The 62,946-nt window shown below is 39.5% G+C and overlaps 1 protein-coding gene across 1 annotated transcript; it reads right to left on the bottom strand.

Moving 5' to 3' along the window:
- Positions 1 to 11,192: 11,192 nt before the first annotated feature.
- On the bottom strand, positions 11,193 to 48,777 carry MAEL (maelstrom spermatogenic transposon silencer). Its single transcript, XM_032862957.1, has 12 exons — positions 48,476 to 48,777; positions 48,125 to 48,217; positions 46,684 to 46,783; positions 45,604 to 45,759; positions 43,650 to 43,691; positions 35,121 to 35,245; positions 34,326 to 34,380; positions 34,065 to 34,206; positions 15,060 to 15,122; positions 14,113 to 14,245; positions 12,384 to 12,459; positions 11,193 to 11,657 (listed from the first exon to the last, which is right to left on the bottom strand). Exons 1-12 carry the CDS (start codon positions 48,605 to 48,607, stop codon positions 11,470 to 11,472), a joined length of 1,305 nt encoding a protein of 434 aa, XP_032718848.1. The 5' UTR covers positions 48,608 to 48,777; the 3' UTR covers positions 11,193 to 11,469.
- Between the last annotated feature and the right edge of the window lie 14,169 nt (positions 48,778 to 62,946).

Here is a 62,946-nt window from a genome sequence, read left to right as displayed (position 1 = left end):
TTCACAAATCTTTTATATTTTATAAAAGACTTTTTTAAACCTCTTTTGTTAGGTTTATTCCTAGGTATCTCATGGCTTTTGGTACAAAGGTAAATGGGATTGATTCCTTGATTTCTATTTTTGCTGCTTCATTGTTAGTGTAAAGAAATGCAACTGACTTCTGTACATTGATTTTATAGCCTGTGACTTTGCTGAATTCCTGTGTCCATTCTAGAAATATTTGGGTGGAATCTTTTGCATTTTCTATACATAGTATCATGTCATCTGTGAAGAGTGAAGTTTGACTACTTCTTTGCCAAATTGGATGCCTTTTCTTTTCATTGTTTGATTACTGAAGCTAGGACTTCAGCACTATACTATATACATAGTACTATGAACAGCAGTGGTGAGAGTGGACATGCCTGTCATGTTTCTGACCCTGGGGGAAGAGCTCTTAGTTTTTCTCCCATTGAGGATAATGTTAACTATGGGTTTTTCACTTATGGCTTTTATGATATTGAGGTATGTTCCCTCTATCCTTACATTGTAGAGGTATTTAACCAAGAAAGGATGTATTTTGTCAAATGCTTTTTCTGCATCTATTGAGAGGATCATATGGTTTTTATCCTGTCTTTATTTATGTGATGTATCACATTGATTGATTTGTGATTGTTGAACCACCCCTCCAGGCCAGGAATACATCCCACTTAGTCATGGTGACTAATCCTTTTAATGTACTATTGGATCCAATTAGCTAGTATCTTGGTGAGAAGTTTTGCATCCAGATTCATCAGGGATCTTGGTCTCTAATTCTCCTTTTTTGGTGGGGTCTTTGTCTGGTTTTGGGATCAAGGTAATGCTGGTCTCATAGAAAGAGTTTGGAAGTTTTCTTTCCCTATTTTTTGGAACAGTTTAAGAATAGCTATCTCTATTCTTTAAATTTTTGATAGAATTCTCCTGGGAGGCCATCTGGTCCTGGGGGCCTTGCTTTTTGGGAGACTTCTGATTACTGATTGAATCTCTTTAATGGTTATGGCTCTGTTAAGTTTTCTATTTCTTCCTGCTTCAGTTTTGGTAGTTTATATGTTTTTAGGAATGTATCCATTTCTTCAAGATTGCCTAATTTGTTGGTCTATAGTTGCTCATAATATCCTTTATAACTGTTTGTGCTTCTTTGGTGTCCTTTGTGATCTCACCTCTTTCATTTATGATTTTATTTATTTGGGTCCCTTCCCTTTTCTTTTTGATAAGTCTGGCTAGGGGTTTATTGATCTCATTCTTTCAAAAACCAGTTCCTAGTTTTGTTGATCTGTGCTACAGTTCTTTTGAATTCTATTTCATTGATTTCTTCTCTAATTTTATTATTTCTCTTCTCCTACTAAATGTGGGCTTTATTTGGTGTTCTTTTTCCAGCTCCTTTAGGTGTAAGGTTAGGTTGTATATTTGAGACTTTTCTAATTTTTTGAGAAAGGCTTGTATTGGTAAGTACTTCCCTCTTAGGACCACCTTTGCTGTATCCCCAAGGTTTTGAACAGTTATGTTTTCATTTTCATTTGTTTCCATGATTTTTAAAAATTCTTAATTTCCTTGTTGACCCATTCATTCTTTAGTAGGATGCTCTTTAATCTCCATGTATTTGTGTTCCTTCCAAATTTTCACCTATGACTGAGTTCAAGTTTTAAAGTATTACGGTCTGAAAATTACAGGGAAGAATCCCAGTCTTCTGGTACTGGTTGAGACCTGAATTGAGACCCAGTATGTGATCTATTCTGGAGAACATTCCATGTGCATTCAAGAATAATGTGTATTCTGTTGCTTTAGGATGGAATGCTCTGTATATATCTGTGAAGTCCCATCTGGTCCAGCACGTCATTCAAAGCCCTTGTTTCCTTGTTGATTTTCTGCTTAGATGATCTGTCCATTGTTGTGAGTGGGGTGTTGGAAGTCCCCTGCTATTATTATATTTTCATCAATGTGTTTCTTTCATTTTGTTATTAATCGGTTTATATAATTGGCTGCTCCCATGTTAACATAAATATTTGTAATTGTAAGATCTTCTTGTTGGATAGACTCTTTATAATATAGTGCCTTTCTTCATGCCTGACAATCTTTGGTCTAAAATCTAATTTGTTTGATATGAGGATTGCTACCCCAGCTGGGTTTGTTTGTTTTTTTTTAATGTCCACTAGCCTGATAAATTGCTCTCCACCCCTTCACTCTCAATCTGGGGTGTCTTTAGGTTCAAAATGAGTCTCTTAGACAACATATGAATGGTCTTGTTTTTTTTTTTTTTTAATCCAATCTGATACACTGTGTCTTTTGATTGGAACATTTAGCCCATTTACATTCAGAGTAACTATTGACAGATATGAATTTAGTGCCATTGTATTCCCTGTAAAGTCCCCATTTCTGTAGATTGACTCTGTTTCTTTCTGGTCAATGTTACTTTGAGACTCTCTCTTCACTTAAAGGGTCCTTTAAATACTCCTTTTGCAGGGCTGGTTTAATGATCACAAATTCTTTTAGTTTCTGTTTGTCCTGGAAGCCCTTTATCTCTCTTTCCATTCTGAATGACAGCCTTGCTGGATTAAGTATTCTTGGTTGCATGTTTTTCTTAGTTAGTATCCTGAATATATTATGCCAGTCCTTTCTGGCCAACCAGGTCTTTGTGGATAGGTATGCTGCCAGTCTAATGTTTCTACCACTGTAGGTTAAGGAGCTCTTGCCTTGAGCTGCTTTCAGGATTTTCTCTTTATAAGGATTCTCTCTTTATCTCTATCTGAAATTTGCAAGCTTCACTATTATATATTGGTGTGTTGATCTATTTTTATTGATTTTGAGGGGTGTTTTCTCTACCCTTTGACTTGAATGCTTGCTTCCTTCCCCAGGTTAGGGAAATTCTTAGTTATGATTTGCTTAAATATATCTTATCTCATCCAAGTACTAACCAGGCCCAACCCTGCTTATTAAATATATCTTCTGTCTCTCTCTTTCTTCTTCCTCTGGGACTTCAATAATTCTAATATTGTTTCACTTTACGGCATCACTGATTTCTTGAAGCTTCCCCTCAAGGTCCATTAGTTGTTTTTCTCTCTTTTCCTTATCTTCTTTCCTTTCCATTATCTTGTCTTCCATGTCACTGACTCGGTCTTCTTCCTCATTTACCCTAGCTGTTAGAGCATCCATTTTTTTTTTTTCTACTATATCTCAGTTAAAGCATTTTTAATTTCAGGCTGATTAGATTTTATTTCTGCACTAAGATATTCTATAGTGTCTTTTATGCCTTTATCAAGCCCAGCTATTAACTTCATAAGCATTACCCGAACTCCAGCTCTGAAATTTTACTTACATCCATATCAATTAGATCAATGGTAGAGAGTATTACCTCTGGTTCTTTCTTTGTTGCGAATTCCTCTTTCTAGTCATTTTGCCCAGAGAAGAATGGATGAATGAGAGAATAAAATAAAAAAAATCTACCACAACCCAAGCAAAATACATACTAGACAAATCCGAAGAGGTCAGAAACAAAAAAAGAAAAAAAGCGGGGAGAGAGAATATAATCTCCCAGGTGGACAAAACAGGGTGATCCACTTTGTCCTGGGTGTATTTTGGTCTGTTAGAAGAGAGTAAAGCTATATACACACACACACACACACACACACACACACACACACACAACAATAGAATTGAATACAGTTAAAGGAAGTCCAAAATGAAGGATGTATCTATAAAATGTAAATGTAAAAATGAAAGTTAAAAATTTAAAAACAAAGAGTTGATAAAATAAGAAGCCAGTTGAAAAGGGAAAAAAAAGGAAAATTTTAAACTGAAAGATAAAAGAATCATGAGAAAAAAACCCTCAAATTCTATATACTGTTTTCCCCTAGCACTGGAGTTTTGCAGTTTTATGAGCTCTGTAAACTTGCTATTCGCCTGATGTTCCAGGTGACCTTCTGGGGGAGGGGCCTGCTATACTGATTCTCAAGTGTATTTGCCTGGGCATAGTTGAACCACACCTTACCAGGGGGCTACACTCAGTGTAAGCTGCTTTGGTTTCCTCTATGTGGTTTTCGTTCATTCCCTAAAGGCTTTCTGCATTGCTTTAGAAGATGGAAATAAAAATGGCCATGATCTGTTCTCCAGCCCTGGAGCTGAAAGATCATGGCCCCCCTCTCTTCAGTAAACATCAGGGAAAAGCAGTCTTCACTTTTGTGTGCACCAAACTCTGCAAACTCCTGTGGTGCACACCCACACCTATCCTCTGAGGAGAGGGATGAGGGTCACTGTGGTCTGCCACTTGCAGGGCCCCTGGACTGAGAGCAGTCACCACCCCTCCTGGATTTAAGATGCAGGGCCCCCTCATGGAGAACAGTTGCCCATTGTGCTGCTGTTTGTGGTTTTGTGGCAAACTGGGCTGACAGCCCATTCCCTGGCTCACTGACCATAGTCAGTTTCCCCACTCTGATGCTTGAGATCTCTGGTGGTTTAGGCACCTCTGTTCTTTCTCTGACTTGGGTAGATCCTGAGATCACACTGTCCCATCTAGGATTCTGTCCTACTTTACCACCTGAGCACTTTCCAAGCAGGGACATCTCTCACTAGAATAGACTTCTAAAAGTACTGATTTTGTGTTCCAGGGCTATATCACTTTCTGGTAGCTGGCTTAAGAAGGCTCCCTCCCCCTACTATTTATCTTCCAATATATCTCCTCTGATTCAATTCTCCACACCTCCTATCTTGCAAAAAGTGGTCGCTTTTCTATTTGTAGAATTCCAGCAATTCTTTTCCTATATCTTAGGTTGAGTTCATAGGTGTTCAGAGTGATTTGATAGTTATCTAGCTAAATTCAAAGTACCCAATGAAACGAGGTTCCCTAATCTTCCACCATCTTGCCTCCTACCCTAGAACTATATTGTTAATCGAATAGTGGAAAAAGAAAAGGACTCGGTTACTTGAAATTTGAAACTTATTTTGCAGTTTTGTCCTTTACCATTTTTTTGAAAAAAAGTCCATATGTTTTTAAAATGAATGCAGTCAACAGACTACTAATTTGAGTTTGTTAATTATATTTCTAAAGACTATATTTACTAATTTCTAGTATGCTTATGAATAAAAGTCTTGTATTTAAGTCTTTCATTGTGATGTCTATTTCTCCTTATGCTCTACTGCTTTCTACTTTGCAGTTGTTAAAACTATTATATTAGTTGCATGTAAGAAAAAAATCATTGAACAAAGAAATACTAAAAAAAAGTCTAATGGAATGATTTTTAACCTAAACATTCTTTTGTTTGATGTTAATAGAAGAGATTTCAAGCAAGTTTTTGTCTGGTACATATATATTTTTTATCCTTTTATTTTTCATTTTTTTCCTGTCAAACTTGCTGCCAGTATATTTATAAACAGTATATAACTGCGTTTTTAAAAATCCAATCTGCAAACTTTTGACTGGCTAGTCCATTTACATTTATTATAGTTATTAACATACGGCACTGAATTGTATTGTTTTACATTGTAATTTCTATTCTTGTTTCTCAACTCTATTCTCTTTCTTTCTTTTAGAGGGAAATTTATAGCATTCAATGCATATATTGGAAAAAGAAAGAAAGAACCAAAGTCAATAATCTAAACTTCCACTTTAGGTAACTAGAAAAAGAAGGGTTAAATCCAAAGTAAACAGAAGAAAACAAAAGTAGAGCAGAAATCAATGAAACTAGGAACAGTAAAGAAAATCAGCAAACCACAAGCTAGTTCTTCGAAAACATCAATAAAATTTATAAGGCTCTAGTCAGATCAAAATAAAAAGAAGACACAATCATTTCTATCAGAAATGAAAGAGGAGACATTGCTGCAGGTCCCACTAAAAGGATAATAAACATTAAAAGAATAATAAATGAATTTATGAACAACCGTACACAAATTTGATAACTTAGATGAAATGGACTAATTCCTTGAAAGACACAATCGCCAAAACTCACACCAGAAGAAACAGACAATCTGAATTAGCCTGTATCTATTAAAAGAAATTGAAACATAATAACCTTCCAAAAGAGAAAGCACCAGGCAGATTTATTTACTAGAGAATGCTAACAAATGCTTAAGAAACTGTACTGATTCTCTACAATTTCCAGAAAACAGAGTCAGAGGGAATGCTTCTTAATTCAGTCTTTGCAGCCAGGATTAGCCTAATACCAAAACCAGCTACAGACGTTACAGGAAAACTACAAAGCAGTATCTCTCACATACATAGATGTAAAAATACTAGCAAATAAAATATTAGCAAATAAAATCTAATATTGTCTAGAAAGAATTATGCATCAGAACCAAGTGGGATTCATCTCAGGTTTGCAAGGCTGGTTCAACATGTGAAAATAAATTAATGTCATCTATCACACAACAGGTTAATGAAGAAAAATCGCTTGATCATATCAAGAGATACAGAAAACCAAGTGAGTAAACTGGGGGTAAAAAGAGAGAGAAATCTAGAACGGACTCTTAATGACAGAGAACAAGCTGATAGTTACCAGAGAGGTGGTTGGTGGAGGGATGGGTAAAATAGGTGAAGAGGATTATAAGTACACTTACCTTGATGGGCACTAACATACAGCAGTGTTGAATCACTACATTGTACACCTGAAACTAAAATAACACTGTTAACTATACTGAATTAAAATTTTAAACAATTTTTAAAAAGAGTATCTACCAAAAACTTTCAGCTAACGTCATACTTACTGGTGAGAAATTCAAACGTTTCTTACAAAGATTAGAAAAAAGCAAGATGTCTCCTCTTACCACTGCTTTTCAAAATTGTACCAGGAGTCCTTGCTGATACAGTAATATATGAAAAGGAAATAAAATGTACACAGACTGGGATGGAAGAAATAAAATGGTCTCTGCTCGCAGATGATATGATCATCTATGTAGAAAAGCCAAAGATTAAAAAGCTCCTGGAACTAATAAGCAATTATAGAATATACATATTAATTTATTAATTAAAGATTAATATTAAAAAGTCAATACTTTCCTCTATACCAGCAACAAACAAGTGAAATTCAAAATAAAAACATTATCAGCAGAGCACAGAGAATTTTTAAGATACTAGATCTTTTATTTTTACATTTCTATATTTTTAAAATACTATATCTTTCTATAATGATGGATATATGTCGTCATGCATTTATCCAAACCTACAGAACACACAACACCAGGAGTGAAATCTCGGATAAATATGGACTTCGGGTGAATACAGTGTCTTAATTGTAACAAGTGTACTGTAGGGGATGTTCATAATGGGGAAAGCTATGCATGTGTGGGGGCGGGGGACATATAGATCTCTGTAGCTTCCTTTAAACTTTGCTGTGAATCTAAAACTCCTCTAACAAAATACATTCTTTAAATACTTTATAAAAATTATTTCCATTAGCAACCCCTAAACATGAAATACTTAGTTATGTCTAACGAAATATGTACTAGATCTATATGAATAAAACTATAATGAAAGACAACAAAGAGGAATTAAATTAATGGAGAGATATCCCATATTCTTAGACAGGAAGACTCAATATTGTGAAGATGTCAGTTCTTCCCAAATTGATCTACAGATTTGATACAATTCCAATCAAAATCCCAGCAAGTTATTTTGTGAATATTAACACGCCAGTTTTAAAGTATACACATGGGAAGCTGAAAGATCCAGATCAACCAACTCAACATTGAAGAACACTGTCAAGGGACTACTTCGAGCTTTCTGCAAAGCAGCAGTAACCCAGCCAGCATACTACTGAAACAGACACAGATCATTGGAACAGGACAGACCCACCTAGATATGGTTAATTGACTTTTGACAAAAAAGCAAAGGTTAACACGGTACATAAAAGATGGTCTTTTCGGGGCACCTGGGTGGCTCAGTGGGTTAAGCCTCTGCCTTCGGCTCAGGTCATGATCTCAGGGTCCTGGGATCGAGCCCCGCATCGGGCTCTCTGCTCAGCGGGGAGCCTGCTTCCCCCCCACCCCATGTGCCTCTCTGCCTACTTGTGATCTCTGTCAAATAAATAAATAAAATCTTTAAAAAAAAAAAAAAGATGGTCTTTTCAAAATGGTGTTGGAACAACTAAACATCCAAATGCAAAAATAATGAATCTGTCACAGAACTTATATTTTTCACATTTAACTCAAGCTGGATTATAAACTCAAATGTATGACACAAAACTATAAAACTCCTAGAAGAAGAAATCTAGATAACCTTGAATATGGAAATAATTTTTATAGAAATCAATAAGCTGGACTTCATTAAAAATTCTGCTCTGGGGCACCCAGGTGGCTCAGAGGGTTAAACCTCTGCCTTCGGCTCAGGTAATGGTCTCAGGGTCCTGGGATTGAGCCCTGCGTCGGGCTCTCTGCTCAATGGGGAGCCTGCCTCACCCCGTCTCTCTGCCTGCCTCTCTGCCTACTTATGATTTCTCTATCAAATAAATAAAGTCTTTAAAAAAAAATTCTGTTCTGCAAAACACAATATAAAGAAAATGAAAAGCTACAGACTGCAAAAAAGTATTTGTGAAAGACACGTGATACATAACTTATCTAAATAGTATAAAGAGCTTCTAAAACCTAAAAAAATGAACCACCCAATTAAAAAATGAGCAAAAGAACTTAAAAGACATCATAGCCATTTTTATTTTTTTTAAGATTCTATTTATTTATTTGAGAGAGAGTGAAAGAGATTACAAACCAGAGGGAGAGGCAGAGGAAGGAGAAGCAGACTCCCTGCCAAGCAAGGAGCCTGATGTAGGGCTCAATCCCAGGACTCTGGGATTATGACCTGAGCCAAAGGCAGGTGCTCAACTGACTGAGCCACCCAACACCATACCAATTTTTAAATTAGGATGTCCATTTACTGTTGCGTAAGAGTTATTTATATATTCTGGATTCCAGACCCTTTTCAGATAAATGATTTCCAAATATTTTCTCCCATTCCTGTGGGCTGTCTTTTGACTTTGATAGTGTCTTTTAATGTACAGAGACACTTCTACTGGGCTTAATTTTGATGATGTCCAATTTACCTATTTTTCTCTTTTGTTGTTTTTACATTTGCTATCTTAAGAAACCAATGCCCCATAAAATGTCATGATTTACTCTTATATTTCCTTTAAAAAGGTGTATAGTTCTAATTCTTAAAGTTTTTCAACCACTTTGAGCTAATTTTTATAAATGGTAGGGTCCAAATTCATTCTTTTGAAGGTGAATATATCCAAATGTCCTAGCACCACTTGCTGAAAGACAATTCTTTTTTCCCCGTTGAATGGTCTTGACACAAATGTCAAATCAATTGTCCATAAATAGGAGATTTGTTTCTGGATTCTCAATTCTAGTCCATTAATCCATGTATTTTAGCACTTTTAGTAATAGGTTAATCATTTATTACATCCATGAAACAAAGTTCCTTGAAGGGAGGGGAAACATCCTTATTCACTGTAGTATTTTTTACTCAGCACTTAGCAGACCCTCAAAACATGCTCATTAAACAAATGAAACAAATCATTTACATAGCAGTCCACAGGAAAGGTGGGCTTCTTTCTTCATACAGTACTTTACCGTTGGATGTAGATTTGGTATTTTGGCATTCCTTCTCCATTATTTGCAATGGAATTTTTTTTAAGTTTCAGGTGTACAATTTACAGATTCAACACTTACAACACTCAGTGCTCCTCACAAGTGCACTCCTTAATCCCCAACACTTATTTTTTAACCCATCCCTCTATCCCCTCCCCTCTGGTAACCATCAGTTCTTTTCTCTATAGAGTTAAGCGTCTGTTTCTTGGTTTGCCTTTTTTCCCCTCTACGATCATTTGTTTCTCAAAATCCACATATGAGTGAAATCATATGGTATTTGTCTTTCTTTGGCTTATTTCACTGGCATAATACTTTCTAGCTCCAACCATGTCATTGTGAATAGTGGTATTTCATTCTTTCTTAGGGCTAATATTCCATTGTGTGTGTGTGTGTGTGTGTGTGTGTGTGTGTGTAAGCAGACATTTACTGACCACCTTGTACAGCAGTATGGGCATCCTAAAGTTGGCAACTGAGGAAAAGATAGGTCCTGAACTCAAACAGCAACAATTAAAAGCTCTAAGTGCTGTAAGAGAACACAAAGAAAATGCCCCTGAAGATGGCGCAGGAACCACTTTCAACCAGGATTGCCAGGAGTATCCCCCGCACGCATAGTCTCCTTGAAGGGTAGTTAATACCTCAGATTTGCTGCCAGAAGAATTTTGGCGGGGGAAAGGAATTTGAATTTTACTAATATGGTTTGGAAGTTGATTAGCTCTCAAGAGAAAGAACAGCTATTCTTTTAAAGTAAATTCCTGGGACCTATTGCTTTGGTTTATCTGACATGTGTACCTCCAAAGTGTAACATTTCCTATAAAATTTTAAAAATAACAAGTTTTAGAACACAGGATTAAATTCAGATGGCACAAGATTTAGGCACCTAAATCTGTGGATCAAATTATAATTTTAGTCCTTTCCTTCACTTCCTCAGCCAACCCTATTATTGTCATGCTAATTTCCCCCCCCAGGGAAGAAAAGAGGCAGGGGGTGGGTGGGAGGGAGGGGCAGAGAGAGAAAGAATCTTAAACAGGCTCCCCACCCAACATGGGAACCTAAGGTAGGACTTGATCTCACAACCCTGAGATCATGACCTAAGCCAAAAATCAAGAGTGGGAACACAACCGACTGTGCCACCCAGGTGCCCTTCTGTCATGCTCATTTTGAAGAAAGATACGTGTTCAAAGTTTGGATGTAAGATTTTTTAAAAAATCTGCCAATAGAAAATGTAATATAAACTTACATTGTGTGAGCTGTTTCTTATTCAAAGATCTGTTACCAAAAATAGATGAAAAGGAAGTATAAGACAGTGCCATATATAAGAAAGTCTTCGGAGTCAGTTAACAGTTTCTCCTGAATATGACCTGAATCTCTGAGCTTGTGTGTGTGTGTGTTTGTGTGTATGTGTGTAAAATGGAGGTAATCTCCTTCCTCAGAGTGGTTGTAAGGACTTCACAAGAGGATATATATGTCCATAAAGTAGGTACTCATTAAGGTTCCAACATTTCATAACGGGAAGAAAGAGATTAACACCTTATTTAAAAACCCTTTCCTTTCAATACCTTTATTGTAGAGGGAAAGATTATCAAAATATTCCTAAAAGCACAACTCTGAAATGCCAGTTTTGTTCTTAAAGGACTCAAAACTTTAATGGTGTTCACATCATACAGTCAGGAAGTAGAACCACCCCTCGGAAAAGAAGGAAAAAAAATAAAGCAAAAATGCCAAGATCTTCTCCAGCCACAATTATTTTTACTATGAAACAGAAATTCCTTACAAATTAGTTTTTACAGTGGTGACACTTATCACTGATGTGATCTGTTTAATATGACTGTAGTCAGAAGGGAAGTTGGGCCTGTTATTTTTCCAGAAATTGAAAAAGTACCATCATTAAGATAAGGAAGAAAAAGATTTGTATCCATCTTTTTGGGACATGTAAGGCGAGAGTGCAGTCTCACAGTTGGTGAATCTGTGGATATTGCTGGAGGAATTGGAGATGCTCTCTAGCAAGCGGGTAATCCCTCTTCCCCGAACACTGCTGTTTTGGCCAGAAATTCTCACCCCAGATGGATAGTCACCTAAGGACATTGGAAATACAAGAAGAGAAATGTGGCAATTTTAAGGTTTTATTATATAGAGATCCCTTGACTGACTCTTATTCCACTGTAGACCTTTCATGAACAGGACAGAGATTCTTAGGAAAAGATGCTCAGAGTAAAGGCAATAGGTTGAACTAAGAATATTTTTGTTTTAGCCGCAAAAACCTTAGTTGAAGTTCTTCAGGCACCACTTGAAAGTTCATGTCCCTAGGTTTTAAATTTTCCTGTTTGCCCAAAGACATCACAAAATTATAAAACTGTAACTGCTACTGGACGCCTGAGTGGCTCAGTTGGTTGAGCGACTGGCTTCAGCTCAGGCCATGATCCTGGAGTCCTGTGATCAAGTCCTGCATCAGGCTCCCTGCTGAGTGGGGAGGCTGCTTCTCCCTCGGACCCTCCCCACTTCTCATCCTCTCTCTCAAATAAATAAAATCTTAAAAAAAAAAACACCAAAATTATAACTGCTACAAGAATAACATGCTTTATTTTAAACGCCTTGAACAAAAGTCTGGAGGCCAAGTTAAATTATGTTAAAGTGATACAAAAATGTACATATCCAAATTGTTTCAGGTGCTAAAAATGCCAAGTTAAGCTCTCAATTCAACAAGATCCTGTATCTTAAAACTAATTTAGAGCATCTGTTTAAGTACCATACTGTACCCTACACTTGCTGAGGCTCATTCTTAGGAAACAGAAGATGCTTACCAGTGGGTGTGTTTGGTCTTTGTTCCTGATTAGAAGGGCTGAAATGAGAAAATCCTGGACTCCCAACCTTTAGCTTCTATGAGTAACAAAGAAAAATATAAGGGGAGAAAGTTTTATTTCTTATCAATCTTATATCTTATATCTTTCTTATCATCTACTTCAATTTCAAAGTATGCTTTATAAAATACCAATTAACACCCATTTTTCCAATGTGTAATCAACTTTTGAAGAGTACTGCTGTACAGAGAAGCAGAAGGCAGTGTTTGGAGGGGAATTACAGGATCAGGAGAGGATTATTTTTAAAGATGAGACTGTAGCATGTTTCCTGATAAGAAGGATTCAGAACGGAGAGAAACCCTGATGATGTAAGAAAGAGAAGTAAATCGTTGGAGCCGTATCTTTGAGCAGGTGAGAGAGTAAGATCTATAACATAAACTGAAGGTCTTAGAAGGAGCACAGACAATTCATGCATTAAAACAGGAGTCAAAGCAGAGTACGTGGTAGATGCAGTGGTTGGCAAACGTAGCATATCTCTTCTGACTGCTTCTGTTTCCTCAGAGAAGAGGAGGCAAGGGCATCAGGTATGTCAAACACAGATTGAAGCAACGCTAGGAGACTGGGAGAAATGGACAATGGACAGTGTTCCACTAACAGCTCACTTGAAGTTGGCAGTAATATTTAACAAGACCAGTCAGTATAGACAGTTTCTTTTCAGCCTCATTTAGCTACAGGAGTATAGGAATAGAGCAAGTGAAGAGTTAGAGTTAATCAGGGTTAGTGTTTGTCAACCAACTATCAATTGTCTCAGTTTTGGGGGTTTCCTTTTCATTGTTTTATGAACCATTTTTAAATAACAAGTTTATTTATTACCTACTATGTTCCAAGGCAGAGTTCTTGGCATTTTCATATACAGTTGCATTTAATCCTACAACTGCTAGCCCTTATTACTGTTCTTGTTTTACAGATAAGGAATCAGCACAGAAAGTTCAAGTAATTTGCATAAAGTCACACAGCCCCTATGGAGCAGGCCTTAAATCCAATTCAGGAATTCTGACTCCAGAGTCTATACTCTCAGCTGCTGTGCTGTTGTAGTGGACAGAAGTCTACCAGTAAACTGCAAGCACGGAAGCTGCTAGGGAAATTAGATAGCTTTTAATCAAACCCTGAATCAGGTCTCATACATTTTAGAGGTAAATATTTTAAATGTTTATATTATCTACATTCAGATTTTAATTTCTGGAATGAATTCTGGATATGATTTGTATAAAGACTAATTGCTAATGTTAACTTTCTTAAAACGTCATTAAATATAGTAGAAAATACACCAGGAAGGAATAAGATTTATGCAACTGGGTCCCACTGGATTAAGAAGCGTGTGACATCCCAGGGGTGCCTGGGCTTCCGTCAGTTGAGCAGCCAAGCAGCTGGCAGACTCTTGATTTCAGCTCAGGTTAAGATTTCAGAATCCTGGGATGGAGGCGGGCCCATCCTGGTCTTACTCTGTGCTCAGCCGGGTAGCTGCTCCCTCTCCCTCTGCCCCCTCCATGTGCTCTTTCTCTCAAATAAAAAAAAAAAATCTTTTTAAAAAAATGTTTGACATTCCATAAAAGATCTTAAAAAATGTTTTAGAAAAAAGAACGGAAGTCCCGATCTTTAGCTGCTGCTGAGCAGGAGCGCACTGAGCAGCGCAGGTAAAGTGATCAGTAGCTCTGAAAAGTCAGTTCTTTACCTGGTAACGCCCTGCATCCAATACAACCATTTTGGGTGTCACACTGTTGCTGGCCTGATAATCCTGAAGCGGTACATGAGTCTCCGTAAGCTGGATTCCAAAGAGAGTGGCTAGAGAATTACTGATGCAGTACCTTCAAAAGGAAATAAAAGCTCATTATCAGAACCTGATCTAATTCATTCTAAAATGATTCCTATTTTAACAATTTCTAATATAAAGAAAAAGCATGTAAGATATACAGTTCTAAATTGGGGAAAAAAGAAATTGAGAGATTTGGAGAAGACCTGGGGCTGGGTAGCATACATACCATAAACCGGCCATTACTGGGAAGCAATACTCTGAGTACCACATAAAATTTCAGATTCATTACAAGGGAATAGGATTAAAAGTAAAGATTACCAGAATTCTCAAATGTTTAAGGCAGGTAAAGGGCATAAACAGAAATTAGGCTACAACTTTAAAGCACTTGTTTATCTCAGAACCGACTGTAACCAGCATGTGAAGGGACCACCAAAGCACCCAAAGATCTGAGGCTCCAGGTACTTTCACTACAAAAAAGAGAAAAGTGTCTACATTTTTTGAGCACTTTAAGAAGGAAATGTTGTTCATGATATTAGGGAATTTCATGTCCTACAAGGAAAATTTTCACTAAGTGCTTCTGAAGGTTCACCCAAATTACTCAGGTGGGAACTATACCAAGCAAGTATGACATGGACAGAATAAAAGTAACATGAAGTTAAAAAACAAACAAACAAAAAACCCCCCTGAAAAAACAAAAAACAAACAAACAAAAAAAACCCACAGGAAACCAACCCTGTCTTAGAAGGGAATTACAGAAATAGAGGTCAACAGTATTTAACCCTGTTTGCAGAGGCAACAGCAAGCAAAATGGCAGAGCACTCAATGCAGAAGAGAGCATTTCCACAAAATGCCTTTCTCCAACTTACGCAATTTTCTTGCAAACAGCTAAAGCACAGAAGAGAATATCATTTTCTTCATGCCACTTGCACCTGTATGGAAAAAGGATTTAATATCCTCAATGGCAGTAGCACTGCTTAAAGATTTTTATATGCCAGATTTCTAACTTCCCTAGTTAAAATCATTTAAGAAAAATTGACACTGTTACTCAAAAATTAAGGTTTTTCATTTAACAAACAAAAAATGGATTTTTAGAAAAGATTTTTTTTAAATGTTATCTCCTCTGATGCAAATTCATGATGCTATGCAAACCATACATAATTGGAACAGATAAATTCTACCTTGAAATAAAATGAGCATCTTAACACAGAGAGACACATTAACAACTACAGTTAATGTCAAGTTGAGGGACAACTGTTTACTGGTGCACACTATTTACCAGGTACTGTTCTTGGCACCAGGGATGCAGTATTGAATGAAACATGGGCTCATGGATGTGGAGCCTAGTTTTAAAAAAGAGGAAGAAGAAGAAGGAGGAAGGAGGAAGGGGAAGGAAAAAGAGTGAAACACAAACTCTTGCCCACACAAAACCTACTTTCTAGTAAGGAAGACAGATCAAAAAAGATGTAGGTATAATACACAGTAAATTAGATAAAGACAAGTCCTGAGGAGGAAAAAAATGTGAAATGTTGGAGAGGTGACATTTTATTTTTATTTTATTTTATTTTTTTAAGATTTTATTTATTTATTTGACAGAGAGAGATCACAAGTAGATGGAGAGGCAGGCAGAGAGAGAGAGAGAGAGGGAAGCAGGCTCCCTGCTGAGCAGAGAACCCGATGCGGGACTCGATCCCAGGACCCTGAGATCATGACCTGAGCCAAAGGCAGTGGCTTAACCCACTGAGCCACCCAGGAGCCCCGAGAGGTGACATTTTAGATAAGGCAGCCAGGAGAGGGACCACTGAGAAGCTGATGTTTGCGGGGGGGGGGGGCGGGCTCTCAGAAGGTTAATAATTGAGAGGAACAAACAAATAGCATATTTTTCAATGAAAATCAGTATAAACCTATATCTTTTCACCGAGTACAGTGTATTGAGACTCAGAGGAATAGTACCCGCATAATTCAAAGCTTGCCAGAACTTAGCAAGAATCATTTAAAATTACATACTTGTTAAAACTAAGTGTAAAAAATCAGTTATCTACACTTAAATTATTTAACCGAATGGAAGACTACCTAAATATAAGATTAAGAATTTCTCTCACTGCTTTTCTAAAAAGTGATGCAGTAAATAGGATTCATAAAACTCTAACTCTACAATGAAGCTCAGGTTGACACGAAGCCTACGTTCTTACATACGCACACAGAATCAGGTAATAGTTAAAATTCCAGTTAATTTGGCTCCTTTTCCAGAACTTAAACCCCAAGTTTAGTACCTCATATACACATTTCCATTGCAGATCATATTTGAAATAAACGCAACTGAAAACCCAACAATGTATTCCAGAATTAAAAACAAACCCAATAACAAAGCTATGGAAATCTGATCCCAGGGAAAAATGCTTCCAAACCTACAGATAAACTGTTAAAAATGACATTGTTGTCATCTGTTTTTACTTAATTTTTAATTTAAATTCCAGTTAGTTAACTTAGAGTGTAACATTAGTTTTGGGTGTACAATTTAGTGATTAAAAAGTTGCATACATCACCCTGCACTCATCACAAGTGCACACCTCAATCCCCATCACCTAGTTCACCCATACCACCATCCCCCTCCCCCTAGTAACCATCAGTTTGTTCTCTATAGTTGAGAGTCTTTTTCTTGGTTTGCCTCTCTCTTTTCCCCCCTACAATCATTTGCTTCTTAAATTCCACATATGATGAAATCATATGATATTGGTCTTTCTCTGACATTTCTTCTTGATTCTCTTCCCGAAAATCATCCCACCAATCCCCCTAAAAATAGGAGTGTATTTTCTAGTAAAGGAAGATTCATTCTAAAAATTTGTCAAAAATCAAAACTGCTTTGTACACTTTGTTAAGCTATTAATATTCACTTTGGAGCTTCAAATCTAGTTCTAGCTTTGACACATCTTAGATGGACTTCTTTTATGAAATTCTACTCTAAAGTCATAAGGTCACAAGTGAGTCAGGTCTTTTGGGTAATTCTGTCTAACACTATATCTCATTCACTCAAATCATGTCTAAAGGCCTCGACACTCCTCTTTGCTTATCTGAAAAGGTCTCAATGATCTCCTTTCCTCCTGTTTCAGGGTTAAGATTCCTCCTCCTCTTCAAGGATAGCCCAGCCTTTACCTTGCTCAGAGCCACTATCACCTGGCAACTACACAGTCTCTATACTCTAGTTAAATGGAGTCTCTAGTTTCTCTTCAAGGTTCTGTTCTTTCAGTCCTTTGAGTCACTGTTCAGGCCATTTCCTTCTCTTAGAAGGTCCTCCTTTCAACCTAAATCTCCATTCATAGAAATTCTATTCATCTTTCCAGGAGAACCATATACCCCATAAAGTATTTCATATATTTCCAGCCCTTACACTGAAGTGATTTCTCCCTGATGTATCAGCATCTTTTGAAATGCTTTTAAGAGTTATCAGAAATTATCATAGACAAACTCCAGCATCTTTATTGCTCTTGCTAGACAGGGGGCACGGAGGGCTAGGACAATCATGCCACTCTTTCCCATATTTCCCACAAAACCTAGTCTCAGGCCTTATGTACAAGAGCTGCCCCAATACTGGTTAAGAATAAACTCAATAAATTGGGCTAAGAAAAAACGATTCTAAAGGGACATCAAAATATGAAGTTGCACCCTTTAAAACTATAATTCTGGTGCTTCTGATTTAAAGATGCATAAATTTATCTCCTCTTGCTCCCAAGACTCCACCAAATGACAGTCAAAGAAAAAAAACAGTAGCAGTCCACAACAAAGGGAAAAGAGAAAGAGGCCTCCATGGAAGAGAGTTTAACAAATGTGTGGGATACAGAAAGTAAGTGAAGGAATGGTAACCAAGGAGGCTAGACAAAGGAAGTCACAGCCTTCAGTCCTCACAGACCCAGCCACACAAGAGATCTGCCTACCGGAAGTCAAAAGAGGCTGTGAACCCACGCGCATGTCCCTGGCCAGAGAGCAGAGGTAAGACAGGAAACTGAACTACTTCTGAACAAAGAATGGTCAATTCCCTGATGCTGTACAAAGAAGTGAACTGTTTGTAGGAGAACCCGGGAGCGAGAATGGGTGCTGGTACCTTAAGGCAAAACCCTCAATATCGTGGCATTCAGGATTCTCACTTACCATCCAGCTCCCTCATCTGCTTTCCCTATAGTAAAGCCCAACTAGTTGATTATCCCCAGAATACAGAGCACTTAAGTCAGCTTTGTAGCCCAACTTCTAAGCATGAACATAACCAAGGACAATCAGACATTTAAAGAAAGCATACAAGACAGAAACACCACAACTCACAAACCAAAAGAATGAGACAATCCAGAGAACAAAAGCAAACAAACATCCCTGCCCTACCATGTACCCCAATGAGATCTGTGAAATTACTGCATCTATGATCCTAGTTTTCTTCCTCATATCTTCAACCCAAACCGCACTGATGGCGGCTCTGACAATATGTAACATGCCGTAACTGCCGGCTGAGGGGCTGAGACCGCCACAAGTCAGTCTCTGCCCAGTTTTAAAATGTCAGAGCTTTGGGCGCCTGGGTGGCTCAGTGGGTTGAGCCGCTGCCTTCAGCTCGGGTCATGATCTCAGGGTCCTGGGATCGAGTCCCACATCGGGCTCTCTGCTCGGCGGGGAGCCTGCTTCCCTCTCTCTCTCTCTGCCTGCCTCTCCATCTACTTGTGATCTCTGTCGGATAAATAAATAAAATCTTTAAAAAAATAAAATAAAATAAAATAAAATGTCAGAGCTTACAGGACTCTGTGCTGGGTCTCTTTTCGCCCTCTGCCAAGTGACCTCGTCGATATGATGTAAGATCCATTAAAGGAGAAGCCTGGTCTCTCTTCATTGTATTTTCAGTGCTGAGAACAGTGCCTGGCACCTTGTGAAATGAATGCTGGCATTATCCAAACCTCTCCACTGAGCTCTAGGCCAGGACCACCAGCTGCCTGCTTGTTATTTCTAGATCTTACCTCACAAGGGCCTCAAAAAACATTCTAAACTTGCTCCTCTCTTTCCTCCCTGTCTACTAACCTAAGCATGGTCTTTATTTCTTTTCAATCTCCCCTCCTATATGCAGTCCACCAGCAAGGTCCACTGGTTTTTACCCAGATGAAATCTACTTACTTCTCTCCATTTCTACTGTCACTCCCCTGCAAGCCATTTCTTGCCTAGACTAGAGAGAGAGTCTAATAGTTATAGACTGTACTTCCTTTTTTGCCCTTTCTCAATATAGCCATTAAAAACTCAGGAGATCTTTTAGAAACTTAATCAAATTCTGTTAATTGCCTGCTTGATAAAATTCCTTCCTGTACCCCCTAAATACAGAGAACTGATAGTTGCCAAAGGGGAAGAGGGGGTGGGATGGGGAAAATAATTCCTTCCTGCAACTAAGAAGGCTCATGGTATTTATGGTCCTTGCTTATTTCTCCAACCTCACCTTGTGTTGTCTCCCCTCTGCTCACTCCCTTCCAGTCACAATGACTTAATTTCCAGTGAACACCAAGCTTTCACCTCCAGGCTTTTACACCTCTCTACCCAGGATGCTATTCCATTTTCCCATGGCCGCATCACGCTCTTGCTTCAGATCTCAGTTTTAATTTTACATTCTCAAAAAAAAAGGTTTTCTTGACTACTCTAGAAAGTAGTCTTTCCACACACTCTTCTCTGCTAAAGGAGGAGCAATATCCTGTTGATTTCCTTCTTAGCACTAATCACAAGCTAAAATCACCATTTTGTCATTTACTCCAAGTTTTCTTTACCATTAAAATGTAATTAGCTTCAGGGCACCTGGGTGGCTCACCTGGTTAAAGGACTTTCTTCAACTCAGGTCATGACCCAGGAGTCATGGAGTCCCAGGATCTAGTCCCGCATCAGGCTCCCTGCTCCGTGGGGAGTCTACTTTTCCCTCTGATCTTACCCCCTCTTGGTGCACTCTCTCTCTCTCAAATAAATAAAATCTTAAAAAAAAAAATTTAGCTTCATGAAGGCACTGTGCCTGGGACAGAGGAGATGCTCAATAAATACTGGCAGATTAAAAGCTGCCTTGGGACACCTGGGTGGCTCAGTGGGTTAAAGCCTCTGCCTTCGGCTCAGGTCATGATCCCAGGGTACTGGGATAGAGCCCCGCATCGGGCTCTCTGCTCAGCAGGGAGCCTGCTTCCCTCTCTCTCTGCCTGCCTCTCTGCCTACTTGTGATCTCTATCTGTCAAATAAAAAAAAAATAAAAATCTTAAAAAAAAAAGCTGCCTTATTTCATCCATAGGTCATACACAATTATGACAAGAAGCAACAAGGAGATGGCAAATCTATAAAATCTGTAAATATTCTAGCTTTCAAAATACCAGGATAGTCATCAATAGCCTGTTTAAGATTCTGATTCTCACTTTGTCTAACTATTCTCAATTTCACCAATACCTATCCTTTTCACCTATTTCTCCTAAAGCTACAGACAAAAAATTATTACAAACTTTAATGTAAAAGCAGAAGTTTAAGACAAGTGTTTGAAATGAGACCCGTTTGCTTATATTAACCGATTCCAACAGTTCCTGTTGGCTACTAAACCAATCTCTCTTCTGAAACGCTATATATTGGAATCTTACACTAGGAAGCTCAGAAAAAGGCAAATCTATCCTATTCGAAACAATTTACTACCAAGGTGCTTTACAGTGCTATGTAATTGTTTCATCATGAACAAAACCCAAGACACAGCCCTTAATGGCTTACACCAAAGCTACTCTTGTCACAGCCTGTACTTACTCAACTGAGCTCAACAATATTTCTTCAATTTTAAAACTTTTTTTCGCATCTTAACTTAAATTGGAATGCATCTTACAATTGAAGGTATTTTACAATTGCTATTGGTTAGTCTAGAATTAGTTGCATTACCTGAACATGTACAAATTTGGTTGTTCTTGATAAAAAACTATAACTCAGTTTAGTCAATAAACCATTTGAAGATTATTTGAGAAAGTATTGATTTGTCTCTGAACACTTTCTGCTGACATTATCTGATAAGATCAAGAAAGAATCAAAACCCACAGAAAAGGTGTTTGTCAGTGGCAGAAGAAGTATTTTAATAGACCGGCATATAAATACATACAACATTATGTAGGTTTCATTTTAATTCATACAATTCACTTTCGTTGTAGAATACTGACTCAGTCTCTTTTTTCTCCTAATAATCATACATTTTATCCATCCCCTAAAATTGTTTTTCATTTTTTTAATTGAAGCATAGTTGACACACAATGTTGTTAGTTTCCGGTGTACAACATAGTGATTCCACAAATCTATACATTACACTATGTTGACAAGAGCAACTACCATCTGTCATCAGACAACACTATTAACATACTATTGACTATATTCCCTAGGCTATATAATTTTTTTCTTTTTCAGGATTTTATTTATTTATTTGACACCCAGGGAGGTGAGGGAAACACATGCATACACAAGCTGGGAGAAAAGCAGCAGCAGATTCCCCACTGAGCAGGGAGCCCGACATGGGGCTCGATCCCAGGACCCTGAGGTCACGACCTGAGCCAAAGGCAGACGCTTAATCAACTTAGTCGTCCAGGCTCCCTTATACTTACCATCCCCAAAACTTAGTCATCCCCTAACCAGAAACCTGCACCTCCTGCTCCTCTTCACCCATTTTGCCCACTTCCCCGCCCTCCTCTCCGGCAACCATCACTTTGTTCTCTGTATTTATGAGCCTGTTTCCGCTTCTGTTCTGTTTTTTAGATTTCCCGTGTTGAGTGGAATGCTATCGGGTTTGTCTTTCTCTGACCTCGTTCACTGAGCATAACACCCTGTAGATCCATCCATGTTTTGCAATCGGCAATATCTCAATCTTTTTTATGGTCAAGCAATGTTCTAGTGTGTGTCTGTGTGTGTGTTCACAACACACACATACGACATCTTTTTTATCCATTCATCTATGTATGGACGTTTGGGTTATTTCCGTATCTTGACTATTGTAAATAATGCAATAAACACAGGGGTGTATATATATATCTCTTTTCCAATTAGGTGTTTTCATTTTCCTTGGCTAAATACCCAGTAATGGAATTACTGGATCATACGGTATTTCTATTTTTAATTTTTTGAGGAACTTCAAACTGTTCTCCACAGAGGCTGCACCAATTTACATTCCCACCAAAGATAAACAAGGGGAAAAAACCTCCTGATTTCTGAAGGAGTAACTTCTTAACTTCACACCTGAGACTTTATATGGCTTTTAGGGGGAGTGGAGTCCACAAAATACTGTGGGGGAGGGGAGATGGAAGGGAAATGCAGAGTCTAAGATTAAATTATAATCATTCCAAAATGAGAAGATCTATTCAAAATCTTGATAGTTCAGAGCAAAGAGACTTAAAATTGCCTGTAAATCTCTAGGAGGCCATGTGGAAGGGAGGGAGGGAGAAGAGTCATTTAGAAACTCTTTGGAGGGGTAAAAAGGAAAAGGAAAGGGGAAAAATTCAGGATTTTTCAGGGCAAAAGAAAACAAAGAAAAATGGGAAGCCCCACAGTCACACCCCTGCCACCCTGAAGTATTCAAAGAAACCAGTTTGCTACACTGACAGAAGAGGGAGCACTTAAACTATGAATCTCACCCCTCCCCAGATCACCAGCCCTGTCCAAGACATACAAAGGAACAACATACCTTCATCTACAGGAAGCTACCACAGGAAGAAAACTGAAAATAAGCCTCAAAACACTCTAACTGGTAACTCCTCCCCTTACCTTCTTCCCTTCACCTGCCAAAAAACCATAAAGGGAAAACTGTGTGTTGAATTAAATATCCTCAAACAAGAATTTTAAGAAATGAAAACATGCCTTGAATGAGAAATTCCAAAACTAAAATCAGCAATAAAAAGAAATAAGAGTTGATAAAACTCTGGAAATAAAAATTATATCAGAAAAGAACTAAATTAACATACACATGCTGGACTCCCTTCAGAAGAGAAATTAAATAAAACAGAACTAATATTAAACTACCATCAAAGACAAATTTCCAGAAATAAGACCTGATTCTGCATACTGAAAGGGCTCACCAAACAGTTGAGAAAACAGCCTGCAATAATATACTCAGAAAAATACCCTAATAAAACCATTAGACTTTAAAGATGAAAAAACATTCTTAAGGTCTCCAGGCAAAAAGATCAAATAACTTAAAAGGCCAAAAGAATTAAATGAGCAAACTTATTAAAAGCAGCACACAAAGACATACAACAATACAGCTGTATTTTCCAGAAACTCAAGGAAATAAAGGTCAAATAAAAAGTTTTCAATAGACAAGAACACAGGGACTGCTGGTTCCCAAGAGCCCTAATCAATCTACCAGATCAAGATTCAGCAAATTTTTTTTCTGTAAAGGCACCAAATACCACAGTAAACAGCTTAAAACTACAGAGATGTAATGAAACATAAAAACACAATAGTGGGGCTCCTGGGTGGCTCAGTGGGTTAAAGCCTCTGCCTTCAGCTAAGGTCATAATCCCAGAGTCCTGGGATCGAGCCCCACATCAAGCTCTCTGCTCGGCGGGGAGCCTGCTTCCTCCTCTCTCTCTGCCGGCCTCTCTGCCTACGTGTGATCTCTGTCTGTCAAATAAAATCTTAAAAACACACACACAAGATAGTTACAACAAACTTTTAATGCACCATTCTCATCACATGACAGATCAAGTAGACCTAAATCAAGCAACTAAGACAATTTTTTAAAGTAACTGCAGAGTCTGTGTCTCTTTCTCTCCTTCACCTGTTTAGCCCATCTCCTCCCCCACCTCCCCTTTGGCAACTAACAGTTTGTCCTTTGTCGTTGAGAGTCTGCTTGGTTTTTTGTTTGTCTGTTTTGGTTTTCAGTGTCCATATTTCTGTGACATCATGGTCTCGGCCTCTCTGACCTATTTCACTGAGCATAATACTCTCTAGGTCTACCCATGTTGCCTTAAACGGCAACATTTCCTTTCGGTGGCTCGGCAGTGTTCTCCATGCTCGCGCACGGGCATCAATATGCTTGATCCAGTCATTCGTTAAGGACCATGTGGATTGCTTCCATACCCTTGCTATTATTCTAAACGTGTATTTAGGGGCGCGTCTATCTTTCGAATGAGCGTTTTCATTTTCTTTGGATAGATATCAAGTAATGGAATTAAGTGGATCTTGTAGTATTTCTATTTTTTAATGTTTTGAGGAGCCGCCATACCATTTTCCACAGCAGTTGCACCAATTTACATTCCCACAAGTGGTGCACAAGGGTTCCCTTTTCTCCACATCCTCACCAACTCCGGTCTTTCTTAAGAGATAAAACAACTTAAACCACACAATCAAAGTAGACTTCATGGATAATAAAAATACCCTTACAATATTCTTCTCACACACCCACAGATCATTCACAAAAATTGATTATTAAGTTAGCAAAAAACTGCAAAACTTTCATAAAGTAGAACAAAACTGATCACAATGCAAAGACACTAGAATTTACTAACAAAAAACAGAAAGTCCTTTACCTCTGGATATTTAAAAGCCTCATATTAACTTATGAGTTAAAACTACAGAATTTTTTTTAAATGACAAAATACTGTATATATCAATCTAGGAGATGCACTGAAAGCAGTGATTAGAAGAAAACTGACTCAACTAAACACAAGATAATACAAGCAGAAATTAATGAGAGAATTTTTAAAAATCTACATCTAATGAAATCCTGTTGTTTAAAAAAAAAAAAAAAGGAAGAGAGAGACAGAGAGAGACCATAAACTAGCTTTATTTAAGGGGAAAAAAAGGCACAAGTATACAAGAATAACCACTGAAACAGAAGGAATTTTAACAATTATAAGAGACTAACTTTGCAGACTTTTAAGCAAATTTAGAAGCATATATAAAATGTACACTCTCCTTGAGAAATACAGATTACCAATATCGATCCCATTAAAGTTAGAAAGCCTAATCAAACAGACTTTCATAGATGAAACAGAGAAAGTTGTCAAAGAACTGCCCCCCCAACAATTTCTCCAGTCCCAGATATGCACAACTTGTGTGAGAAAATTTTGAAAGTCCTGAAAGACTCAAAAGTAGATTTGAGAAATGGAAACACATCTCTTATCTTTGGATAGAATTCAACATTATAAACATTTCAATTCTCCCCAATTTATAAATTTAATGCAATCTAAGGAGTTTTAATGGAGTTGGATTGAAGTGAAATGATACTGCTGACTATACTTTTTTGTTTAAACACATTAAAAAGGTAAGAGAATCAACAAGGATCGGGGAAAAACAGAAATGGAATGAAACAAGAAAATGGACTGAACCATGTTTCAAAGGAATAATTCAACCACACTGAAGAGGGAAGAACCAACCCAAATAACTTTTGAACAAAGTGTTTTGACTATCTGCCTTCAGACTAAGAAACAACTGAAAGCAAATTCTGAACTATTATTTTTTCTTTACAGGGTATCACTTAACAATTCTCTGATTTTTAATTAACATATTCTAGGATTGAACAAACAAGAAAGAATATTGAGTGCCAGGTTTTTCTCTCAGAGAAGGGAAATACAAAAATAGAAAAATGGAAAACTAGAAAACAGTATGTGTTGAACTGGAATTATAGGTACTTAGTATGAACTCATGGTGAGACAGACTTAAAAGTGTGTGTGGAGGCTGTGTATATACGTAGCTCTCTCCACTAAGGGGAACTAGAATGAGTACACCTAACACCCACGTCCTATCTTCTAAATACTGTCCTCCGTTTAAAGGAACCAGGGCTCCATGCAGAAATGGGTAATCCAAAACTGAAGCATGGAAAGCAAGGATGAACCTGGAACATATTAAGCCAGAAAGCAAAGAAGCATTCAGAGAACAATGAAGAAATGTCAAAAGGACACAGAAACCACTGCTCTGAAGGGATATCCACTGGGCATAAAATCAAACTGAGCATAAAAAATAAGTTGATAATAACAGATAACAGATTATAAATTGATAATAACAGATTACAGCCCATTTATAGGATTCCAAATAGGAATCCATGAGTCCATACTCATAAATTATTTTTTAAAAATAAAAGCTCTCTTGGGGTGTCTGGGTGGCTCTGTCGGTTGAGCAGCCGACTCTTGGTTCCGGCTCAGATCATGATCTCCGTCCTAGGATCAAGCCTTGTGTTGGGTTTCCTGCTCAGAGGAGAGTGTGACTGAGGATTCCCTCTCCACCCCTCTCTCTCTGTCTAAATAAATAAATCTTAAGAAATAAAAGCAAAGCTCTTCCTTACAGTAGAATGCCAACTAACAAACGTAAAATGAACTACATTAGAAAAATCACCATTTCACAAATATAATAATTACTGATTCAGGCAAAGTCATCAAAGGATATGAAATTAAGAGGCAGACTGAAGTTTGAGAATATCTACCAAATCTCAAAATATTTCCCTATAAATATTAATTACAAGGTGAAAATCAGTAGCTTTTCAATGGAGAAATCTGGGAGGCATTATCTTAAGTGACCAAAGTTATCAGTAATGGAACAAATGGATAACATATACATCCAGATATGACACACTGAGAAAACATAATTTTTGTGGTACTCCTGCCAAAAAGATATGAACTCAAACTAATCATGAAGAAATAAAGGCAAACTAAAACTAAGAAACATTCTATAAAGTAACTACCCTGCACCCTTCAAAAATACCAAGATCACAGAAGTCAAAGTAAGTCATTCGCAACTATCTTCTCCCATTCTGAAGGCTGCCTTCTAGTTTTGTTGATTTTTTTCTTCGCTATGCAGAACATTTTAGGTTGAAGTCATCCCACTAATATATTTTTCCTTTTGTTGCCTTTGCCTCGGGAGACAGATCTAGTAAGGAACCACTCCATCTGATGTCAAAGAAGTTACTGCTTGTGTTCTCCTCTAGGATTTTGATGGTTTCAGGACTCACATTTAGGTCTTTCATCCATTTTGAATTTATTTTTGTGTATGGTTTAAGAAAGTGGTCCAGTTTACCCACACCATTATATATTTTTAAAGAACTTATAAAACTGAACACCCAAAAAACAATCCAGTTAAAAGGTGAGAAGATATGAACAGACATTTCTCCAAAGACGACTTATAGCTGGCCAACAGACACATGAAAAGATGCTCAACATCACTCATCATTAGGGAAACATAAATCAAAACTACAATGGATATCACCTCACACCTGTCAGAATGGCTACAATTAACAGCACAGGAAACAACAGGTGTGGTGAGAATGTGGCGAAAGGGAACCCTCATGCATTATTTGTGGGAACGCAAACTGGTGTAGCCATTCTGAAGAACAGTAGAGAGATTCCTCAGAAAGTTGAAAACAGAACTACCCTACAACCCAACAAGTACACTACTAGGTATTTACCCAAAGGATACAAAAGTACTGGTTCAGGGGCACCTGGGTGGCTCAGTCCATTAAGCCCCTGGCTTCAGCTCAGGTCAAGATCCCAGAGTCGTGGGATCAAACCCCAGGTCAGGCTCCCTGCTCAGCGGGGTGCCTGCTTCTCCCTCTCCCTACTACTCCCCTTACTTGTGTGCTCTGTCAAATCAACAAATAAAATCTTAAAAAAAATACTGATTTGAAGGGATACATGCACCCCAATGTTTATAGCAGCTTTATGAACAATATCCAAACTACAGAAAGAGCCCAGATATCCATGAGCGAATGAATGGATAAAGAAGATGTGGTACATATATATAACAGAATACCACTCAGCCATAAAAAGAATGAAATCTTAAAGGAGGGGGGCAAGGTGGCAGCAGTGTAGGGGACCTTGTTTCATCTGATCCCTCAAATTTAGCTAATCAAACCATTCTGAACACACACAGATTCAACCTGACATGTAAGACTTATCTGGATCTCCACAAGCACAAAAATGACTATTTTTGCAAGGTAGGAGGTGTGGAACCTTGAACTTTGGGAGAAATACCATAAGATAAATGGAGGGGACAGTGAGCCTCCATAAGCTGGCCACCCGAGAGTGATCTAACACTGGAGCAAAAAATTGGGAACCCTGGAAATATGCCATAGTGAGAGGCACCTCTTTCTGAAAAGGGCATAGGGGATGAATAGGGCAGAATTCTAGGGGAAATCACTATGGTCTCAGGATTGCAGGAGACTCAGAAAGGGGTGAGCCTAAACAGATGGACTGCCCAAGCAGTAGATGGGGAGAATAGTTATGGTTAGCGAGCCCAGAAGGGACTCTCAATTCCCTTCATCATAAACTGTGACCCAAGCCAGTAGGGAGGCCGCCCTCTGCCTGACCACCCTGAAAGGACTAGAAGGTACAGACTGTTTAACACCCTAGGGGAGATATAAAACAGCTTGTACCCATGACAGAGACAGCTCTCTAAGCAGTGTGACCCATGAGATGAAACCGGAGAAGCACCCAGCATGACCAGGGAGCTGTGGAAGAGGGTACATGCTTGAGCCCACGGCCAGTTGCAGAGTTAAAGCACAGAGGTGTTCGTGGGTCCCCTTGACTCCCCCAGGAGAGAAGCAGTGGGCATGAAATGCACGAGTCTGTGCAGTTTGGTATGTGCAGAGGTAGAAACAAATCCTGGAGGATTTGTTGTGGGGTGGCAGGAGGGTGGAGGGGGCAGTCCGTGACACTGCTGCTCTGGGCAAGATTCCTGAACAGCCATATTTGCTCCTACCATCTAAAGGCAAGCCACCAGGGAACAAAAGTCACACAGTCAACCAGCTCACATTAAGCCCATCCTGCTGACAAGGTATAGGGAAACTCCACCCAGGCAGAGATGCCTGAGAAGCCCAGCAGCAGGCCTCTCCCCAAGAAGACAGACTGGAACAACAGGTGAATGACAAGCTTATTTCCCAGAGAACTATAAAACTCCAGCACCAGGGGAAAATAATACAGGGAGCTCCAGGTGTTCCCTCATGACTCATTTATACTGAAGGCTAAAATTTTATATTTCTTTTCTTGGCCTTTTTTTTTTAATCCTGTTCCTATTTCAAATAGATTCTTTTTTCCCAACCTATGTTTTATAAGTTGCTTAACTTTTATTCACATCTATGTTTTATAGATTTATGACCCACACTAGCCCATTTTCATTCTATTCAATTTTATCTTGATATATATAAGTTCTGATTTCTCTGCAATTTTGGGATATAGTGTCTTCTAACACAAAGAACAAAAATCCATCAGGAACAGGGAGATCACCCTGCTTTGTCCACCTGAGAGATTATAATCTCTTTCCCTGCCCCCATTTTTAACTGAGTTTTGCTTGGGTCACGTTTGATATTTTGGGCTCTGTTCGTTTGCTCAACCATCTCTTGACAGAATGACTAGGAGGAAGAACTCCCAACAAAGAAAAGAACCAGAGACAATGTCCTCTGCCACAGAACTAATGGATGTGGATATAAACAAGATGTCAGAGATAGACTTCAGGATAGCAATTATGAAATCAACAGCTAGGCTTGAAAAAAGCATTAGTGACAGTACAGAATCTCTACAGGCAGAAAGGAAATCTAATCAGACCAAACTTACAAAAATGCTCTGAATGAGATGCAGTCTAAACTGGATACTCTAACAGCCAGGGTAAATGAGGCAGCAGAACGAATCAGTGACCTAGAAGATAAGCTGATAGAAAGGAAGCCAAGGAAGAGAGGGATAGGCAGCTAATAGCCCATGAAAACAGAATGAGATCAATGACTCCACGAAACCTTCCAATGTTAGAATTACTGGGATCTCTGAGGGGGTGGGGAGAGAGAGAGGACTTGAAGGTATATATAAGCAGATCACAGCTGGGAACTTCCCTAACCTGGGGAAGGAAAGAAGCATTCGTATCTAAGAGGCAGAGAGGACCCCTCCCAAGATCAAAAATAGATCAACACCTGATGTGTAATAGTGAAGGCTTGCAAATCATTAAGACAAAGAAGCGATCCTGAGAGCAGCTAGAGGGCAGAGATTTTGTACACATGGAGGGAGGAATATCAGAATAAGAGAGCTATCCACAGAGACCTGGCAAGCCAGAAAGGGCTGGCGAGACATATTCCGGGTACTATATGAGAAGAACATGCAGCCAAGAACACTTTATCCAGCAAGGCTGTCACTGAGAATGGAAGGAGAGATAAAACGCTTCCAGGACCAGCAGAAACTGAAAGAGTATGTGACCACCAAGCCAGCCCTGCAAGAAATATTAAGGGGGAGTCTATAAAAGAAGACCCCCAAGAGCAATATAAACGCGATATTAACAGAGACAATCCACAGAAACACGGTCTTTCCAGGCAACACAATGGCACTAAATTCATATGTTTCAATATTACTGTCAATGTGAATGGGCTGAATGCTCCTGTCAAAAGACACGGGTTCAGACTGGGTAAAAAAGCAGGACCCACCCGTATGCTGTCTACAAGAGACTCATTTTGACACCCCCAGATTCAAAGTGAGGGGATGGAGAACAATTTACCATACCAACAGACCTCAAAGAAAGCTGGTGTAGCAATTCTCATTTCTGATTAATTAAATTTTAAACCAAAGGCTGCAGTAAGAGATGTAAAGGGACACTTAAAGGGTCTGTCCAACTAGAAAATCTAGCGATTGTAAATATCTATGCCCCCAACATGGAAGCAGCCAGCTACATAAACCAATAACCAAAATAAAGAACAATATTGATAATAATACATTAATAGTAGGCGATTTCAACACTCCACTCAGAGCAACAGACAGATCATCCAAGCAGAAGATCATCAAAGAAACAAGAGCTCTGAAGGACACATTCGACCAGCTGGACTTTGTAGATATACACAGAACATTCCATCCTAACACAACAGAATACTCATTCTTCTAGAGAGCACATGGAACTTTCTCCAGAAGAGACCACACACCTGGTTAAAACTCGGGCCTCAGTCAATGCCGAAAGACTGGGATCCTTCCCTGTGCATTCTCAGACCACAGTGCTTTGAAGCTGGAACTCAACCACAAGGAAAAATTTGGAAGGAACGTAAACACTTGGATGTTAAAAAGCACCCTGCTAAAGAAAGAATGGGTCAACCAGGAAATTAAAGAAGAACTTAAACAATCCATGCAAACCAATGAAAATGAAAACATGTTGGTTCAAAAGCTACGGGACACTGCAGTGGTGGTCCTGAGAGGGAAGTACACAGCCATCCAAGCCTCTCAAAAAATCAGAAAAATCCCAAATGCACAAGCTAACCTTACACCTAAAGGAGACAGAGAAAGAACAGCAAATAAAGCTGAAACCAAGCAGAAGAAAAATAGCAAATATTAGAGCAGAAATCAGTGAAACAGATTTCCGCTAGAAGAACAATAGAACAGATCAACGAAACTAGAAGCTGGTTCTTTGGAAGAATTAATAAGAATGATAAACACCTAGCCAGACTTATAAAAGGAAAAGAGAAAGGGCCCAAATTAATAAATTCATGAAGAAAGAGAAGAAATCACAACCAATACCTAGGAAATAGAGACAATAATTAGATCTTATTGCCACCAGCTGCATGCCAACAAACTAGGCAATCTGGAAGAAATGGATGCATTCCTGGACACTTATAAACCACTAAGACTGAAACAGGAAGAAATAGACAATCTGAACAGATCCATAACCAGCAAGGAAATTGAAACAGTAATCAAAAACCTCCCAAAAAACAAGAGTCCAGGACCAAATGACTTCCCAAGGCAAATTCCACCATTTATTTTTTTATTATTATTTTTTAAGATTTTATTTACTTATTTGTCAGAGAGGGAAAGACAGCACGTGCATGCACAAGCAGAGGAAGCAGCAGGCAAAGGGAGGAGCAGACTCCCTGCTGAGCAGGGAGCCCAGTGCAGGACTCGATCTCAGGGCTCTGGGATCATGACCTGAGCGGAAAGCCGACACTTAACACACTGAGCCACCCAGGCCTCTCTCTACCAAACATTTAAAGAAATCATCATCCTTCTCTCTCTCTCTGCCTGCCTCTCTGCCTACTTATGATCTCTGTCAAATAAATAATAAAATCTTTTTTAAAAAATTAAAAAAAAAACAAAAAAACAAGGTGCCTGGGTGGCTCAGTGGGTTAAAGCCTCTGCCTTCTGCTCGGGTCATGATCCCGGGGTCCTGGGATCAAGCCCCGCATCAGGCTCTCTGCTCAGCAGGGAGCCTGCCTCTCTGCCTACTTGTGATCTCTGTCAAATAAATAAATAAAATCTTTCAAAAATAAAAAATAAAAAAAATAAAGAAGAAATCATACCTATTCTACTAAAGCTGTTCCAAAGAATAGAAATGGAAGGAAAACTTCTAAACTCATTCTATGAGGCCAACATTACCTTGATCCCAAAATGAGACAAAGACCACATCAAAAAGGAGAATTACAGACCGATATCCCTGATGAACATGGATGCCAAAATACTCAACAAGACCCTAGCCAATAGGATCCAACAGTACACTAAAAGGATTATTCACCATCACCAGATAGGATTTACTCTTGGGATGCAAGGGTGGTTCAACATTCGCAAATCAATCAACATGATAGATCATGTTAACAAAAGAGACAAAAACCATTTGATCCCCTCAACTGATGCAGAGAAAGCATTCAACAAAGTACAGCATCCTTTCCTGATTAAAACTCTTCAAAATATAGGGATAGAAGAAACATACCTTAATACCATAAAAGCTGCTATGAAAAGCCCACAGCAAATATCATTCTCAACGGGGAAAAACTGAGAGCTTTTCCCTTTAGGTCAGGAACACAACAGGGATGCCCACTCTCACCACTGTTGTTCAACATAGTACCAGAAATCCTAGCCATAGCAGTCAGACAACAAACAGAAATAAAAGGCATTCAAATTGGCAAAGAAGAAGTCAAACTCTCTCTCTTCGCAGATGACACAACACTTTATGTGGAAAACCCAAAAGAATCCACCCCTAAACTACCAGAACTCATAGCAGTTCAACATGGCAGGATACAAAACTGACGCCTAGAAATCAGCCGCCTCTCTCTGCACTAACAGCGTGGGTGAAGAAAGAAATTAAGGAATCGATTCCATTTACAATAGCACCAAGAACCGTAAGATACCTTGCAATAACCCTAACCAAAGAGGTAAAGGATCTGTACTCGAGGAACTATAGAACCCTCAGGAAAGAAATTGAAGACGACACAGAAAGATGGAAAAGCATTCCATGCTCATGGATTGGAATAAACACTGTGAAAACGTCTAAGCTAGCTACCGAGAGCCATCTGTTGTTTCAAAGTAATCTCTATCAAAATACTATTGACGTTTTTCACAGAGTTGAAAACAAACCACCCTAAAATGGATGGAATCAGAAAAGACCCTGAATAGCCATGGGATTGTTGAAAAAGAAAACCAAAGCTAGAGGCATTGTCCCTGACTTCAAGCTGTATCACAAAGTTGTGATCATCAAGACAGCATGGTATTGGCACAAAAACAGACACATAGACAAGTGGAAGAGAACAGAGAAACCAGAAATTTCTGTACTATTCTTGCAACTTTTCTATAAGCATGAAATTATTTCAAAATGAAAAATACATTCCATTTATTTCACTTATATATTTCTTATATGTAAGTCTAAGAAGTCTATGTCATAAAACATCTCTTTAAATAAATATATTCTTCCATCAGTACAAAAATTCTAAGCGATAAAGCACCATGCCAGTTATCTGGTAGTGTGTTTTATTTTTAGTTGTAGACAAAATGACAATGTATCAGACAACCAATGGAATCTTATTATTCAAGGAAATAATGATTCCAAAGTTTCATAGGAAAATACTGCCTGTTGATGAAAAAGGAAAAACTAATCCTGCCATATTTTCTCAGTACAAAAAGTCAAAATCACAATCACAAAATCATCATGAATACCTTGTGTTGCTAGAATAATCCCACATGGCCACATCTAGGAGGCTCCGAACCCAGGTTTTAGAGGGCTCCTTAAGAAATTTTTGTTGGTAGATCCCCACAACAAGATCTTCTACAGTGAGCAGTTCTAGATCTTGCCTGATTTCTTCCATTGGTAAAAAGAAAAAGACAAACAATTTCTGAATTTAGGCACATAGAACACGTACACCAAAATGGAAATACAGATGTTATAACGCACTTCAACAGTGACCTAGTTTTACTTACTTGATGTCTTTGCCATATGCTTCAAACACCAGTTGACTCTGGCTCTGTCATCAGACTGGAGAAGGGAAAAAATTTACTTGTATTTTCTCCTACACTGAGTTAATTTTAATCAATTGCTGTCCTTTCAGACTGGGGTGGTGGGGGTGGCAGGAAGGGAAAGACTAAAGAGTTTGTGACAACTAAATGAGAACCATAAAAAAGAGCATCATATATTTTAAAAAACTGCTGCTTTTAATAACCAGTTACATTTATAAAGCAGTGCTAACAGACTCTGTGAAAAACAAAGGAAATCTAGGGTAGGCACATGACAAAACCAATGCTCAGAAAAAGATAAGGTAATCTGTTCATGGTTACACTAAAATAGTCAGGTTAAAACCCAGTTCTTCGACTCTTAGCTAAAAGAATTTAGACAAAATAAAGAATAAAGGCTCTCCAAAGATTACAAAAGAGGATCAAGAGATTGCTACAAAAAGTTTTAAATAAACAGTAATCTTACTTAGAAGGACAGATGTACAGATTAGAACACCCTTTCAGAGTAAAAAAAAATACTGAGAAGATATTTCAGCAGGAGAAACTAAAAAAAGGAGTTCAAAGTAGAAATGCATTCAGCTTTTGCAGTGTTCAGAATCCCTCTAATGCCACAGAAACTATACCTAATCCCATTCTAAACAATTCAGAATGAACATGTTTTAACACACACAGCTAACAAGCAAACTCACTTTCTTTGGGTACCTTTCATGGATCTTTCAGTATCTAAGTGGATGCCTTAATAAAAAATTCTAACAATGAAATTACCTTGCAGTAGATAGGTGGCCAGTTTCCTGGGTTTGGATGAATAAACCTATAAAGGTTTTGTAACACAGCTGCTTGGTCATGCCCAGATTCAAAGTTTGAAATAGGAATCTTGTGACTAGAATCACCTGAAGGGAATAAAAAGGAGGAAGCAGTTCAAAATTTGACCAAAACAAGTATTGCAAAGTGGGTAAGGAAGTAGGGGTACAGGAAGACAGTACTCAGTAACTCATATTTAAGCACTTGTACCAAGCCTAATTATGGTTACATACTTTACATAATTTATGCCATAATCTTATGAGAAAGGGGATATACACATATTAGAGAAGACACAACTGACAATCACAGAAGTTAGCACGGTAGGTTAATAGTTGGCAAGCAACAGAGTCAAGACTCAAATCCAGATTTAAGTGACCAAGCCTATACGTTTTCACTATTCCCATCTGCCTTTTATGAATATGGTTTATAGATAAAGCTGGAGAACATTATAGCAATGGCTGCTTTTTAAAAGGCTATATGATTAAGATTTCCACTTCCAGTAAAAAAATAAAATAAAATAAAATAAAAAATAAAAATAAATGGACCAAGTAATTCAGACTAACCTCCCACAAACATTTAATGTATCTGAGGATATCAAGAGTACACACAATAGCAAGAAATTATTAGATCCAGATGCAAGAGAATATAGGAATCCAGAGAGGCTCTCCAGACAGACTCCTTCGAGGGCAGTTTTTCCCCAGCAGCTACCTCCCAATTCCAGAAGAGGAAATTGATTAGCTGAGAGGTGTTTTTTTTTTTTTTTCCAAAGATTTTATTTATTTGACATACAGAGAGAGATCACAAGTAGGCAGAGAGGCAGGCAGAGAGAGAGGAGGAAGCAGGCTCCCCGCTGAGCAGAGAGCCCAATGCGGGGCTTGATCCCAGGACCCCGAGATCATGACCTGAGCTGAAGGCAGAGGCTTTAACCCACGGAGCCACCCAGGCACCCCTGAGAAGTGTGCTTTTGACAGCTTTTGGGACCTGGTCTGCTAGGACCCCAGCTATCTAGCAAAAGCAAACATAAATCCTCTCTGGATGAAGAGGACATCATTCTAAGCCTCAAATTACTTTAAAATCATTTTTTTTCAGTGTGGCAGGGGAAAGACTGGACAGGAAGATGGGAGAGGAGAAACCTGAGAAGCCATGGTAAGCTGGGCCCCTGGAGTAGCGGAGGGGAAAGCTCGTCATGTGCTGAGAAGTGAGCAGCTAAAGCAGCAGCTTGCAGATGTCCCAGTAAAGCCTACAAAGATCTCCAAGTTTGGATTTGCCATAGGTAGACACAAGACAAAGAAAGCCTCAGCCATAGCCATCAAAATTGAACCAAATAAGCCTAAAAAAATGGTTTCAACTCTTGGTCCAAAAACCTTTTCAGCAGCAGCAGCTTTTAAGGAAAAGGAAGACTGAACCAGAGGAAAGGCCTCCAGAAGCAAAGATGAGAATGAAGAGTATTGGAAGGGACACACCTACATCAGCAGGACCAACTCCTTCAATAAAGAAAAAGTATGATTTCTCTGATAACCGGAAGCTATGGGAGTGAAATATAAAATCTCACCTCAGAAATTTCCATGACCAAGACAAATGATGTTTCGAAAGTGGACTGTGGTATGGATGTAAAGTTAAAAGGAATAGTTTCTTTTTTTAAAGAATGGTAAAAGAATATTCTCAGAGCCACTTTTTTTTTTTTTAAAGATTGGGTGGTGGTACACAAGAGTTTGAAATTAGAGTTAATTTATGTTTTGTATTCAGATTTCAAGACATTTGCTAATTTTGTAGTATCATGTGATTAGTTTCCAAAAGGTTACAGATAAGGAAAAAAAAATCAAATGGTATTTTTCTAAGAATTACATATTTTTAGACACAACTATTAGCACATTAAAAGGAAAAGAAAAGTTATTGTCTACTTAAACTGCAGAATTACTCTTAACTCCCTTATTAACCCAAACCGGCTCCCAGGAACAGCTATATAGAGAGGGAGTGTTGTACTGGAAGGAAAATGTTGCTGGAATATATTAGATATAATTAAAGTACAGCTTTTTCCTAATAGCCATTTATTTTAAGTCAACAAACAAGATATTGCACTATCAGTTGGTACAGATGCTTAGCTCTTTAAAATTTTTTTAAAATTTTATGTAAATTGTTGAGTATTTGAAATAACCCACTTCACCTGAATGGGTCTTGTCTACCTTCATTAGTGTTTAAAGACCATTTGCTACCAAAGTAAATCAGTATTTTTAATGTGCTTCCCTTAGTTTTTGTTATTAGCTAGTTCTTGTAAGCATTTCCACCAAATCCTGAGGTGAATCACAAGGAAGCTTTCTTCAAATACAAATCACCACCAAAAATTTAAATTTATATATAATAAATATTTGGCTGTATTTTTTTTAAAAAGATAAAACCAAAAAAGTAACATTTTATGAAGATGAAAAGGAGAATGATTTACTTTCTGCAACTCTGTTAAAGCTTAAGTTACTAACTTGTGAAAGTGAATTTGGACTTAATACAAGAATTCTTATTTTAGCACAGTAATATGCCTTGAACTGTATACATATTAATCAATGGCCCCTCAAAAGTATAGTTTAGGTACTAAAGATAAAAGAAAATGCATCTTTAAGCATATCTTATGGAATCTTTGACCACATATATGTTGTTAGACCTATGTATTGTAGGGTTTTAAAAAAAATTTTGTATACGGAATTTTTTCATGTGATAGTTAAACACATCTTTAAAAGCACAGTCACAGATAAGAAACAGTATATGATTTCCTTGAAAACTCCTGCAATGTTTAATTTGGAGGCAGCTTCATACTATTTTATTGGTGATAACTACTGGCTGAGTTCTTTTAACAGGTAATTGAGAAGCAACTCATATATATTCCTAACACTTTGTTCATTTGCATTTTAGAGTAAGCCCCAAATAAAACAATGGAAATGTATATAGAACTATTAGTTCTTACATGGTTTAATTATATCAAGATACATGAACTCAACTTGCTTTAAGATAAGCAAACTTTCCACTTTTGTCCAATTCACTGTTTCTGTTAAAATAACATCCCTCCATGGGCGGAAAAAAAAAAAAATAACATAACATCCCTCTCCTACGTGCTCTTTTCTTGACTCAAATGAAGTATTAACCTAAGGTCAAAACGTGAGAAAAACGACTGATACCAGTGTCTTTACGACAATACCAGTAAATCTGGGGCACCTCTATGGCTCAGTTGGTTATGTGTCCAACTCTTGATTTCTTTGGTCATGATCTTGGGGTCCCAAGATTGAACCCCATGCTGGGCTCCAAGCTCAATGGGGAGTCTGCTCAAGATTCTCTCTCTCCCTCTCCTTCCTCCTGCTCTAAAATAAATCTTAAATACCAATAAATCTGTCATACTCAAAACCAATTTTTTTCAGTCTATATGAATAAACAGGTATATGAAGAAAAAAGGATGAAACCAAACCAAATTTGACAGGAAGAGATCCAAAGGCATTCCAGCTACCCAAGTTATTCAGCACCGATTTTAAATAATCATGCTTATATCTGAGGAGATCAAATTATTAATTTCAGCATATAGTTATAAAAAAAGGATACAGAAGATACAATTGCTGATAATGACAGATTAGAGAAAAGCTGAATAAATGAAACACCTGCTTGAAAGCACTGCTGAGATAAAACTGCAGTAAGGAATTACAGGTCCAAAATCCAGGAGAGGAAGAAATGCTGGAGAGCCTGATTCTGGCATTTGGGTTCATTGGTAATCTGGGCATTTACCAGCTCTGGAAGAGGAGATTTAGAGTCCAAGAAAATGAACAGTTCTCAACAGACCTGGACTTGAAAGAATTAAAAATATTACTCCAAAGACCCTTGCTGGCTACATCAGTGGAGCAGGTTTTGACTCTTGGTCTTTGGGTTGTGGGTTCAAGCCCCATGTTGAGTATAGAGATTACTTAAAAATAATATCTTCAAAAAATATTACTCCAATATTAAATACCTTTTCATTACATACTTAATATATACAATTGTCTTCTGTTTTCCATTGTTTATGCCATGAAGTCAATTACAAATTTCACAGATGATCCTTTGGTGGTAATCTACTGTTCCCCATTTTTTATTTTTTTTAAAGATTTTATTTATTTATTTGTCAGAGAGAGAGAGCGAGAGAGCGAGAGTGAGCACAGGCAGATAGAGCGGCAGGCAGAGGCAGAGCGAGAAGCAGGCTCCCTGCTGAGCAAGGAGCCCGATGTGGGACTCGATCCCAGGACTCTGGGATCATGACCTGAGCCGAAGGCAACCGCTTAACCAACTGAGCCACCCAGGCGTCCCTGTTCCCCATTTTTTAGAGATCAACTAGGAATAGATGGCATTCTTAAAATATCTGAACCCAATTTTGTATTATCTCAATCTCTGAAATTGGATTAAGGTACTCTCAGATGGCTAGCGGCAGCAGCCTTCTGACAAAAATCAATCATAATTTTTTAAGAGGAATAACAAGTTTTTATATCTACTGTTCAGCACTGAAAAATAATGAGACATAAGAAGAGATCTGATACCTTGACTGAACATCAAGATAACCAACAGATCCATAAAGAAGATCTCTATAATAGGGTTATCAGACAGACGACTTTATATGTTCAGGAAAATAAAAAATATTGATAATTTCAGCAAAACCATTAAAAAATAACCCAAGGTAAATTAAAAAAACTGAAGACACATTCTCTAACCCATGTTAGGATGGCAAAATATTAGCAAACCAGTTTATTTAAGAGCTATATAGGGACTATGCTCAGTTTACCGCTGGAATGGAAGACTGGTTAGCAAATTACTAGATGAACAAAAGACACAAATCACGTGAGACACCAAAAAACCACTCACTATAATGTGCAACTGGTATCTCTAACCAAACTGGGAATAGAAGGGAACTTCTTTACCAGGATCAAGAGTGCATACAAAACATGAGAAGGAAAAAAACAAAAAGCACAGTGAACAACATACTCACTGGTGAAACATTAGAAACTATAGAGTTCTTAGCCAGCACCTTAGACAAATTTTTTTTAAAAATTTTAAAAGTTTTAAATAAAAAAATAGATTAGAAAAAAGTCATTTCACAGATAGGACTATATAAGGAATTCACTAAAAACTCAATTATAGCTTAGCAATGGCTAAATAAAACTAAAATGCAAAAGTAAATAAAAATATAATTTTAAGAGATATCACTTATAACAAAATTTATAAGCTATAAATTTAACAAGATATTAAGATCACTGTGAAGAAAATTTTAATTATTGTAAGGCATTACAGATCTAAAAAAATAAGAGTAGACCCCTGTTCAAAGATAGAATATCAAGAAGCTGCCAGTTTTCTCCAAAATGATCTGAAGATTTAAAGGTAATCAAAAAGTCAAGAATAATGTTCTAAAACAAAGTCCAGAAGCTTGGCTAAGTATTAAAATATTGTGTTTAACAGTATAGATACCCAAAACCAAGTAGACCAATAGAACAAAATAAGATATGGAAAAGACGCAGGCATCAAGAGAAATGTGGCACCACATACTGACAAACAAACGGATTATTGGATAAATGATGTGGAGACAATGGATTATCCACGTGAGAAAAAAAAAAAATCTCTACTTCACACCATACAGAAGTCAATGTCAGGTGAATTAAGAACTTGGATATGAAAAACAAAACTTAAAAACTATCCTCTATGGCTTTCAAGTAAAAGAGAATTAAGATACCAAAACCCCTCAAAACATAAGGGAAAAGATTGATACATTTACTAAATTAAAAAAATAAAAACTATTTTCATTAAAAGACACCATAATGACATAAAAACAATAAAAAAAAACACAAGGCACAAACTGAAACATAGGTATCTGCACGTAAATCAATAAGCAGGTACATAATAAAATTCCACAAACCAATATAAAGGACAATCCAATAGAAAAATTGCGAAAAGGCAATGTTGAGTTTAAAAAATAAAGTTACAGAAACACATAATATTAATTATATAAAAGTTCAAAAAAGCAAAATTAAATACATAAATTAAATATGTATTCACAAGATGGCTGTCGGGCTCAGTTGGTTAAGCGTCCAACTCTAGATTTCAGTTCAGGTCATGATCTCAGGGTCATGAGTTTGAGCCCCAAGTCGGGCTCCACATTGGGCACAAAGCCTGCTAAAGATTCTCTCTCCCTTGGCCCCTCCCCTCCACCGCCCCCAAACCTCTGCTCATGCACATGCTCTCACTCTCTCTCAAAAAGAAAAAAAAAAAAAAGTATTCAAAATAAAACTATTCAGAAAAGAAATGACTAGCACAAAATTCCAAAAAGTGTCTCTGTTATAAAGAGGGAAGGGGATGCAATCAAGGAGAGATAGAATGACCCTCGCTGATAGCTCACTGCTCTTGATATCATTCTTTGTATATGAAGATTCTAAAAGCAGCCAGACCTTTTGTAGAGGAAGCTGCAATCAGTTTTCAAAGCTTTGTTTTAAAGCAGAACTTCTCTCAAGAAAATTAAGCAATAATATGTAATCAGAATTCTTGAAGTGGGGGAGACTGAGGACAAAGACCTCTCAACCCTACAAATTTATACAGAACCTGAAGTACAGCTTCCAAGAAAAACATGGCAGTGAGGGTGGGGAGATCAATAGATTCTATATCAATACCTTTTCCGGATTTGAAATTCTTTGATTCTAACGTGCTAAACCTAATGCCCATCTATGAAGTCTTCAGTTGCTCTCACTTACGCGATTTCATAAAGGGTCAGAGAACAGCACGGGAGCATGTGAAAGATCTACACGCACATTCCTTAGCTTCTACTCACTCTTCATCCACACGTACGTCTGCTTCAGTGTATATTCCTCTATGAAAAATCATCTTTTCCTAAGCATCAGGCTGATTACATCAGCATAAGCATTTTTTTTTAAAGATTTTATTTGACAGAGATCGCACGTAGGCAGAGAGGCAGGCAGAGAGAGAGGGAAGCAGGCTCTCCACCGAGCAGAGAGCACAATGCGGGCTCGATCCCAGGACTCTGGGATCATGACCCGAGCTGAAGGCAGAGGCTTTAACCCACTGAGCCACCCAGGCGCCCCAGCATAAGCATTTTTAGTTATTATGTCAACATGGCCATCCCTTTAATACAATCATTTATTTACCTTCTTTATCTGGCACACTTCCGAGGGTTATCAAGTTGGCAATTTAAGGCCTGTCTAAATTGGTGAGCTCCAAAGTGGCTTACCAATGAACTTTCCTGAGTGAGACTGTGATCAATTTTAAGTAGTTTGAAAAATAAGTTAAGAAAACATTCCTAGAATCTTTAATAGGTTTCTGTTAAACTGGTTAACTTGAAAATGTAAAAATAAGCCTTAAAAACTGTTTTAAAATCAAGTATTTATCAGAACCAAAATAATAAACAGTAAAGCCAGTGGCACTCTCACAAATGAGTCTGGCAAATAGCAAGGATTCCAATGCACTCAAAGATGAACAAACCAGAAACAGCTTAAGTAAAAATGTAGTTAATTCACCAGCTAAACTTCTGTTTTTGTCTTATCACCACGTATTTGGTGAATAACCTCAGAGGATGTAACACATGGGGAGATTAGCTCGGTTCACACTTCAAAATCTACAACGGAATTTTTCTTCTGTATTATAAACTGTTTTTCACTCAAAGCTATAAAGGGACCAACTAAAAAAATTTGCCCTTGCCTTGTTCCAAAGTCTACTGCCCTGATTCCAAGCAGGCAAGCAAATAAAAAGGTCTAGTACATATTTTTCACTAAGACCAGTAAAAACTCAAAAGACATAACCAAAGGGATTCTAAAATATTCTCTTCATTTGTAAAGAACAGCATTACAAATAAAATAGCTGCTTGTTATAGCAGATTTGAAAAACTGACTTCTAATTGTTGTCTAACTGCTAGTTGTCTACATTTTTAAGTTAAAAAAACAACTTATTAAAACAATGACACTTTTGAATGTAAGTTAAAAATAAAACTATTATGATTTTCATTCTAATCACAGAGGAAACTAGTTAAAACCTAGTTCGTAGAAGAGTTTAGTTCAGAGCTTAGGTACACAGTCATATACTTTGGTATCCCGTAAGTCTATTTAATTTTAAAGTTTTAAAGTTTTGGAAGTTTTTAAGGATCACATACTCTATCTACCATTTCTATGAGGATTCTCCAACAATAAGGATGTTATTCCCCCACCTTAAGTTTTGTGTGTCCATGTAAAGCAGTAACTCTTTTTTTTTTTAAGATTTTATTTATTTATTTGACAGAGATCACAAGTAGGCAGAGAGGCAGACAGAGAGAGAGGGGGAAGCAGGCTCCCTGCTAAGCAGAGAGCCAGATGCAAGGCTTGATCCCAGGACCCTGAGACCATGACCTGAGCCAAAGGCAGAAGCTTAACCCTCTGAGCCATCCAGGTGCCCTAAAGCAGTAAGTCTTAACCAGGTACAGACACATTCAGTGCCTATTATTCTACCCCATTCCCTTATACTTACTTGCAGCTTGACAATGAAACCGAAATCCTCGTGGAATTTCACCTGTAATACAAAATATTTTATTGAGAGAAGCCCTCTGGTTTTGCTATCGTCATGCATCATAGGATGACCAAATCATAACGCAGATAGGTAATGGCTACTGCTATGTGAAAATACAAAAAAATTAAACTTTCATAGAAGTTATTGTTTTTCTTCACCAAAGAATGAGAACTATTAAAAAGAATTTTGGTATATTATCTAAACTACTTTAAAAAGGAAATTACTCCTTACAGAAAAGAAATAGTAGATAAAGAGGCCCCTTAACATGACACATGCACCCGAATGTTTATAGCAGCAAAGTCCACAACAGCCAAACTATGGAAGGAACCTAGATGTCCATCAACCGATGAATGGATAAAGAAGACATGGTGTATATATATATAATGAATACTATGCAGCCATTAAAAACCCCGAAATCTTGCCATTTGCAATGGCATGGATGGAACTAGAGGGTATTATGCTAAGCAAAATAAGTCAATCAAAGACAGATGATTATCATATGATCTCTCTGATATGAGGAATTTGAGAGGCAGGGTGGGGGTTGGGGGGGTAGGGAGGGAAAAAATGAAACAAGATGGGACCAGGGAGGGAGACAAACCGTAAGAGACTCTTAATTTCAGGAAACAAACTGAGGATTCCTGGAGGAGAGGAGGGTGGTAGGGATGGGGTGGCTGGGTGATGGATACTGGGGAGGGTATGTGCTATGGTGAGTGCTGTAAATTGTGTAAGAATGATGATTCACAGACCTGTATCCCTGAAACAAATAATACATTATAGGTTAATAAAGTAAAAATTTAAAAAAATTTAAAAAGAGGCCCCTTAACATAGGGCCTCATGTACGTATAGCTTTAAAAAAAAGTCTCTAAATTCAATCTTTTTAATGTGTTACAACTGTATAAAGAAACACAGTTATTAATTTATCCTAAGCAGCAGCTCTCACAAGTGTGAGCAGGATGATTAGTTTCTCTGTCATGAAAACACAAGAAAAAGCACTGGATTATTCTAATGAATTTTAAAGCAACTGACAAAACTAAAGATGAAGTTCTTTTTTTCCCCAATCTCTACCCTCCCTTCACTCTTCTCCCTATAGATTTCTCCTACTTGCCTTTAAAGGTATACTGGTCCTGTAACTACCCTCTTGGGAGCCTAACTGAATCCTATGCCTTCGCTACTACTTGGTTTGCAGGGGTGGAAAACCCTGAAGAGCTGTTGAGAACATCTGAGAGACTCTCAAGTATTAGACTATTTCCATACCTTCCCTTGTATTCCTCAGACCAGTCTACAATAGGTATTATTGCCACTTTACAGATAAGCTAATAAGTTCAGAAAGGTTAATAACTTTGCTCAAAACAACCACAAAACAACAAAAACGAAACAACAAAGTTACAAAAGTGATGTCCAAAGTGAGGGATGGATTAAAGAAATAAAAGAGCAAAGGCATAAAAAACTTTTAAAAAATTCCAAGATGCAAGGCCACAGGTAAGCAAACAACAAACACATTTTCAGGCATACTATCCACCCAATTCTAACATTCTCTTGAGGTTAAAAACTTAAACTAAAAAGCTTTGTGTAAACACCTAGTTCAACCAATTATGATGAGGTCTTTATTACACTTTAAGAACTATATGTCAGCTCTTAAGAAAACAAATACTGTTAAGTAAAGTCAAGATCAAATGCATAGTGTTTTAAGATTTAGCATCTAGGGACGCCTGGGTGGCTCGGTTGGTTGAGCGGCTGCCTTCATTCAGCTCAAGTCATGATCCCAGCGTCCTGGGATCCAGTCCCACATTGGGCTCCTTGCTCAGCGGGGAGCCTGCTTCTCCCTCTGCCTCTGCTCATTCTCTCTGAGAAATAAATAAATAAAATCTTATAAAAAAAAAAAAGGATTTATCATCTACTCACTCCGACTACTTACCAGGATTTATAAACCTATGGAAATCAGCCATAATACCTTCCTGGAGAGAGTATTTCACACAGCCTATTTCACAAGGGAGGAAGCGCTGTGCACAGTGCGGAGGTAGCTCGCCATGGCTAAAAATGTTCAAAAAATAGAAAATGCCTCCAAGGAGAGCTAAAAAGAAATAAATAAAAAGAAAAAAAAAGATAAGACCACACAAACAGTTGTGAATTAACTCCTCCACAAAAGCAAAAGTTTTAGAACCATTTTCCTTGTGTTCCTATAATCCTAAGAGCTGGAAAAGAGAAAACTGATCATTTGTACCAGATAAATGAATCAAAATTTTTATAATTACACTTATCAAGAATTACAATGGTAACCACTCTGCATGAAGCAACAAAATTATTCAAACTTGCAGCCAGCTCTACATAATTTGGCTAAACATAAGCCCTGAATTTTAGGAATGACTTAAGAAAAGCTGTGACCCATATTCAACAAATATGAGAGGTTCGGGAAATAAAGCCAAGTAGAATCAGTATAGAAAAAATCTGATATAAACTATGGACAATTTAGCCAATATACACAAGAGCACCAATAAACACTCTAGAGGAAGGAAGAAATATGAGAATGTGAAGAGTCTTACTTAACAGGACTGGCCACGTTTAAGACTGTTAAAAGTTTATTAATCTTCAACAAATTCAGAACACAAAACAGCCAGAAGGAATAACGAGGATTCTTATTAGGTAAGTTCTTTTCTAGGCTAGCTCAATAGTTCAACCTTTTATAATTTATATGTATTTAAGGGTCTAGCTATAAGCACTTAAATATATGAAATATATTTATTAACATAAAAAGCGGTTATTAACCACAAGACCAGATTTTTTGTACAAAACACAACAAAATCTCTCCGCTGTTATTTCAACAAATGCAAATTACCCGAACTTTCACAACTTTAGCACCACCATATTCGAACACTTGTAGTCAATTACTCTGAAATGCAGGATCAAAATGAACAGAACACATAATTACTGATCACTATATCACAGTGTCTTGAGCACCCACATTTATCTAAGTGTTTTGCTTTTAGGATTACTCTACCTTGATCACTTTTTAGAGACAAATTTGAAATATCAGGGGGTGAAACATTCTGCCTTGGTACAAGCATGCCTGGCCACCTCAGTGGAGTGGAAACAGGTTTCTAAAGAGGAAGAAAATAATTTGTCACATACTCAAACTCTTACTGGGCACTTTATACAAATATTTAAATTTAGCAAAATAACTGAAAAACAGTTCACAGATTACTTCAGTAATGAATGAGCCCAATGAGTAAATACGCACGTGTTTGTCAATACGTATTTGTCAATGACACCAACACCCAAAGACAGACAAGGGCAAAATCTATAAATATTCTGAATCAAAAGGTGAGTGGTAAACAACAATTCAGCTACTGCTGAAAACCATTTTCCCACTACCGATAATCTAAATTAATCCTACTGAGTCACAGAAGTGACCACGTGATTATAGATTTCTAATCTAAAATCATCCCACGGAGTCAATGAGCTCAGTGGCCAAAAGGACATCATTCGACAAAGTTCTCTAAATTGTTTTTCACTTAAAGTAACAACTCAATCATGCTGACCCAATGAGGTACATACACAAGACTCAATGAGGTATGTATACAACAGGGCTTACATTTTGAGGGGAAATGTCTTATAAGAAACTACAGTTTAAAAAAAAAAAAAAGGCAAGGTTCCCCTATATAAGTACAGTTCAACCGATTAGAGCTTCTACCCAAACATACACCTACAAAATAAAAAGCTCTCACACCAAAAGCAAGCAAAGCTCTCTTGAATTTCAACCCAATGTTGACAGTTTAAAGAATGGAATTTCACTATGTGAGAATGGAAAGAACCCGGGGCGGGGGCGGGGGGGGGGGGGGGGTCGACAATTACACTGAATTTCCCGATACAAATCAAGACAATTCTTATTGAGTACTTTATCCTTCTACTACGTGTGAGTTTACTCAAATCAGCTTCATTCCACTCTTACCCATAAGGCACACTCGCATTCGCCAGCATGGGCAGGTTTTGTTATTTCAACATTTTAAACACAGCAGCGTGCCTGGTTCCAGGTTCATTGAAAAAGAGAGAACGGTCCAAGCTACTTTTAAACATAAAATAGAGGGGGGGGGGTGTCTTTAATCATAAAGGGGTTTGAAAGGAACCCTCAGAGTTCATGTAGTACAAACCTTAAAACCAACCCTCTCATCATTGACCATGATTTATTGGATGCAGGTTTCCCAACAGGGATTCCCCCAGCCTTTCACCACCAAATAACAACACGTGCCCCAGTTAGGGAACCTGCTGGCTTTTTAACAGGCGCCCTAACACCAGGGGGAAAAAGAAAAGAAAAATTCTTCTTCGCACTCCGCGGAATCACCCACCAGCCCACCCTTGGCATTCACCCGCTCGCTCGCTCAGCATCTGGCCAACACGCCTGTGGCCCAGGCAGGGAGCGGCTCGTCTCGGGCCAACCTTACCTGCTTCTCCGAAGGCCCAGCGTCCCTTCCCTGGGCTGCTCTCCACTCTCGAGCCATTTCTGCATATTTCTCCTTTTCCTCCTCCCTCAAAAGCTTGGGGACATTTAAGGGGGTTGAGAAACGAGAGAAACAGCAATGAGTTCCGAGCGCCCTGGGCCCCAGAGGCGGAAGCGTAGACATTACAGGTGGTCCCGGCGCTGGTTTGCCCCACAGCGGGAACAGGGAGGCTTCCCTTCCCTCCAGCAGGGGCCAAGGCGTCACTGGCCTCCTCGTCGCCTCGCCCTCCCACTGCCCAACTGCCTGGTCTGCCCCCCCGGGAGTCCCCCTGCCCCCCACTGCCCCCAGTCTTACCGCCCAGTCAGCAGAGCAGTAGGGGATGGCATCAGCTACGCGAGCCACAGGCAGGCCTCGCCTCCGTAACTCGGGGATCTTCTCCTGCACAAAGAAATAGTAGGCATTACGGCTGGCCCTGCGGTTTGGCATGGCGAGCCAGGCCAGGATTCGACGTCGTGCGCCGGAGACACCACAAGCCGCCGGCGGCCTCGCCGGGCTCCCGCCCTTAGTAACCGAGGACGGCGCCTGCGCGCGAAGACCTCCAGCCCTCGACCAATCAGGGCGCGTTGCGCAGCCGCACTGGCCTTGCTGGGAGGAAAACAGCCTGAGACTGACTCGTGGGGCCGTGGGGGTGGGGTGGAGGGGGCGAGTGTGGTCACAGGTGCAAAGCATTCTGATTGGCTGGGATGAGGCGTTGGTGGGCGTGCTGTCACGTGGAAGGTCTGTACATTATTGCGTAATATGTGTCAAAGCCGGTAGAGGAAAAGAGGACCGGAGGGTGGTTCAAGGTGTTTCGTGTTTTATTACTGTAAAAGGCCGACTCTGTGCGGTGTTGGGTGGGGGACAGAGTGAGGAGCACGATAAACAAGATCTTTTCCTTTCGGAAGTTTACAGTCCGGTGGGGAGAGTTTGAGGGGAAGATGATAAAACAAGTGCAATCAACCAATGGGGGCTTTTGTCGGTTACTGCTTTTTGTGTTTCCCCCATTCTTAAGTTACACTAGTTATAGTTGTAAAGAATATTTTTTAAGGCAAATTTTAATGTATTAGGAAGAAAATGTACAATAAGAAGCTAGATTTAAATAATGTTCTTGAATAAAATTTTATAGGTTTCCTCATAAGGGTTGTGTCATTTTTTTGTTAGTTTTATTCCTGGTATGTATTTGGAGCTACTATGAAAGTTTTTGTTTCCACTGCATCTTCTTTGTTTTCTTTTTATTCTTTAAGTTTAATTTAGTTAACATATACTGTATTATTAGTAGAATTTAGTGATTCGTCTGTTGCCTGTAACACCCAGTGTTCATTACATCAAATGCCTTCCTTAATGCCCATCACCCAATTATCCCATGTCCCCAGCCACCTCCCCTCCAGCAACCCTGTTTGTTTTCTAGAGTTCAGCTTCTCTTATGGTTTGCTTTCCTATTTTAATCTTCTTTTATTTTTCCTTTTCTTTCCCTATGTTCATCTCTTTCATTTCTTAAATTCCACATGAGCGAAGTCAAATGGCATTTATCTTTCTCTGACTGACTTATTTCACTTGGCATAATACCCTCTAGTTCCACCTGCATCATTGCAAATGGCAAGATTTCATTCTTTTTGATGGCTGTGTAATATTACATAGTATATATACCAAAACTTCTTCATCCATTCATCAGTTGATGGACATTTCCCCTCTTTGCATAGTTTGGCTATTGTGGACATTGCTGTTATAAACATTGGGGTGCATGTGCCCCTTCAAATCACTGTGACTGAATGGGTCAACCAAGAAATTAAGAATTTAAAAAATACATAGGGGCAAATAAAAATGAAAACATGAAATTTCAGAATGTTTGGGCTGCACCAAAGGTGGTCCTAAGAGAGAAGTATATTACAATACAGACCTTTCTCAAGAAACAGGACAAGTCTTAAATATACAACCTAACATTACATCAAAAGGAGCTGGAAAAAGAACACCAAGTAAAGCTTAAATCCAGTAGGAGAAGAGAAATAATAAAGATTAGGGCAGAAATCAATGATATAGAAAAAAAAAAAAAAAAGAACAGGACAGACCAGCAAAACTAGGAGCTGGTTCCTTGAAAGAATTAATAAGATTAATAAACCCCTAGCCAGACTCACCAAAAAGAAAAGAGAAAGGACCCAAATTTTGAAAAATCATGAATGAAAGAGGAGAGATCACAACCAACACCAAGAAAATACAATTATAAGAACATATGAGCAACTATATGCCAACACATTAGGCAATCTGGAAGAAATGGATGCATTCCTGGGAACTTATAAACTACCAAAACTGAAACAGGAAGACATAGAAAACCTGAACGTACCCATAACCAGCAAAGAAATTGAAGCAGTCGTAAAAAGTGTCCCAACAAACAGGAGTCCAGGGCCAGATGGCTTCCCAGGGGAATTCTACCAAACATTTAAAGAACTAATACCTATTCTTCTGAAGTGGTTTCAAAAAATGGAAATGGAAGGGAAACTTCCAAACTCATTTTAGAGGTTAACATTACCTTGATCCCCAAACCAGACAAAGGCCCTACCAAAAAGGAGATTTACAGAGCACAGATGCAAAAATTCTCAACAAGATACTAGCCAGTAGGATCCAACAATGCATGAAAAGGATTATTCAGGGGCACCTGGGTGGCTCAGTGGGTTAGGCCTCTGCCTTCAGCTCGGGTCATGGTACCAGGGTCCTGGGATCGAGCCCCGCATCAGGCTCCCTCCTTAGTGGGGAGCCTGCTTTCCCCCTCTCTCTCTCTGCCTGCCTCTCTGCCTAGTTGTGATCTCTCTCTGTCAAATAAATAAATAAAATATTAAAGAAAAAAAAAAGAAAAGGATTATTCACCACACCCAAGTGGGATGTATTCCTGGGCTGTAAGGTTCAACATCTGCAAATCAATCGATTTGCACGATCGATTTTCACTACGTTAATTAACAAAAAGACAGGAGCCATAATAACCTCTCAATAGATGCAGAAAAGCATATGACAAAATACAGCATCCTTTCTTAATTAGATGCTCCCACAGTGTAGGGATAGAGGGAACATACCTCAATACCATAAAAGCTGTATATGAAAAGCCCACAACGAATTTCATTCTCAATGGGGAAAAACTGAAAGCTTTTCCCCCAAGGTCAGGAACACAACACAGATGTCCATTATCACCACTATTGTTCAACATAGTACTAGAGGTCCTAGCCTCAGCAATCAGACAACAAAAAGAAATAAAAGGCATCCAAATCAGCAAAGAAGTAGTTACAATAACTCTTACTGTCCTTATCTGTTGAGTCCATCATCTGTGTCGTTTCTGGGTCTGGTTCTACTGATTGGTTTTTCTCCTTACTGCTTCTTTGCAAGCTTGGTAAAATTTGATTTGATGACAATTGTAAATTTTTCCTTTTTGAATGCTGCATATTTTTGTATTTTTATAAATATTCTTGTGCTTTTTCTGGGACAGAGTTATGTTATGGAAACAGTTGGAAACCGTTGGAGTATAGTTTTTCCTTCTTTTTGAGTCTTGCTTTTATGCTTTGTAATTTGGTATCAGAGCAACCTTTAGGGCTAATTTTCTCCTTTGCTGATATAATACCCTTCTTAGTACTCTGCCTGACAACCCGTGAATTTGGAAGTTTTTCCGTTTTGGCTGATGGAAATACAAACTATTTCTAGCCCTGTGTGAATTTCAAGGATTGTTCCTTCTAATCCTTTCAGGTTGTTCTTTCTCTGGCACTGTGTAGTTTCCTCCCACACATGCACAGATCAGTATTCAGAAGGGAGATCCTTAGCACATTTCCAGAGCTCTTTCTTTTTACTGTTCTCTCTCTTCTGGTACTCTGCCCTGCAAGTTCTAGTCACTGGGGCCTACCTAGACACCAACTCCATCTCCTCAACCCCAGGGAGACCACAGGGTTCTACCTAGGTTACTCCTCCTGTTGCATTCTGGACACTCCCTCCAGACAGCATCCTGGGGCAATCACATGGCTCACCTTGTTTGTCTCTGTTCTTTCAGGGATTAGTCACCTCGGCTCCTTGATGTCTAGTGTCTGAAAACATTGTTTCATATATTTGATCAAACTTTTAGTTCTTTAAGATGCTGGATAAAGTCATTCCTTGTTATTCTACCTTGGCCAAGATTGCTTTACCTTATTTTGACATTTTAAAACAATATGTAGATTTAAGTGCTAAATTTTTCAATGTGTAATCAGGACAAATCTCTCTGAGGAGATGCCATTTAAAACAAGAAAGTGTGCGAAAGAATAGAGCCAATCATGTAAGGAATTTAAAAAGAGCATTCTAGGTGGAGGGAACAATTTACGTAATGGTCTCAGACAATAAATAGTTTGATGTATCATCAGAATAGACAGAAGATTGGTTGATGTTACAGTGTCCTCTCATGTGGAGAAGGCACATGCTGAGGATGGAGTGATGAGCAGGAATTTGGACATGGCAGTGTCAAGGGTTCAAGTATTACTAAGTGTGTGGGTGGTCTTTGAGGGATATTTTTTAAAAAGTGTCATAATATGGTTTACAGCTGAAGACCAGTCTTGTTACCATTTGGAGAATAGGTTCAAAGCAGTAAGAGTGGGCATAGGGTGACCAGATAGGAGATCTCTTCAGAAGTCCATGTGAGAGGTGATGGTGACCTAGAACAGAAAAGAAGCAGGAGAAATGAAAGGGAGATGATGGCTCCAAATTATACTTTGGGAAAAAAAAGAACTAACTGATGGATTAGATGTAGAAGTGAAAGAAGAGGAGGAATCCTAGGGTTTTGGCTTGAGTAAAGCAAGAACTGGGGGAGGGAGGACAGTGCTGGTACCAAAAAGGGTCCAATGCTCTTCCTAATTTCTATTACCTGCTCCTCTCCTTCTTTAATACAACTGATGTTTTCCTCAATCTTACTTACAGTAAAGTTCTATGTGAATGGATCAGTTTTCCCTCTTTCCGCCCAGATTGATCTTCTTATTCGGAAATTCTAGAGGGTGGTAGGTCTTGGCTGGGGTGTGAATGGCAGGGGGGATCAAGAATTTAGTTATAGATATGTTAATTTTGAAATGCCTCTTATACATTTAAGTGGAGATGTCAAGTAGGCAGTTGCAGTCTACGTCTGGTATTCTGCACTAGAGACAGAATTTGGAAGCAATTTGGACATAAAGTTGGTGCTTAAATTCATAGAAATGAAATAGATCACCTAGGCTGAGAGTGAAGAGAGGAAAAAAGTTTCTAGGATGGAGTCCTGGAGAACACCAGCATTTAGAAGTCAGAACAGGAAAACCCAGCAAAGATGACTAAAAAGGAATGTCTAAAGAAGCAACGAGAAAACCAGGGAAACCAAGACAAGAGGGTATTTACAAGAAGTGCCTCATTTATTCAATAAATATATATGGAAAGCCTATGGAGTACCAAACTTAGTTTTAGGGCCAAGAACACATTAAACATTACAAAACTTATAGTGAGGCATGCAAACAAGAAAGAAACAAACAACTATGTATATAATAAGATGTCTGAACATACTATTGGACAATAAATCTAGTGAAGAAAAATAATGCAGGATAAGGGAAGAGGCACTGATTGAAGGTGAAATTGAGGGTGGTCAGAAAAGGCCCTATTTGAGGAAATGAAATTAAGCAAACAGTGGAAGAAGTGAGGAAGCAAACTGTGAAGATGTCGGGCAAAGAGCCTTCCACGCAGAGTGAATAGCACAGGCAGAGACACCAAGATGGGCACATGTCAAGAATGAGTGAGGAACAGCAAAGCAAGTCTGTGGGTGCAGTGAGACAGGCAAGTAAGAAAATAGAGACGGTTTTGGAAAGGGGATTTGGGCCGAACCATGTGGCGTTACAAGGCCATTGTAAGAAACGTAGATTTCACCTATATAGGGAAGAAGCCACTGAAGACTTGAAGGACATCTACTATTTTTTTTTTTAACATGAAGTATGAAGAGATTTTCAACCGGGTTTTATGAAACCAAGAACACATGGCATTTTAGGAAAATATTTTTCCTAATGCTAGTTTTTCTTCTGATGCTCATTTAAGTTAAGGCCCTGACATTGTTCAGTGTGTATCCTGTGCTGATAATAATAGTAATCCTAGTTCATGTTCCTCGAAAGCTACTGTGTCAGACTCTGCTAAGCACTGCACGAGGGCCATCTCCTTTCTCCTTCTCACGGCAGTCTTGTGAAACAGATTATAGAATCATCCCCATTTTGCAGAACAGGAAATTGAGGCTTAGACTAGTAAAGTGACATCCCCAGCTTGCACAGCCCATGAGTGCCTCTGACCTCTATGAGATCCCTGCTTCTTAAGCGTTCTTATTCCAAGCTGTTCCTTATCGATACTCAAGGATGTTTATTACATAACGCTTTGCCAAAGCAAAAAGAGGGATTTCCAAGTTCCTCATCACCTCCAAATGTTGCCCAAGTGCACAACCATACTCAAGTAACTCCACCCAAAGCCTCGTTGATTCCTCTGCCTTGCTCACTCAGGCCATGTAGATCCTACCTTGTGTCTCCCTGCCTTGCCTCTCCCATTTAATGTTTGCTTCCCATTTCTGCTCCCCTGTAGCCTAGTTTTGGTGCTCATTCCTTTTTGGGCTCTTGTAATGAGCTCTCACACGGAAAAGGTTGTCTCTCTTTCCATGAATCCATCCTACACCCTGTGGCCAGAATAACTTGGCTGAAACACAGGTCTAATCTTGTTCTTCTCTGAGAAATCCTTGTGTGGTCCATAGCATGTGGAATTGAGTTCAGACCTGGTAGCCTGGCTCCCCTTGGTCTGACCTCAGCCTCCCTTTCGGGCCCTATTGCTGACCCTGCCCTTTGTAAAGCCATGTTACAGGCAGCAGAGCCCCTTCTGCACTGCGCCTGTTGCTTTTGTCTGCATGATCTCCTGCTCCATTTCTGCTTTTAGAAATTCTGCCCAGATCATGTTTGACACTTAGCTCAGGGATTACCTTTCCTTGAAGAGATCTCTGACCAGAACTCCTAGTGAGTAATTGACCCCTCTCTCTTTGTTCCACCACCATACCTGGCATTTGTCCTAAAATAAGTCCTGTCACACCCTCACAGTTAAAGACCATATGTCTGTCTCTTCCCCACACCAACATACACACATTGCTACATCTCACCTATAAACTCTTTGACATAAGGGACTGTGACTCATTCATCTTTAAATTCCTTTCATCTTCAATCTCTAGACAGCGTGGTATCTAGAATATAGTAGGTGCTCAATAATGTGTATGGACTAACTGAATGAATTCAGGGAAGAGAGAAGAAAAGATAAGGAAAAGCGAGGAAGAACTATAACAGTTTGCAACTAATTAGACAAAAATCCACATGGTTCCTCTCAGTGTCTAAGGCACCCACTGAGAACCGGGGTGGGAGTATGATATTACCAGTTCTATGGAAGAGCTTCAGGGAACAACGCCAACACAAAGGTCAGGGCTGCTGTTCTTTAACATTAGCTTTTGAGAGCCCACAAATGACCCCTCTTTTGTTTGAGCTGTTTCCTTTTATGCTCCGTGTTCCGGCTCTCTCATTCTAGCTCCCTTCCCTGCCTGTTCTCCGGGGGTGAGGTCATCAAATGACATACATCTTCTGGCTCACTTCCCTCTCTTAGGTCCCAACTTTGACCTGTGCCAGGGAAGAAAGGCTCTAGGAGAATTCTTAGGGCTGAAAAGCAATCCTCTGGCTTAATCATCAAGGCCTTGATAAAAATACAGGAAGACAGGCCCTCTTTCATCTTACCCTCTTAGGGCCAAAGGATACTGCTCCATCACTGAAATGGTCTCTGCTGCTGATCTGGGGGGCTGTTAATGTTGTTCAGGTCTCTAAAGGACATTAACATTGATGCAAAAAGAAACAAAAGGGGGTGCCTGGGTGGTGCAGTTGGTTGAGTCCAACTCTTGGTTTTGGCTCAGGTGGTGACCTTGGGGTCCAGGGATCAGTCCCAAGTTGGGCCGTGCACTCAGCATGGAGTTTGCTCAAAGCCTCTCTCTCCCTCTGCCTCTTCCCCCTACCCCTGCATGCGCTCTCTCTCAAATAAATAAGTAAATCCTAAAAAAAAACCACCAACAAAACAACAAACAAACAAAAACAACAACAAAAAGAAACAAAAGCAAAAACCAGAGAAAGGGCTCATGAAAAAGAAGCAAGCTTACTTCATCTTTGGCTCTGTAACTCACAAAGAAATTACAGTTGAACCCTCAGTCAGTAAGGGCTCCCAGGGCCTCGACTGCTCATAATTAACTTGATTAACTGCTTAAGATTGAGACAGAATGAGAGCAGGTGTACGCTTGGAGGCTTTGTATCTGGCTAAAGATACAGGCCTGACCAAACACCTGTCACTTCTTCTTTGTGCCTCTCTCCTTCCTCTAGGGATGTCCCAGAAACAGAATTGTGGCACAGTTGTATCTTTTGTCCAGCAACTTTTTCTATGTTGTATAAACATTAGAGAGTCTAGAAAATTAGGTAGAAGATAGAAACGAATGACAGTCCTACCCAGAGATAACCATTCTTAGTCTTCTGTTGTTTCCATTGCCTCTTTTAACTGCATTTCCCATATTTTGGACCATGCCGTAATACAGTTTTATGTTCTGCTCTTTTTTCTGTACATTGTCCTTGGAAATTGTCCTCTGCAGGGGAATTGTCATTAGAAAGCTAACTCAGGTGGAGGCTGCCCACTGTCAGTGGGGTCTAGCCTCCGAATGGGGCAGGCAGACACCATCTAATTCAGCACCCTACACCACTGTCACTGTCGTTTGCTTTGAAGCTTGAGACAGCAGGCCTTTGGGTTAAATCTGCTTCAAGTACATGGAATTTTCAGCACATTTTCCCAATCTTTTGCTTATTATATACTTACCACTGTTCTTCGCAGTACAGCTTTTTAAATTTTTTGGCTCTTGCATTCCACATTTGCATTTCCTTTCTTTAAAGCATTTTCTTAATGAAACAATTTATTCCTCAATCTGAAAGGGCTTCCAGATTGAAAATGTTTCTAGTTTCCAGTATAGAGCACCTAGAATCTCCAATTTTTTTCAGTTCTTTGCTTCAATTTGGATTTTTTAAAACTTATAAGTCACTGAAGGTGGTTTGGAAGATATGGGAGATGGGGGAAGATAGCAAACCTGAAAGGTAGCACAAGGGAAGGAAAGCTGAACAAAACTTAGATAAGAAACATGGTATCTATTTCCAAGTCACACCTCATAGATTCTTCCTGGAAGTCAAGATCAGAGAGGAGAAGTAGAAATGTGGTGTTATCTGTGCGCTTTAAAAAGACCTATGTTAAGCAGAATTCACGTACATGCATGCCTGGGTGCCTGCAATGAAATCAGGTTTTAAAGAGGATTCAGCTGAATTATATTTATAACAGTGGGGTTGCTACCAGCTACCAGCATGTCTCCTTGTGGTGGTTCACTTCTCTTCATGTCCTAATTCTGTTCTAAACTGGGCAGCCTTACTGTAGCCATTGGCTAGTCCACTCACCGCTGTATCCCCGTGACACAGGATTCCACTATGGCTTCCTTAGAGTCCTGCTCTGGTCCCATTCAGGCCGGTGTTCTGACCTGTATGTCTCTGGTTGCAGGAGAGAGTTTGAAGTATTGGGGCTTCAGATCCTGCCAGGGCTGGGAAAAACCAGTCTCTGCTGGGGGTCCTGTCCTATCTGGCCAGGAGAAATGGATAATCAGAGCATCTCCAGATCTGAATCTGAGCTCATTTGCAAGCAGCAACAACAATTCCCCGGGGAAACAATAAAAATAATTAGGTAGTACCTCTTAAACCCTAGAGGGCTTCAGAAGTGCTGTTAAGATGGAGAATTTTCAGGCCCCACCCAGAGTTTCTGATCTTAGTTTTTTACAAGAACCAGGGAATCTGCATTTTAAGCAAACACTTTAATGTGATTTTGATGCTGAAAGTTCAAAAACCACACTTGGACAAGCACCAGGATTCTGATGTCATACTGGTACCTCTACCATCAACCCTACAGGAAAATAATACCATCGCTCTGCCTTTTTTCTATTACCATCCCTCAGGCTGCGTGTTTTGAATCCTTAGGTGTACCCTCAAAGTTTCTCTTAACCTTCCATCAGCTTGGTAGTAACGGTGCATTTGGGAGGGACACGCACTGTGATTTCTGGTTTGGCACCTCCTTAGCAATGGCTGGGAGCCCTAGCCACTCCAGAAGATGCAGGCTAGACCAACTGCTCCTCTCCAGCTGGAAGGTAGACATGCAGAGCGATACACAGAAAACAAATGCCCAGGTTGGTGGACAAGGCCCCGGGGTTCTATGACTCACTCTAGCACAAGTTCCTCCCCCAGTCTCTTGAAACCACGTTGACGTGCACACAGACGCATACTTAGAGCACACATCCAAAGCTCACTTCTTCAGCGGGCACTCACTTTCCACTTCCCGTACCCTTACAGGTTCTCTTTGCTGAGTCCCTCTCCTGTTCCCAATTTCTCAACTCTCGAAAGTTGTCCAAGGGTTGCATAAAAGACTGTTGTTCTGTGGGCTTAGACACTAAACACGGCTCACACTTTTGGGCATTATGTGCGCCTGCCCATGCACACACAGTCACATGCACGCATACAATAAATGGCAGAGCATAATACAAATGCGCCGTCCCATCAACTCTCTGGTCTAGGCAGTCCTTTCATGGTGTAAGGGCGTATGCGTTAGCATCAAAAGATGTCGTTTCAAATCCTACCTCTGTCATTTACTAGCTACCTAATCTTAGAGAAGTTAATTAAGGCTTGTGAAACACCTAGGACTGTGCTGAGAACCAAACAGGGAATGTTTGGTACCTCCTTTACTCTTATTTTCTATTTTAATTTAATTTTATTTTTCTTTATGAAAGGAGAGAGTCCTCCAAATCTCTCTCACAAAGCATATTATTCAGGGTTCTTAATTGCAAGTATCAGAAATCATCTCTGGCCAAAATACACAGAGAGGGAATTTATGGAAGGACATTGGGTGGTCCACAGAAATGCCAGGAAGGCTGGAGAACCAGGTGCAGAAAAATGGGCTGGAAAACAGAGAGATCTGTACATGCAAGACCACAGCCAAAATTGCACCTCAGAGCAATCTGGTGGCCTGACCTCTGTCCCAGCTGCTTCCGAACACTGGGTGCCCCAGAGTGAGAGGGTCCCTGGCCATGCCTGTGGCCTGGGCCAGTACCCCAGCTGGGGTGTTTGGGGAGGTTGTTCTAGATTCTGTGACCTCCATGGTTGGAAGTTTCTAAAAAATAATGATGTAGGCTGGCTAAGTCTGAGGACCCAGAGGGGGTCCCACAGGACGAGCTAAGAGGGTCCTTGGCTTTGTGCAGGATAGGATAGAAGTCAAACATGAGCGGAGAGGAAATGAGAACAGGGTTTACTGATGACAGAGAGAGTAGATACTGACAGAGCATCTGAGGGACTCGGAAAGGAAAAGGAGAATGAGTCTTGTTTTTGCTTGGGGTCTGAATATTTTATTGAGGGTTGTGGTCTGGTGTGCATGTCTTCTCATACATCCAGGAACCAGTCAAAACAGGATTAGTGCTTAGATGTCCTCCATAAGTTACTTATGCCCCAGAGCAGAAGTCTTGGCATCAAGATGTCTGGAGTTAGTGGTCTACATGACAACCACACCCAGTCACTCCATAGATGTGAAATATGGTGCAAGAAGTCTCCAAGGAAATCATTAACTCCTTGACCTGTACAAGGAGGACAGACATTATCTGTACTGTAAGACATGTGTAAGGTGGGGATGTGGGTCTTAGCAAGAAAAAAGGCAGGAAAAAGAGCAAAAATGCAGCCCTTCATCCGTCCTTCTAGTTTCCCTGTCTCGATAAGAGGGGAATTCAGATGTCAAGCAGTCGTAAAAGATCAGCATCCAGAGTCTTTTCTCACCATTTCTAATGGTCACCTCTCATCTCTGTTTCACATATAAATTCGCTCTCAAGTGTGTAGTTTTTCTCTCCAGGAACTCTCCTCACACCTAGAACTACTCTGTTTCTGAGACAATATTACACCTTTCTGCCTTGTCTCCTTTCTTTTCTCTCTCCAGAATTCCCGATCCTGCCCCCTTTCCACCGCCAATCCCTGTACAGTTCCAAATCTTCCCCAGGCTACAAATGCCACGGAAGATGTTACCATTTCTTTCTTGTGGTGCAGCACCCCATCCCTAGATTGCTCCTTCCATTGTGTTCTGAGGGTACTTTCTCTACGTCTCGATTATCACCTTTGCTCCATTTCACTACCAACATGTATTTAATGGCCTAAACTTCCTCCCTATCCTGGACAAGATGAAGCTCTCAAAGGGCAGGAGGTCTGCTTTATTTACATTGTAGCCTTGGTTCTTAGTACCTAGTAGATGCTTAAGACAGACTTGTCAACCAAAGCGTAAGTTTCTGCTCACTCGTCTCTTAATATGTCCATTCAGACTCCTTTCCTACATACATGTGACAGATGCTTTTAAAAATGGAAACAATCGGGGCGCCTGGGTGGCTCAGTGGGTTAAAGCCTCTGCCTTCGGCTCAGGTTGTGATCCCAGGGTCATGGGATGGAGCCCCACATCAGGCTCTCTGCCTGGTGGGGAGCCTGCTTCCTCCTCTCTCTCTGCCTGCCTCTCTGCCTACTTGTGATCTCTGTCTGTCAAATAAATAAATAAAATCTTTAAAAAAATGGAAACAAGCTCTTCAATAAATGGTGCTGGGAAAATTGGACGGCTATATGTAGAAGAATGAAACTCGACCATTCTCTTACACCATACACAAAGATGAACTCGAAATGGATAAAAGACCTCAACATGAGACAGGAATTCATCAGAATCATAGAGGAGAACATAGGCAGTAACCTCTTCGATATCAGCCACAGCAACTTCTTTCAAGATATGTCTCCAAAGGCAAAGGAAACAAAAACGAAAATGAACTTTTGGGACTTCATCAAGATCAAAATCTTCTGCACAGCCAAGGAAACAGTCAACAAAACAAAGAGGCAACCCATGGAATGGGAGAAGACGGTTCAGACGGTACAGACAAATGACGGTACAGACAAAAGGCTGATATCCAGGATCTATAAAGAACTTCTCAAACTTAACACACACAAAGCAGATAATCATGTCAAAAAAATGGGCAGAAGACATGAACAGACACTTCTCCAATGAAGACATACAAATGGCTGACAGACACATGAAAAAATGTTCATCATCACTAGCTATCATGGAGATTCAAACCAAAACTACATTGAGAGACCACCTTACACCAGTTAGAATGGCCAAAATTAACAAGACAGGGAACAATGTGTGTTGGAGAGGTTGTGGAGAAAGGGGAACCCTCTTACACTGTTGGTGGGAATGCAAGTTGGTACAGCCAACTTGGAGAACAGTGTAGAGATTCCTTAAGAAATTAAAAATAGAGCTTCCCTATGACCCTGCAAGTGCACCACTGGGTATTTACCCCCAAAGATATAGATGTAGTGAAAAGAAGGGCCATCTGTACCCCAATGTTCATAGCAGCAATGGTCGCCAAACTGTGGAAAGAACCAAGATGTCCTTCAACGGATGAATGGATAAGGAAGATGTGGTCCATATACACTATGGAGAATCATGCCTCCATCAGAAAGGATGAATACCCAACTTTTGTAGCAACATGGACGGGACTGGAAGAGATTATGCTGCGTGAAATAAGTCAAGCAGAGAGAGTCAATTATCATATGGTTTCACTTACTTGTGGAGCATAAGGAACAACACGGAGGATATAAGGAGATGGAGAGGAGAAGGGAGTTGAGGGAAATTGGAAGGGGAGGTGAACCATGAGAGACTATGGACTCTGAAAAACAATCTGAGGGCTTTGAAGGGGCAGAGGGGTGGGAAGTTGGGCCAGCCTGGTGGTGGGGATTAAGGAGGGCACGTATTGCATGGAGCACGGGGTGTGGTGCAAAAACAATGAATTCTAGTACACTGAAATTTTAAAAATTAAAAATTAAAAAAACAAAGGGAAACAATCCATGTGCATGCACCGTGCACACTGTAAAGTGTTGGCCACATGCATGGGATCCTAGCCAAAAGGCCGATCCATGATTAAGAGTCGGACACACTTAAGTGATAGACTTGTTTATTTCATTCGAGTTTTACATATTTTCTGTTAAAGAGCCACATGCCCTCACTATGCCTCACAGTGTTTCCACAGAAGGTCACAGCGCTGGTCTCCCTCCTACCTCTGAGCCTCTGGTGTCCTTGCATTGACAAGAAGGGAAGCAGCCGGGGCCATGGGGGGCCCAGCAGAAGCCAACACCTTTGCCCAGAGGACCTGCTAGGCGAAGTCCGGGGACAATTTATGCCAAGTCCCCACAGGTCCCCCTCTGGGTCTGTCTGTCCCTGTCCCTGTCCCGGTTCAGGCTGGCCACAGCCACCTGCGTTCATCCCTCCCCCTGCCAGAGGCCCCACTCCCTGGGTGCCAGGACGCTGGCCTCCCTGGGAGCAGACCCCGGGCTCCCCCCCCAGCCCGCTCGGCCGCCTCCCCCGCACCCTCCGCAGCGGCGTACTTTGTTCCCAGGCGCGACCTCGGGGCCGGCACGTGACCCAGAAACTTCGGAAGCCCCGGGGCGGCGGGCGGCGGGGAGGAGGAGGCGGCGGCCGAGCTCCCCCGCGCGGCAGGCTCTGCGGCCGGGAGGCGCTCGCCCCGCGCCGCGCTCACCCCGCGCCGCGCTCGCTGCCTGGGCGTGCGGGAGCCGCGCCGGGGAGCCGCGCCGCAGCCGGGAGCCGCGCCGCAGCCGGGAGCCGAGCGGAGCCGAGCCGGG

This window comes from Lontra canadensis, unplaced genomic scaffold, assembly GCF_010015895.1.
Source record: "Lontra canadensis isolate GAN:19392208 unplaced genomic scaffold, GSC_riverotter_1.0 scaffold24, whole genome shotgun sequence".
Taxonomy (NCBI): Eukaryota; Metazoa; Chordata; class Mammalia; order Carnivora; family Mustelidae; genus Lontra; species Lontra canadensis.
Note: the sequence above shows the minus strand (reverse complement) of the source record. Positions and strands in the feature narration are given on the sequence as shown.

Coding starts and splice junctions, on each gene's coding strand:
- MAEL (XM_032862957.1), bottom strand. CDS start 48,607: ATGCCAAACCGCAGGGCCAGCCGTAATGCCTACTATTTCTTTGTGCAG. Junction 46,784..48,124: donor CTGGGCCTTCGGAGAAGCAG/GTAAGGTTGGCC, acceptor CTTCCTCTTTAG/AAACCTGTTTCCACTCCACT. Junction 34,207..34,325: donor GCATATGGCAAAGACATCAA/GTAAGTAAAACT, acceptor TACCAATGGAAG/AAATCAGGCAAGATCTAGAA.